Source organism: Salvelinus sp. IW2-2015, linkage group LG10, assembly GCF_002910315.2.
Source record: "Salvelinus sp. IW2-2015 linkage group LG10, ASM291031v2, whole genome shotgun sequence".
In the NCBI taxonomy this organism is placed as follows: Eukaryota; Metazoa; Chordata; class Actinopteri; order Salmoniformes; family Salmonidae; genus Salvelinus; species Salvelinus sp. IW2-2015.
Genome location: NC_036850.1, coordinates 10,490,504 through 10,562,592, shown reverse-complemented (window position 1 = coordinate 10,562,592; position 72,089 = coordinate 10,490,504).

Sequence of the window (72,089 nt, the reverse complement as noted above, 5' to 3'; positions counted from 1 at the left end):
ATAGACTTGCAGAGAGATATCTACTGCTCTACTCTATGATAGATGTGACTGAGTGGAAAAGTACAACAGAAATGGGCACAGGTCCAAAATGAACAACCCAGATGTGACAGTAATAGCCATCTCTATCCATTCTGGTTTTGATTAACACGTCTTTTTTATCAGGATTATATACAAATGATTATACAAACAGTTGGTCTTGTAAATACATTTTCATCGTGAAAACTTAAGAACGAGGTCTTGTATCCTTCCAGTCTGTGTGCCTCTGGGTTTCAGTATAAGCTGGTGTTAGGAGGAATCCCACCACTCCCAGCATTCGCGCACACTTCCTTCAGCTGTATCATGTTCATTTTCTGGGTGGCAATAAATATTAGAATAAACTGAAGTGGAGCTTGGCTGGCTAGGGCTTCTGTTTGCTGTCTGCTCTGGTTGCCACGGCAGCTGAGTGACAGACCAGCCGAGGGGGGTTGGATGGGAGGGGTGACAGGGGGTGAGAAAACGAGGGCCTCTTTTTTCATCATTCATTTCTTCTTTTTTTTCATCAAGTAAATTTAGCCGGGGGAAGGATGAACATCACAGAGAAGCAAGCCCCATTGCGATTGTTGATGCACGTCAATAAATCWGATTTTTAATTATCGGACACATGACAAGAATCCATGACAGCATCCCCATCCATTCCTTAGCAGCCCTCAGTTCACTAGAGAGCATTCTGTCAGCTCAACTCTGAAACAGAACAGCGCTCTGAGACTAGAACCAACGCTGTGTTAATAACAACAGCCCTGTAAAAATATATACACATCAAAATGTAACTGCTGCGGTGTCAGCTGCATGAGCACATAGCAGACATGGGAAGTGAACAAGCTTTTACTAATTCTCCTCACAGAACACAGACAAGCTTCAGTGTTTGTTTGACTGTTGCAAAGCTGGTTGGGTGCACAACCAATGTAAGACGTTAGACAGGATGGGTGTAGCCAGGGAGGGAGCTTGTCTACCCCACTCTCCCATACGAACAGAACAGGTTTGGGTTTCGAGACCTCAGAACTTAGTCAAAAGCAGGGAGGTAGAACTTCAATTGATGTAAGATGCACGTACACACATTTTATGTTAGCCATAAAAGGATAAGAACTTATTTCAATGCAGTTGAGTCTGATGTATTATGGAAAAAGTAAGCCTCAAAACAAGACTAAACCTTTGTGCATTGAACTGAGTCCAGGAATCTGTCAAAGCACCCATATGTTAGTGTTTTTGGTCAGTTTTAAAAGCCCTCCCCTTTGAATCCACTTTCATCTAGGCTCTAAACATCCACATGGATGCCCTGTTTCCCTAATGAAGGGTAATTGTGAAGCTATGTCTTTATTTTGGGCGTGGGTAATGTCACCCCAGGGAGATTCCTGCACCAGCTTACCACTCAACTCAAACACAGACAACACCGTGTGGAGGTGAAGTTAGACGACGAAACCTTGTTGTCTTCCTCTGCCGTTAGTAAAAGTAATCGAGACTTTTGCACTTTGATAAGAAGTAGTTTAGGAAACAATAATGCTCACGTCAGGAAGCAGCTCAATCATTCTTAGAAAGAAGCCAATGTTTAGAAAATAATTGGACAGCACAAAGATATGACTTAAAATGATAATTTTATCGAGACAGATCATTTCATAACATGATAATTTCATATACTGTGATTGACAGTTGACAGTAATGAATAGTCCTTACATTACAGTTGCATCACATTTCACAAACTGAACTAGGGACCTAGAACATCATTTGCAGTTGCTTAGCATTGCAATGTAGCCTGAGGTATTGTGATATCAATTAATACCTTGGTTGTTTAGCAGATATCAAGTGTCCTTTTAAGAATGTCATAATGGGATTTATGATTCCTGTCTGTTTCCGATTGTAGAAATGAAACACTTAGTCCACTGATGGGAAAGAATATCTCTTTTATCTTCCACAGTGCTTAGATAAACACCAGATGAGCTTCTTATTTTTTTCTTCCTCAGACTCCTAACGGCACAATGTTCTTGCACTCGATCACCCTGTGAAGATTTACTAGTGCCCACCGATGACATGTGTCTGTGCCTGTTCTCTTTCTCCCCCCCCCTACTCCGCCTCCCATCCCGTCCCGTCCCACCACACGGTGAACTCCCCCTCCATGTTTTTCCCCTCTCAGCTACAGGAAGAGAGATCTACAGGCCAGGTGATTTACCAGTGCTTAGCTCACTAATTCTTTCCTGTACAGGCGAGAGGCATATGCATGTGTTGTCGACAGCGACTGGCGTTAGCCGCAGACCCTGATGAGTCGTAGTACATGTACAAGGTGCCTCTGTTTCCCTCAGTCGAATTTATGGACAAACACAGCCCTCCTGAGCTCATATCTCAGTGGTGAGTCCAAGCTAGCAGCCCCCCCCAATGTAACATCAGGCCCAGGGAATGTATACTTTAACTGAGGACAATGGGAATAGTACTGAGCAGTGGTTCTGGCCTGAGATCAGTGAAAATATCATAAAGCATTACAACAACAATGACGCTATTTGAAGTGAACTTATGTAACTCAGCTTATTGAAGATGGCAATATCAAAGGTTGTTATCCATTTTTTTGTAACTATGGCATCATTACTATAATAGTATTTTAATAAGGCGCTGCGTTGTTTTATACAACAACATCACTGTAGAGGGAGACACATTTCAATTTGATTACTAATTAAGAATACAAATTCAGCTGAGGCCGTCACTCATGTGATTTCAAAGGCTCAATAACTATGGCGTTATCCGTGTTGTGTTCAAAAGAGACTCATGCCTATCAAGGCTGTAACATGTGAGTGTTTTTGATCAACACTCAAGTAGAAAAAAACATGTTTTTAGCTCGATTTGGAAGACATCCAGCTCTTACAGATGAGAGGGGGAGAAACAAAGAACAAGAGAGAACGTAAGATGTGCTGTATGTCTCAATTCTCTGGTACATTTCATAAATGTACCAGAGAAATGTGCCAAGATCCAGCCAGGGAGGTATTACTTTGAGTCAGGCTTTATATTCGTTCTGCCTGCCGTTCGTAAATGTGAAGGGACACGTGAGAAAGAGCTAATTTTGCACAATTGACTGGCTAACCTTTTTGGATCAGTGGAATTATGGCCTGGTTAATCAGCCATGATTAGCATTTACTGAGGCCTGTGGAAGTGGGCTCCTAGTGCCTCTTATTTATTTATATATTGGAGTTTTCTTTTCCTGGTTTGTAATACATTAAACTGCCAGTCTTGTCATGCTGACGGGGTCACCACCGCTATTCATTAACGACTTGGGAAAATGAGTAGATGACTGACCCCCGTTCTCTCTCTCTCTCTCTCTCTCTCCTCTCTCTCTCTCTCTCCTCTCTCTCTCTCTCTCTCTTCTCTCTCTTCTCTTCTCTCTCTCTCTCTCTCTCTCTCTCCTCTCTCTCTCTCTCTCTCTCTCTCTCTCTCTCCTCTCTCTCTCTCTTTCACTTTTTTCTTTCTCTCTCTTTCACTTTCTTCTCTTCTCTCTTCTCTTCTCTTCTCTCTCTCTCTCGTGTGTCAGTGTCTGCAAGATTCCACAGTTCTCAGGCCCTGTAATTGTGGCGGGTGGCCCATGGTGGCAGTGCTGTGCTCTCTCAGGAGTTTTGCAGTGGTGGAAATATGGATGTCGGGAGAGAATGTGGCAGATGGCTGACAGGGCATTTTTACCCATAACGCCCCAGTAAAACTTTAACTCCCAAGATTTAGTGCTAGCGCTCTGCACTTAGCAAGCTGCAGCCGCGGGCATATTTTTTCAAAAGTCCCAAACTGATGGTTCTGCAAGCTGCACATGAACATGCTTTATTGATTGCGTTGTTAAAAGATTCAAAGGGTCAGTATCATTTAGCAAAAGACAGTTTTAGAGGACAAATAAAAGCTAAAAACTGCTCAAACGTTGTGGCGGGCATCATTGATTTTTTTAAGGGAAAACAGACTACAATTATTAATTGTGTCATAATATTGACTGATGAGGATGTTGAACAATAATTTAGAAATGGCAAGGTTTCTACGCAACTACAACAATTATGGCGTCTAATTCACTCAGGAAATGTCTCCCAGAGGACCAGGCCAAGTTAATATTTCTCTCTGAGGCTATGCAAATTAGTAACAGTCCATTTTTCATTTTTAATGACCACGCAATAGTGGTGTGTGCTAGAAGTTGTGGTACCAGGTTTGGTAAGAAAATGTTCTTTGGTAGGCTATGTCAAGAACTCTGAAAGATGTCTTCAATAACCATCTACATGGGGAAGTTAAAATGAACAACTTCACAAGGGCATGCAAATAGTCGCTATCACTGACAATGACTAACCGCAAACATATCATCTAAATACCAAGTTTATGAAATAACCTTTCATCTTAATTCATTATTTGTATCCAGTTATGTGAAATGATCTCCTAGATAGGCTGTGTGGTGGTTATTGAGCCCATGATGACTGTAGTGGTGGAGTTGTCACATTGTGCTGGATCGGAGGACAGTGAACAGAGCCAGGGACAGAGCCAGGGACTCACCAGGAGAGTCATCTCCATCTCAGCAACAGACGCCAGCCTGGTCCGAGGGGCCACATGGAGGAAGAGAACGAGGTGGCATTACGAGGCTCAGGTGACAGAGGCACACATCTGCACCCGGTAGCTAGCGCTTGTAGAGTTTGAGTTGGGCGGGTGTCGGGGTGAGGGGATGGAGGTGGTGGGGTAGGTTCTGTTGTTTATGGCACACAGCTGCCAGTGTCTCTACTAGGGGACCAGTAAAAACGGGAAGAGGAGACACAGTCATAACTTGTGAGAAGGAAATAGAAAACWCCCTGACTCCCTCTCTGTCTCATTCTCTTCAGTTCTCTCTCTTCCTCTGTCTGTGTGGGACTCTATCTGGCTGTAGCTCTGCTCTGTTAGAAACCTACAGACTGCAGTTACCCAGCCTTCTCTATCGCCACTCATCTGTACGATCTTTTTCACCTGGACCGTTGCTTGACTTCTCCACATACTGGCTGTTGTCGATCAACTCCGTTTGAAATTGCATACTGCAAGCACGCTAAATGACCTTGCAGATACTCAGTCCGACTTCTACCCTGACCACATAAAATTGTTTAATGGAAACTTCATTACGGATATGTGATCCTATCATAAATCAACTTCTCCCATAGTGAATTTAAACTCTCAGTAAATCACCCCCCCCCCCCCCCCCACACACAATGTTTATTACTCATTCAACAATGAATAAGTAAGACAAAGTCAAATCTGATTTCTATCAACCGATTATAAGGAGAAACGGCTGATAAATAGTCTAACGCGGAAAAGAACGAGCCAGAAGTGTCTTTACGCTATCCAGTCCCCACTCAGCCCACACAACCCCCTTAGCACTATCATCTGTGCATGCCATTACACTGGCACTTACCTGATGTCTCCACTACTGCAACTCCATCCATTCACCCTGCGACATATAAAAATGGGGCAGCCTGTTGGCCTGAAGACACACTGAACTCACCGGTTTATCTCCTCACATTAACATGATTGAAAATATGAATTCCTGAATCTTATCGTAGGTCCACTTCATAAAAGAATCCATCATACGATGCGTGACTTATTTATCACGTCAGGGGGATAGGTGGCGTGCCTGAGATTTCATTTACCGTGCATGGTCAGTGCAAACCTGGCCAGTTACATTGAACTCATTTTTATATAAAAATATGTTTTTAAATCCATCTAGCTTTTCCCCCTCTGTGTTGCCAAGTCATTCTTGAAATTAACTCCCACTCCTGAGAGCCAGAGTCTTAATCGGATAAAAAAAAGAAATGACATCATTGGGATCAGCAACATTTACTGTATATAGTCACCGTGTGTGTAGGTGTGATGTGCAGACTGATAAATGTACTGAAATGACTCAATTCTTTCTCTTTTAATAAGTCTGTCATCTTCACAGGCCATTTGACCATTACGCTGTTGAAGTCATTTTTTTTGTTGAAAAAGGTAATATCATCAGTCGTTATAATCATTTAATACATCTTTTTACATCCTTATTCTTCTTCGTTGGCTTGGACCTTGTGCCAAAGCCCATTTCTACCGTTCTCTCATGGTAAATACACTTTACTGGAGGGCAAGGTAATGGGACTGTGGCCACGTAACTATCGGTCGATGTGGGTGGTGTAAGGGTATTTACACAGCCAGTTGGGAATTTACAGGTGGAGCATTAGTGTCATTAATCCAACACGTCTAGATCTTTCTTCAGCTAATTCATTGTTTTATACGCGGTAGAGAATCAACAATGGTTGTTGTTGAAAAAATGCTGTTCGTCCGAAGTTTGCCTTATGAATGAACGACACTACACTTTCTATTCTAACAACTATGTATCCCTGAATCAGAAAATAGTATACTCACGTGCAATGGGATTATTGACAGACTTTTGAAAAGGTCAGGAGAAGTCCAAGGTTATTATGTTTGACCAAAGGCCAACGATGAGATTCAGACATACCTCCGCCATTTAGTCCTCACCATTTGTCTCACCACCAAGTCAAAAGTCAAATCAAATCAAATTTTATTRGTCACATACACATGGTTAGCAGATGTTAATGTGAGTGTAGCGAAATGCTTGTGCTTCTAGTTCCGACTGTGCAGTAAAACCTAACATGTAATCTAACAAATTCACAACAGCTGCCTTATACACACAAATACACACAAATGTAAAGGGATGAATAAGAATATGTACATATAAATATATGGATGAGTGATGGGGTGCAGCATAGGCAAGATGCAGTAGATGGTGTAGAATACAGTATATACATATGAGATGAGTAATGTAGGATATGTAAACATTATCACATAAACAAGTGATACCTCTATGTAAACATTATTAAAGTGGCGTTATTTAAAGTGACTAGTGATACCTTTATTAAGTCAGTTTATTTAAGTGGCCAGAGATTTGAGTCTCTATGTTGGCAGAAGCATCTCTATGTTAGTGATGGCTGTTTAACAGTCTGATGGCCTTGAGATAGAAGCTGTTTATCAGCCTCTCGGTCCCAGCTTTGATGCACCTGTACTGACCTCACCTTCTGGATGATAGCGGGGTGAACAGGCAGTGGCTCAGCTGGTTGTTGTCCTTGATGATCTTTTTGCCCTTCCTCTGACATCGGGTGCTGTAGGTGTCCTGGAGGGTAGGTAGTTTGCCCCGGTGATGCATTGTGCCCTCTGGAGAGCCTTGAGGTTGAGGGCGGTGCAATTGCCGAACCAGTCGGTGATACAGCCCGACAGGTTGCTCTCGTTTTCGCATCTGTAAAGGTTTATGAGTGTTTTAGATGACAAGCCAAATTTCTTTAGCCTCCTGGTAAGTTGACATTGCTTTTATATCCAATAATTCTTCCCGGCTGTATGTAATAACTCTTGAGATTTTCTGGGCTAACAATGTAAGAAATAATACATTAAATAATACATTAAAAAACAAATAACTGCATAGTTTTCTAAGGACCTGATGCGAGGCGACCATCTCTGTTGGTGCCATCTTGCTAAAGACAGTTTTAAGTATATTAAGAAATACCATGGTGTAGTAACATCGAGATGCTTCCCAGATATCTCCATTGTAGAATACAAATAGAGTAAACACACCCAGCATCATCAGGATTAGCACGAGGCAAAGACATAACAACAAAGGCGATAATATGTCCGAATAGAATGCTGGAAGCTTGCTTCTCGATAGCCGTGAATGAACCGAACTGAGTTAAGCTTACACTGCATCTCGGGTGGTTTCATTGTGCTAAATAAATACAAGGGGACTTAATCAAGCTTAAAAATAACAAACAAACAAATAAAACAGGGGTCCTCTGAGAACTCATTAGAGCCCTTGTCGAACTCCGAGAGACTACATAATTACTTACCAAAATAAAAATGCAAAGCTATTTTGTTTTGTATTTCATTCACTTTCTGATTACTGATGAACTAAGGTCATTGAAACTTAACTTTTCTTTGAAAAGTTTGATTGAGAAAAGGCATTTTTGTGAGAAAAGGCATCCCATTGGCCTTTTGGATGGGAAACTCCTCCTGCCAGAAGAAGTGAAAGGCTTGCTTTTGTCCATTGCACAAATGGAATATGAGTCATTGCTTCTGTTGATGTTCTATATTGATTGAGTAGAAAAGGGGAAGAAATACATGTGCTTACTTCCTTCATTAAAAGACAGAAAATCAGACATACTGACAAGGAAATGAAACAAGTTCAACCAGATTTCTATAAATAAATCTTTTTTTGTCATTTTAATTACTGGATCAACAGCGCCTCAGATGAATGGCCTAGCCATCAATCTTTAATTAAAGTCACGCTTTGCAGATTGCCACGATGCTGTGCCTGATTGAAAAATAAGCGGAATGATATTTCTATTAGAGTTTGTTTTATTAATAACACGTCAAGAGGTTTAAAAACATGTCCAAAAGGGACCCAATCAAAGGGAAATGATAGACAGTCTACATTTCAGACTAAGCAGCGGGAGTTCTTTTTTTCGTTTTTTTATTTATTCTTAACCCCATCAACCCCTTCAAGTGTTAAGGCCTTCAACATGAGGGAAATTCATCTGAAGTACTCCAGTCTAAGCGTCTATAGCTGTCAAGTAATGAGAAACATACCAGCAAGCCAGTCGAGTTGATTATTTCAGTGGTACACATACCACTCTACTTCTCTCTCAATCTATCTATCTCACTAACACACACACACTCGCACGCACGAACACACACAGGGTTGGGTAGGTTACTTTTTAAATGTGATCCGTTACAGTTACTTGTTACCTGTCTAAAATTGTAATCAGTGCCGTAACTTTTGGATTACTTAAACTCAGTAACGTAATCGGATTACTTTTAGTTACTTCACCCGTAAAACACTTAAGAAGAAAAAACAGAGAATTGCCAACTTAACAACATATATTGCAGAATGTTTGAGTCACTAAGCAGAGCCACATTAGAACACATCACAAAACATTGTGACAAAAATGTGTTTAACTTCTCTAGGATAGGGGGCAGCATTTTCACGTTTGGATGAAAAGCATACCCAATTTCAACTGCCAGCTACTCATCCTCAGAAGATAAAATATGCACATTGTTAGTAGATTTGGATAGAAAACACTCTGAAGTTTCTAAAACTGTTTGAATCATGTCTGTGAGTATAACAGAACTTATTTAGTAGGTGAAACCCAGAGGACAAACCCTTCAGATTTTAATTTTTTTGAGGTCCCTCTCTTTTCAATGGATTTTCATTGGGAATACAGATTTCTTATTGACCTTCTTGCAGTTCCTACCGCTTCCACTGGATGTCAACAGTCTTCAGAAATTAGTTGAGGGTTTTTCCTTTGTGTAATGAAGAAGTACGGCCATTTTGAATCAGGGTCACTTGAAGTGAGATAGATAGAGGCGCATGACCAGAAAGCATGCTACAGATTGTTTTAATCCTGTATTGAACACAGATCATCCCGTCTTCAATTTTATCGATTATTTACGTTAAAAAATACCTAAAGTTGTATTACAAAAGTAGTTTGAAATGTTTTGGCAAAGATTACAGATAACTTTTGAGATATTTTGTAGTCATGTTTCACGAGTTGGAACCGGTGTTTTTCTGGATCAAACGCGCCAAATAAATGGACATTTTGGATATATATCGACGGAATTAATCGAACAAAAGGACCATTTGTGATGTTTATGGGACATATTGGACAGAAGCTCGTCAAAGGTAAGGCATGAATTATATTTTTATTTCTGCGTCTTGTGTCGCGCCTGCAGGGTTGAAATATGCTTATCTCTTTTTGTTTACAATGGTGCTAACTCAGATAATAGCATCGTTTGCTTTCGCCGAAAAGCCTATTTGAATTCTGACATGTTGGCTGGATTCACAACCAGTGTAGCTTTAATTTGGTATCTTTCATGTGTGAGTTAATGAAAGTTTGATTTTTATAGTATTTTATTTGAATTTGGTGCGCTGCATTTTCTCTGGCTTTTGGCCAAGTGGGACAGTAGCGTCCCGCCTAACCTCCGATTTTTAGATATAAATATGAACTTTTCCGAACAAAACATACGTGTATTGTGTAACATGAAGTCCTATGAGGGTCATCTGATGAAGATCATCAAAGGTTAGTGATTAATTTTAACTATATTTCTGATTTTTGTTACTCCTCTCTTTGGCTGGAAAAATGGCTGTGTTTTTCTGTGGCTATGTACTGAGCTAACATAATCGCAAGGTGTGCTTTCGCCGTAAATCCTTTTTGAAATCAGACACTTTGGCTGGATTAACGAGAAGTTTATCTTTAAAATGATGTATACTACTTGTATGTTTGAGGAATTTTTATTATGAGATTTCTGTTGTTTTGAATTTGGCACCCTGCAATTTCACTGGCTGTTGGTTAGGTGGGACACTACCGTCCAAAATATCCCAGAGAAGTTTTAAGCCCTGTATAGCTGCCTCTAACATGCATCCTTCATCCTGATCTTGTCCGTTTACACCTATAAGATCTGATCACAGTCAGACTACAATGCATCTTTTAATCATGTACACCTGTCTAAAAACGTGGGCGCAAACGCAATGTGCAGGACAAAAGATGCATGTTAAAACCAGGTATAAGTAAGGGCTTAAGTAACACAGCGACATGGATGGTGCTAAACACTTATCCCACGGGACACCAGTACAAAAAAGTATGAATATATATGCATTAACTACTGTAAGTCAGTCTGGATAAGAGTGTCTGCTAAATTATTAAAATGAGAAATAGAAATATGAAGATGTTTTTTTTTACAACATGCACAATGTAACCACACATTTAGTCCACCAAGTAGTTTTTTAAGTTTACACAAAAAAGGGAAGCTAGATGCAATAACCCCACATATCAGACATTTGATTGCAGTAGGCCTACTCTGAAGCCTACTCAGATGATTGAAGGCAGAAATTGCTGTTGTATCGCAGCAAGAGGACATGCTCTAGATGAGCATCAGACATCCTGTTTCGATGAGGGGTTAACAGCTTTCCAACATAGCTGAAAAGGTGCTCAACTGGGGCACTGGATGGCAGTGTAGTGTTGTACTTCAGAAACAAGTTCCGGACTGTGGGGAACGATTTCAAGGAGTCCAAAGTCTTTGTCTTCGAGGTACTTCCTCACCTCATCCTCTGCAGTGCCACTGGCTTTGCTGTAGCACCTCCAAACACAAAAAAATTGTCTTCTGACTCGTTCTGTGCTCCCTCATCAACATTTTCAGAGTGTGTGTTCTCCATAGAAGCTGCGATGTAGTTTGCTGCTCACAACCAGGTCTTCACAGATTTGCCCCAGCTGGTCATCTGTGAGGGCTATGAGTTTGGAGATGGCACGATAATCTGAGCTCCATCTTCACACATGATATACTTACTTTCATGCTTGCAATGTCCTCTATTGCCTCTGAAGCTATTGTGGACCTGTGTACATTGTTCCAAATGCTGGAACATTTTGACATTGCACTTCTGCACAATTTTTGTGATGGACCTTGGGATGCAACTTTGTCCACCTCATTGGTGGCCATGAGGTTGAGGGTGTCTGCCACACAACGTTGATGTGGAGGGAGACAAAAGTTCAGTTCTTGCTCAACCTTCTTAAGAATCGCACCCACATCATCAAACCTCATTCCATCATCCGTCTCATCTTCCGCTGCAGTATTTCCACTGAACTCCCGGAATGCCTTTACAAAGATGCTTCCATTGTCTGTCACTGTGGCCCTCACTTTGTGCTGAATTAACGTGACAGCAATCACATCGTAGATATGACGTCCTCTCAGTCTCGTACAAGCCAAAGCAGCTGACTTCCTCTCCAAGGTGTCCTCCTTGATCCAGTGGCATGTCATGCCGAAGAAGCTTCTGTTATGGGCAGACCAGATGTCTGCTGTGGTGCAGACCAACTTCACGCTCTGGAGTTTGGTGGAGAGAGTTTCTTTCATAGACTCAAATTCCCTTTCAATTCGTTGCATGAAAGTCTTTCTTAACATGACCTTTCTCCCACCATTGATTCCTTCTACTAGCTTGCGGATAGAAGACACCTTTACTAGTGAAAAGGGTTTCACATCCTCTATGATGAAGTCAAGTACCAGGTGATTAACCCGGCTTTGTGAGATTTCCCTTTTTGGCCATCTGTAGATGGATGTGCATCTCTGCACTCCTCCATGTCATCTGGCTGCCTTTTCCTGCTCAGGGTCTTCCATTGATTGTTATGCATCCTCTGAAAAAACTAAATGTAATTACTTAACTATCATATACTTACTGTCATGCCCTGATCTGTTTCACCTGTCTTTGTGATTGTCTCCAACCCCGTCCAGGTGTCACCCATCTTCCCCATTATCCCCTGTGTATTTAAACCTGTGTTCCCTGTTTGTCTGTTGCCAGTTCGTCTTGTTTGTCAAGCTTACCAGCGTTTGTCCTGTCAGGTCCTGTCTTTTCCCAGCCTCTTTTTTTCTTGCCCTCCTGGTTTGACCCTTGCCTGTCCTGACCCTGAACTCACCCGCCTAACTACTCTGCCTGCCCCTGACCCTGAGCCCGCCTGACATCCTGTACCTTTGCCCCTATCTGGATTTCCGACCACTGCCTGACCTGACCCTGAGCCTGCCTGCCGTCCTGTACCTTTGCATCTGTTGCTGTAATAAACATTGTTACTTCGACACGGTCTGCATCTGGGTCTTACCTTGTCCTGATAACTACAGTATAAATAAAATAACAGTGGAGTGAGCACCTTGTTATTGTTTCAATTAAGAATTGTAGCTTTACCCAACTTTTGTCCGCCCTTTTTTTCACTTTCTATAGCCTGCCCCTGTCTGATAAACACAGGGCTGGGGTTGAAACATGTAACCAATCACACATGGACAAAGCTGTGGATGCAAGGATGTCTATGGTGGTTTATATTGTTTGTCTAGAAACACTCAAATATATATAAAAAAATATGGACTAATACAGTATAATTCTTTGAGTTATGATTGAATAATACAGGCATTTATTTGGGTTGGAAAAAAATTGAACAGCAGAAAAACTGCAGTGTGGCAATTTTTGATTTGTGTAGAATGTTACTCTGAAACCATAGCTAGCTAGCTAACCAAGTTAGCAACAACCCTGACAGGGAGCATCTTGTTATGTTGGGTTACAGAGAGCAGCTAGCTTTCAAAAGTATTTTAAAACTTTGATTTAGCTACGGTAGCTAGGCTATGAAGCCCAGTGAAACTCACCGAACTATCTACAACTGATTTATCTTAGTTAAAATAGATTTAATTTGTGAAATTGTTAACAAATTAGCACAATAGCATAATTGCTATGATATCTTGTTAACTACAGTAGCTAGCAACCGACAGAGCAAACTTAAGTGACCACTATTCCACATAGTGTAGGAGAGGTGGCAAGCAAATGAGCAAACTAAACAGGCTAGCTAACTAGAAATCTGACTAACTMGCTAGCTAGTACTCTCTGAAATCTCTGACCTACGCTGGAACATTGGTAACATTGTGGAGACAACCTGTCTGTCTCTAGAGACTAGCTAGCTAAGCAAGCTAACGCGCCACACCTGCCAATCGTCATCAGTGTTTCTTCAGGTTCGATGTTGAGTCTCTGGATGTCGACAGCAGCTTTACAGAGGGAAAACATAGTTTGCGTTGAACTGTTACATTCCTGCCCTCTTCTTTGAAACGCCATCCAAAAAATGCCCTGTGTTGGCGCGCCGTACCTTTTTATTTTGTGATCGTGTATGTTTCTCAGGAGGGAAGATCAAAGTAGCACTTTTTCGGTTGACGTTAATATGAAAGGTAATTAAGAAAAACAGGCAATTGTTTCATGGACATTTATTTTCTGCAAACATCCCGTCTAAATTTTATAGTAATCCTAGAAGTATTTATCTATTTTTTCAAAAGTATCGGTGATCTGATTACAATATCTTTGCTTGTAACGTAATGGATTACAGTGACAGGTTTTTTGTAATCCTTTACATGTAATGGATTACTCCCCAACCCTGCACACACATATGGAGTGCCTTGCAAAATTATTCATCCCCATTGGCATTTTAAATTTACTTGTTTAAAAAAAATTGAAAGAATAAAAAGCGGAAAAGTGGTGCGTGCATATGTATTCACCCCCTTTGTTATGAAGCCCCTAAATAAGATCTGGTGCAGTCAATTACCTTCAGAGRTCACATAATTAGTTAAATACAGTCCACCTGTGTGCAATTTAAGGGTCACATGGTCTCAGTATATATACACCTGTTCTGAAAGAGTCCCAGAGTCTGCAACACCACTAAGCAAGGGGCACCACCAAGCAAGCRGCACCATGAAGACCAAGGAGCTCTCCAAACAGGTCAGGGACAAAGTTGTGGAGAAGTACAGATCAGGGTTGGGTTATAAAAAAAAATCTGAAACTTTGAACATCCCATGGAGCACCATTAAATCCATTATTAAACAATTTTAAGAATATGGCACCACAACAWACCTCCCATCGAGGGCTGCCAACCAAAACTCACGAACCAGGCTAGGAGGGCATTAATCAGAGAGGCAACAAAGAGACCAAAGATAACCCCGAAGGAGCTGCAACGCTCCACAGCGGAGATTGGAGTATCTGTCCATAGGACCACTTTAAGCTGTACAGTCCACAGAGCTGGGCTTTATGGTAGTGGCCAGAAAAAAGTTTGGTGTTCGCCAAAAGGCATGTGGGAGACTCCCCAAACATATGGAAGAAGGTACTCTGGTCATTGAGCTTTTTGTCCTTTTTGTCCATCAAGGCAAATTCTATGTCTGGCGCAAACCCAACACCTCTCATCACCCCGAGAACACCATCCAGACAGTGAAGCATGGTGGTGCCAGCATCATGCTGTGGGGATGTTTTTCATCTGCAGGGACTGGGAAACTGGTCAGAATTTAAGGAATGACGGATGGCGCTAAATAGAGGGAAAATCTTGAGGGAAACCTGTTTCAGTCATCCAGAGATTTGAGACTGGGACGGAGGTTCACCTTCCAGCAGGACAATGACCCTAAGCATACTGCTAAAGCAACACCATTTAAATGTCTTGGAATAGCCTAGTCAAAGCCCAGACCTCAATCCAATTGAGAATCTGTGGTATGACTTAAAGATTGCTGTACAYCAGCAGAACCCATCCAACTTGAAAGAGCTGAAGCAGTTTTGCCTTGAAGAATGTGAAATAATCCCAGTGGCACGCTTGCAGTAACATACCCCAAGATACTTGCAGCTGTAATTGCTGCAAAGGTGGCTCTACAAAGTATTGACTTTGGGGGGATGAATAGTTATGCACACTCAAGTCTTCTGTTTTTATGTGTTATTTCTTGTTTGTGTCACAATAAAAAATATTTAGCATCTTCAACGTGGTAGGCATGTTGTGTACATCAAATGATACAAACCCCCCCCCAAAATCTATTTTATTTCCAGGTTGTAAGGCAACAAAATAGGAAAAATGCCAAGGGGGTGAATACTTTCGCAAGCCACTGTACTCTCTATTTCTCTCTCTCACACGTAGACTTCAATAAAGTGGTTCATGACTTTCAAATCCATGAAATGATTTTCCTAACCCCTCTCTGCACTGCCCAGGAAGGGACAAGGACAAGTCCCCACAATACAGCCCAACAACACAACACCTGCACATGGACAGACAGCCAGCTGTTTGAGAAGAGAGGGAAGAGGGAGGAGGGACACGCTAGTGGCTTGACCCTAAATGCACTCTCGTTCTCTTCTCATCCATATTTGTTTAGTGTGATTAGAAGTTTATTGCCAGCATTGATGTCTTGGGAACTTGGATAAATGCATTGGCTCGTTGAATGAAAATTCCTTCGCTTATTGACATTACGCCAATGATCATCACCTGTATAGTGGTACTTCTGCTGCAGGTCTCATTTGATTGTCTACAGTGTTTCTTTATCCTGGTCCTCGGGACCCAAAGGGGTGCACATTTTTTGTTTTTGCCCGAGCACTACACACCTGATTTCACTAATTGAAGGTTATTGGAATCAGTTGACTATTGGAATCAGGTGTGTAGTGCTAGGGGGAAAACAACTAAAATGTGCACCTCTTTGGGTCACAAAGACTAGGATGAARAAACACTGGTCTACAGTATATCATTCATTAGTGTCCTCATTTACCGCAGTAACATGTCTCTGAGAGTCAAACAGCAGAGTCACTGTGATGCCTCTCTTTTAATCTGTGGCACCYCTTTTTTTTAGAGGAGCTCAACAATGCTCTTGACCTCAATGCTGCATGTTTGTTGTGTTTGGTAATTCCTCTTCCATCCCTCCCAAGATGAACCCTCTGGTTTATTTTTAAGTCATCAATTACTCAAACTTCGCCAGGCTATCTCTCCCCTACCATCTGGGCTTCATACCCTTCTTTTAAAGGCTGCTCGAATAATGACAACCTTCTCTCTGCCATTAATTTATGAGCCTAGAGAGCTGTTTTTCATGCCTTATCATGCACCTCCATTTGATCTTGCATATCTTTTTTCCCCCTGCATCTGCACACGCGGCTACATAAATCTCTCAGTCTCACACCCTGTCAYCATGCCAAAAGATGCACGGGCAGAGAGTCTTTAGTTCCCTTACAAAGCAAAGGAGGAAAATGGAACAATAGTGACCYCAGGTTCTAAARAATTATATCARAGGCAGCCAATMTGAGAGTTGGAGAKATAGGGTACTGATTCACTTATTATGCTGATGTTGTCTGTCGACGTGGGGGTACATGATRCAGTCTGGCGTTATGCTTACTGTGCCCTGTGACCTCACTCACAACCTCAGCTSACCCCTAAGTGGATGAGACTGAAATAGAGACTCATACTTTTATTTCCCTATGATAATCATTGCTACTTTTGTCTTAAGTTTTCCAAATGAAAAAGGATAAGATCAATGGAAACAGAATACAAGAAAGCACCTGCTCCACCTGGTCAGCGCAAAAGGAATATGTAAAGGACTTATTCAGTAAGAGAAAACAGGGAATGTTTGTGAACCCCTTAAGGATTGTTAGGCCTGCAGTGTGTACTTTGTGTCAGTGGGAGTTGTGTATGTGCGCTTTGCATGGACTCTATTTTCATATTTATTTTGCTCCTAATGAAATCATGAGCAAATCGCCCAAAGTGCTGACAGAAGCTCAAGACCTAAAAGCCAATCCTCTCAGGGCCTCGTTTGGAGACGGGCTGAAAGAGACTCTCAAACAAGCTTTTATTGTGTCGTGCTTCTCTTCTCTGTCTTCTGTGTTGCTGCCTCTCGGAGGGATCTCGAAAATGTCGCCTCAGCTTTCGAAACCAGCGGCCAATACACTATTGACTTAATCTAAGCCTTGCTAAAGGGTAAAAAAAAGTACCAACAGTATTGTAAACTTCTTTGCATCTCTCGCAAACGACGGGCCATATTTTCTTCCCAAAATGACACTTTAATTAAACAAATTACTGCGCCATGGGAGAAGGACCTTCAAGAGCACGATAAGACTGAGGAGATAAACCTTTTAAAGGGAGTGTTTATCAAAGACGCAGGGTTTAAACCTTTAAAAGGTAATGCCGAGATAAGTAAGCCTTTGTGATGTTACTGGTGCAGAGATTTTTAAGAGAGGGGGCTTATTGCAGAGAAAAAATAAACAGGATCAAACCAGAGTCTTAAAGAGTCAGTGATTAAGAAAGGCAGAGGGGACGACCAGTGTCCCTCTCAACTGTAGTCTTCGTCTTGTTGCTATCCATAGACCTTTTGAGTGTGATTTCCCGACTTCTTTCAAAATAGCGTTAACCTCAGCTGCTGTGTTTTCTTATTAATAAAACTGCTTTTATGATAAGGGTATCAGCAATTTTCACGGATTAACAAGAGCCCAAACATTGAATAGTGCGCATTGTCGTGGTAGCTTAACCTGTCATACAACATTTGCTCATGCTGAGAGTGTAAAACTTTTCCCCTCTTGAATTTATTTTCTGACAATCTATAAAACTCCCTCTCGGACTTCACCACTAAATCAATAATCTGTTGTGGTATTGTGGATGTTTTTTGTTGTTGACTTTGAACCCACATATAACTTTGTAATGGAAAGAACATTGRTGTGTTTGAGTGCATTTTTACAGTCCTACACATCATAGGTTTCCCTTCTCTATGTTCATCACTCACACAACAGCGTCCAGAGACCCCCTCACTCTTGTCGTGTCACTTGCCAGACCGAGCTTTGTTGTAGTGCAGTTAAATTACTTTCACTTATATGACTGTTGTTCTTTTGAGTGTGTAAATACAATATGCTTACTTACTCAAACAACATGATTCATCAACTGTTTGCAAACTGTCCTAGACTGCCTCCTATAAGATTACAGTGTCATTGTTCCAAAATCCAAGAGAGAAAGGCTATTGTACACTGAGTGTACAAAACATTAGGAACAACTGCTCTTTCCATGACAGACTGACCAGGTGAATCCAGGTGAAAGCTATGCTCCCTTATTGATGTCACCTGTTAAATCCAATTCAATCAGTGTAGAAGGGGTAAGGATTTCTAAGCCTTGAAACGATTGAGACATGGATTGTGTATGTGTGCCATTCAGAGGGTGAATGGGCAAGACAAAATGCAGTATTTAAGTGCCTTTGAACGGGGTATGGTAGTAGCTGCCTGGCCCACCTGTGTGAATGTGTCAAGAACTGCAACGCTGCTGGGTTTTTCACGCTCAACAGTTTTCTGTGTATGGTCCACCACCCAAAGGACATCCAGCCAACTGGACACAACTGTAGGAAGCACTGGAGTCAACAWTGGCCAGCAGCCCTGTGGAACACTGTTAACACCTTGTAGAGTCCATACCCCGACAAATCGAGGCTGTTCTGAGAACAAAAGAGAGTGCAACTCAATATTAGGTGTTCCTGATGTTTTGTACATTCAGTGTATATACCATTAATCATTGTAATTCTTCTTCTCTATTCATTTATTTTGTGACTTTAGCTGGAGTGATTTATATTGAAGTGATTACACAATTCATAATATCAWGAGACAACAAAAAAAGGTAAAAACGGTGATGATGTAATGGATATTTGACTTTTGTGTAAACGCAGCCACATTTAATTAGGGGTTGCAGGGCTCCAATAGGGTGCATGGCTTAGGCCTCCTTAAATGACAGGACTGCATGTGTTTCAGGTTATGTAAGCATGTGTTAGGCTGCAGCTCCGAGACGCCACTAACCTACCCATGTGTCTCCACCGCGGCCCAGGAACTGTCTCTGAAGAGAAAATTGGAAAGAGAAAGAAAGCAAAAGCTGTGAGCCTTTCATTCTGTCTTGGGCTGAAACTATTCCTCGGCAGGGAGGAGAAACAGTGTCATAACACCTTACACACACCAACCACCGCACACCACCGCAAAGGAACATACAAACTTAACAGGGCCCTGGTGGGGGGAAAAGTGTTGTAGACCTAAAGTTCACTTCCTTTACACACTGTGGCCCTCGTGTTTCCCTGTAGGAGGGGAGCAGCCTTTTCAGAATGTCTCTGCAGGGGTCACGGACCACCGTAGTGTGTGTTCAAAGCGTGAGTAATGATCCGTTTCTGTAAATGTTTTGCTTTCTTATTTAATCATGCAGAACCCGGGCTCTTTCTGAGCTATTGTGGGAGATGTTGGACTACAGATCAAGCTAAAACCATGAATATGACAATAGAATACAAATGATGTTCCTAATAATATGCAAATGATAATTTACACGTTTCTTCATTTCACTCATGGACATCAGTCCAATCTTCAGAGATGAATTTCCTTTATAACCAAAACTATTATTCAGACACAATAGCACAAAAATAAAGCTTTCTTCATCAATACCACTGTGATCCTAGCCTGTCAGTTACCTGCGTCTGCCACTTCCTCCAGCATAAGCAAGCGTGAAATGGTTACCTGAACACATTTCTGTGGGGAAGCATGGAATAGGAGCTGGCACAATCTGCATAGGAGGTACATGGATGTGACGGATATATAAAACAGGGTGAAAGAAAGAGAGAGAGAGAGAGAGAGAGAGGTGTGTGTGAGAGAGAGAACTGCCACTTGCCATTGCGGCAGCACTCAGTAGAGGTATGTCTTTAGAGAGGGATAAATTCAACCTGATTTGCCCGTCCTTTTGCCTTCAAAGCGCTGGCATTGCCATGCTGTTCACGTCACAGGACAGACACACATTAGCTGTCAAACTCTTCTTTCATCTCCAAACTTCAAAGAGTCCGATTGATTACTCTAAATGGCCATTACCAAACATCCGTTGCTTCCTCACTGAGAAGCAGGCCTGACGAATAAGAACACAAAATCTCAGGCTGGCTGAATGAAGGGACAGAGAAAAGCTCATTTAAAACACAACACAGAATAAACCACCCATACTGTATGTTTACAAATAAGGCACCCTTGTCTCATCTGTGGAGGGACCGAGATCTCAAAACCCGATCCCCTGAGATTCCCCCTGTGATTACAGAGCAGTTCTCCTCGTTGTCAATGGATCCCAAGCTTAATTTGCCCTCACATCTCCTTCGGTGAGACACTTGAACGAGGAAAGCATGCGCTCCGAGCTCCACAGCTCTCTTCATCCACTTGAGAACACAGTTTGGRTGGGTGTGATGTGTTAGCACATAGACAGAGAGGACTAGGGCCATGGTTGCGATTAAATCACTGCGAAGACTGCACTGCACTACCACAGTCCCGCCCACTGTTGACGTTACGCTAGCAGGCTGGAGCAGTGGGGCTGGGTGGATGCAGTGGAATCTGAACAGAATACTCAGATTCTCATAAGCGAGGTCTACCTACACTGTAACAAATTCATGTACAATTACAGCAAAAATCTTAGTTAGCATCTAGAAGTCTATATTTACAGTACAGGACTGTAAAGAGCAATGCATTGTGGGGGTTCAATGGCATTTTGACACACTGTTAGCAATTGCTGTAATTTTACATGACAATATTACAGTAAAGTACTTTATTAGTACTGTTTGGCTGTATACACACACGCACGCACGGACAGGCAAACTCACATTGGTCATCAGAGAGACATTTCCTGTGCAGGAGCGTGTGTTGCTGTCAACCTCCTCCATCTCTGTGGCAGAGAGGAAGCAGATTTATGACCAGCCATTAAAGTGTGTCATTATGAAGTACCCTGTTCTCCTGTTACAGAGCACCAAACAGACACACCCGCTGGTCAAACACTTCCTACACACCAGGCAATTGTTTAGAATGCTACTGTCATGCTTGTAGAGCTCGACTCGGCTTGGGTCTAAAAGAGTAAGCACAACCTGTTTCGTGAGTGTCTACGGAAGATGGTACTCATTATTTCCCGATTATGTCAAACATTATGCAAATTGATCTGTATGCCATGTCTGCTCAATGCCTGCCTTCACAACACACACATGTGCATACACACACTCATACACACTGCAGAGAAACGAAACCCAAAGCTAAGCACTCATAAAACTTGAAKAAAACGTCCATTTCCTTGAAGACGCCTTTCTTGTCTTTCTCTGAGACAGATGGTGGAGCAGGCATGTATATATTCTACATTTTATCCCACCCAGATTGAGGCCGGGGATACTAAAAACCTCCATAAAAATCTAAGATGAGCGGATAGAGCTAATAATATAATCATTGGAAACACCTGCAAAGCGTGCAGATGGGTGATTTGAGGCGGCTGGTCCGCCAGTACCGTGGTCCCGCCTCCCCATATGGAGTGTTGTGATGGCAGGGCCTCAGACGCTCAGCCTGCTTCCCTCACACAGCCCTCACACAGCCTGCGAGGAGCATATGCATAGAGCACTGGGGTGCGCTGCCATGTGTCACAGCCTATCCGGTCCCCACTGCTGAATCAGTGTAGGTACTGTCCCGCTCACCACACCGCCTGCTGTCAAGGATGTGTCAGGCTCCCTCCCCCTCTCTTTTTATCTCCCCCTCTTTCCTTCTCTCTATCCTCCGTATATGTCCGTCCTATTCCCTTCCAACCTCGCCCCACAAGTGCTGTTGGAATTTCAAGGGAAATCAGTGCTGGATTTCAACCTTTGTGAATTTGATTCCAGCATGTGCTTTCTCATGCCGCCAGGGGTCATTACACTGTGTACCACACACCCCAGCAACTGTTGAGGCCTCCCTAGATGCAAAATTCTCACTGCCTCGTTGCAAAATGTGTAGAATAGCATAAGATTAGCTATAAAACTGCAAACCTAGGTTCGGCCTTAATTTATTTGCTCTCCGTCACCTCCAACCGCATGGCAAATGCCTAAGAGCCAGTACCCCCATCCCTCCTCAGATGGGCCAAAATGTATCTCTCTCTCTACAGTATCCACAGGACTGACTATTGAATGTGTCATAGAATAACACTCTAGTATCAATGTCTGGTATCTGTCTGAAACTTGTCCTCTGAATATAACTCTGATGCCGTCTATATGGAGGTATGATCTCTTGGGTAACTTGTAAATAGCCCACCTTTGAGTAGCTTGCCAATCAATTGTGAAAGTACATGCGTTATCAGGGGTGGAATAATGTGTTCCATCATAAACATAACACTCCCGGGTAATATCCAATTAAAGCCAAATTGCCATCAATCAAAGCCACCAATCAAAGCCACACAGTTATCTGGTCCAAATGTATTAACTGGGGCTCGGGCCGATTGTGGCTACTCCCTGGCAGATGATTACACGGGTTGCTTTCTATAATTAACATTTCATTATTTATTTTTCCATATTTTTTCATTGTTTCTGTGATCAAAAAAATTTCATTAACATTTAAATGAAATTATTTAAAAGTCCTCTGTAGTATTTTAGTATTTTGATACTTTGTGGAAGGCAATTGACAAGCATTAAAAACTTTGTGGACGGAGCCTCGTGAGTGGCGCAGCTGTCTAAGACACTGCATCACAGTGCAAACTGTGACTACGGTCACCAGGTGTATTGTGTTTCCTCCGACACAAAATGTTTTTTGGGGGATGGGTATAATTTGTATGTATAAAATGTGTAATACTAATATTTAAAATTTCTAAATCGGGTCATTTTGTATACATTCAATTTCATTTTCATCGGTCTGCTTCTGGGGGGATTACACTAATTACACTAAACAATCTAAATTTGTCCATTTATTTTTCAAGACCTCAAAAATTGTCTTCTGACTCATAACAAAATATGAGTCAAAAATAAATAAAACCAGGAAAAATGAAACTGAGAAAAACAGAAAATATAATTGTATGAGGCCCCCTTAGAGTTGTTTATTAACCATTATTTTACCAGGCATATTGACAGAAAACTACAAAAATGTTGTACACCAAGGACCCGGGAAATAGTTCCAGGGTACAAGAGAAGAGAAGAATGTGCCTATTTGAAAGCTATAAAATTAGTAGCTCGCGATATGTTTCTAGCTCTCATGCTAGAAAATGTTGTAGACCCCTGCTTTAGATGCTGTGACACCCTGTTGAGATTGGGCCTGGGTGATCAGGTGACTGTAAACTTGGTATCGTTTGATTGGTCAACGGTCATTGGTTTAGGTTTGGAAGAGTTACACCCTCAGATGTAATAAATGGAATGATATCCCTTTGTTCTGTCTCTTATCCTGTATCCAGTCCATGGAGGAAGGTTGTCTGATCAATTCCCATTTCCTAGGCTTCTAGGCTTTTGGCCGTTGTTAATGTTTCGTCTTCTAAGTTAACCTCAGGATGTATATGCCTAGAAGTATGCTTCGTTAATGCCATTGTTGCCTTGAGCTTAAGCTCTGTGCCTTGTATGTGAATCTATTCATTTTACAATGATATTAAATCTACTCGCTTTGATATTCGCTTCTCATGACCATTCCTTGATCTTAGTCTGCTAAACACATAATACTTGTTTAGTGGAGTCAGATAAACATTTTAATAGGCACATTATGGGTTGCATGTGCAGTTTATATAATACGCATATATATCCAATATTACCCCACTACAGTAATATGTGCAGAATTGCAGGAAATGCGTTTTAAAATGCAAAATTCTCTCAGCCTCCTTGCAAAATGTGTAGAATAGCACGAGATTAGCTCTGAATCTGAAACGCTACTGGGTCATTATGGCATTCAACGCCTACAAGAGAACAAAGGGAAATATTAAAACACTTGCCATAGTAATATTTAGTGACGCAAATGTGATATCATGATCATGACACTGTTTGAAATTGAAATTGAATCACTTGGAGAGAAGAACTATTGATATACAGTACCTGCGTTGTTGATGATGCGTCATGACGATCCTGTTTCACCTATGGACCGGTGAGTGAGTCGATAGCCTAATCTGTTGTTTGTTCCTCACTCGCTGTAATAGGTTATGCTTTCAGTATGTTTCTACGTGTAAACCTTCTCCCCCGTTATCTCTCCTGGCTACTCAAACAAGCCTGGAGAATATGGAATAAATCTCCAAAATGAGAAACGTAGGTCCATGACAAGCCCGTCGGTCATTTGTCTAACGTCCAGACCTCCTCTACAATCTCCTGTAGAAGACCCCCGTGAGTTAATCTCCCTCAGATCTCACCAGAGCCTGATTTATACCTTTATTTAATCATCTTTTAGAATGCAATTACCAAGTTGTTTTCCTGCAGCCCACACAAAAAAAWATATATATACACTCTGAAGAGAAATCCCTTTGAAGATATCAGAAGAAAGTGAACACAACTCAGCGGTGTCATCAATTTTATGGCGAGGCGATATTTTGTTTAAGGAGTCACAAAGAAGAGACACTCCTGGCTGTTGCTGTCACAAAGTGATAACTTCGGAGGCGTCTCAAGAGCGACTGACATTGAGATGCACTTTAAAGAGGGAACTAGGTTATTTACACTCATCTGTCCTGCAGACAGTCAACTTCCTTTAGTTTATAGAGGAACTTTGAAGGACCTCCGGTCACCAAATAATTGTACTCCATAACATAACATTATAACACTGAAAGCCAACAGATCCATATTTGATTGTTGAGACAATTGTTGTATGTTCCTGTTTTTGAGTTTTGAGTATGACAAACACTGTACCAATGATTGGCATTATAATTTARTTAGGATTGCATTTGATTATGGATTGACACGTTTTCTGCCATTATCATACATTTTCTGGTAAACACAAAAACACAAGTTCAGACATGCAGTGACATAATACACTTGCATACACACTGGTACACACTGGTGACACATGGTACTGTAGTTGATTAGTGCCTTGTTGCAATGTTCAGATTAGATTTGTCTTTTTTCAAATTTTGACGATCGGATGCAACRTGGCCCTGTCGTTCAAGGACCAATAACAAGTGCAGTCGTCAAGGACGGCGCTGTCGCTTCACATTAAGTGACACGTAAATCCACAGTGGGTGGAGAGACTCTAAATCGGAGGCATGGGCATGACATAAATTCACCATGAAAAGTCTCTGTCTTCAGCTCCATGGTCCAAAGGACAGTCCTACCTACTGTAGCTGTGAAACAGGTCTAACTAGCTACACGCATGCCTAAACGCACGAATGCATGTACACACACACGTAAGACGTTATTGAGTTACATAATGCAAATATATGGCGGACTGGAACAATCAGGTTTGAGGAACGTGTAGATCTTAATTGTACCCTTGGATTAAATGAAACCATGTTTTCATTACTTACCAAACAGCTGCATTTCATAAACAATGCTCTTCCTACTGTACATGTGCAGATGTGGACGCCTTGTGATTATGATGATAAAGAAAAGGGAAAAAAGACATAATTGTCTTGAAGAGAAGTTATTGCATGTGACTTCCATATAAAAGCGGATATTGATAAGGAAAAAAAGTTTTGTAAATACTTTAACTCATTTAAGTGTAATGTGGAAGAAATTGCCTCTTGTGTGCTGGAAAGCTTTTCATTTTAATCAGGAGGAAAGGCAGCCGTCATAATATTTAAAATTAGACTTTAATATTTCATTCTCGGTGTGAGGGTTTATTCTCATTAAACAGCCGAGGCTTTTTTCTGCATCTTCAAATGTCAGAGAGGGAACGTGAGAATGAACCACCATTTACTCTTTAGGAGAAGCTCTTAAGTTGATTTCCTATGTCAAATATCCCAACGTGTGTCATGTGGCGGCTTTAGAACACAGGCTAAATCATACATACATGGTTGTACATTAGTAATAGGAAGGTTTTTCAGTGTTCTCTTTCACAATGTCCTCGTTGCAGATTTTGCTTTACCAATTTGGTCGCAAGAACCGCGTAGAGTTATGTGAACCACCAATGAGAGTTGAAGGATCTTATCAAGTTTGTTTGATGTTCACTTTGCAGCTCTACATGTGTGTACTTCAGTGTTATCCGCCATATGGTATCTGTTGAAACGTCCCCCTCCCTCTCCTATAACACATGGATAGCCCACTGGGAATTGAGCATTGCTATTGGTTTATCACTGTCCAATGTGCAATGGCCACAGTAATTAGAAAAGCTTGGACATGCATTTGCAGTGTCCTGGTTAGGCCCGGATCACCAATAACAGCATTCATTGTTTTCTAATCAGGGGCCCTTTGGCTGCTCCGATCAGTCAGTAAATAATGGAGATGTCAATACTTTCAGCCCCATGTCTCACAGCCCCCGCTCCCTCGCACCATAAAAACCCTCATTAATCACACATTACGTTTGAAAAGAGTTCAAACTGTCAAGCTCTGAAAACACGCTCCACACCCTCCCCCCTTTAACACCCGGCTCCCACTACATTAGTGGTCAACCAGCCAAAATCTCCTCTCGTCATGTAGGCACTTCCATTGATTAGCACTTCTAGGCTCTGTTCTGGACCAGGAATTACCCTTCTAATCTTGTAGTGAGTTATTTGCTGGAGACCAATCACCCTGATCAGGCATATTGCTCTCTCTGTAGCAGTGTGAACTTGATGTCCTGAGAGCACCCGTTTTGCCATTTTTCTTATTCAAGATAATCCACAAGGACAGGGTTCATTGCATATGATCGCTTTATCCATGTCAAGTGTTGCAAACTAGATTTGGAGTTCATTGTGTTCCAGAGGCGCTGCAATCCAAGATAAAGGTCCAAGCACAGGCTCTGGCAACTCAACATTGGCTGACTGCCATTATGTCCAGTGAAGAATCAKGAGCACTCACCAACAGGATTATCCCAATTGCCACTGTTAGCAAATAACACTGTAATAACAGTGATGGGAAACTAGCTCAAGAAAACTATCATGTCATTGATTTAGAAACTAAGGAAATGTAAAGCCAGTCTGCTGAGGAAAAAGACAGACATACTAGTCATCAGTTTTTTTTTACACTTTCGGTCCTGCTATATATTACTTATTGTGTGCCTCAGGTTTTCATGTTGTTTCTAATGCTCCAAATGTTTCCTCATAATTAGGTTGAGAACCACATATGTATGTTACTGTACAGGAAGTGATTCAACATTCTCCCCTGTCAAACATCTTCCTCCTTCGCAGCTCTAATGAGATTTAGGGTTTAACATCAACTTGAACATAAACTGTTGTTTAGATTGGTTTCCCTCCATTTGGCAAGCCTTTGAAAAAAAAAGAAATGAGTGGCTCCCCCTCTATGTCTGATCTCTGTCTGTAATTTACTTACTTCTCCACATCATGAACTTGTTAGTGATCTGCTTACAGTCCAGGATATGATCTGGGATACTGGAGCCCATGTCTGTGACGACATTCCTACAGCAGCCATTTGGAGCAGCTCAGGTCTGAGAGAGTTGATTATCTTMAAATCATTCACTCAAACCTTTTGCCATGATTTTGAGCAAGATAATAGATGTTTCAGGGGCCGTGTCCAACCCTTTTTTTCAATTTCCGCCTAAAATGACTTACCCAAATCTCACTGCCTCTAGCTCAGGACCTGAAGCAAGGATATGCATATTCTTGATACCGTTTGAAAGGAAACACTTTGAAGTTTGTGGAAATGTGAAATCAATGTAGGAGAATATAACACATTAGATCTGGTAAAAGATAATATAAACAAACAAAAATTGTTTTTTAAATGTGTTTTTTGTTCCATCTTTGAAATGCAAGAGAAAGAAACAGCAGGGGTTCAAACTTTAGAGCCTAGTTTAACGAAGCTGCCAGTTGAGGAATTAGGAGGCATCTGTTTCTCAAACTAGACACTCTAATGTACTTGTCCTCTTTTGCACCGGGGCCTCCCACTCCTCTTTCTATTCTGGTTAGAGACAGTTTGCGCTGTTCTGTGAAGGGAGTAGTACAACGTGTTGTACGAGATCTTCAGTTTCTTGCCAATTTCTCGCATGGAATAGCCTTCATTTCTCAGAACAATAATAGACTGACTAGATTCAGAAGAAAGTCTTTGTTTCTGGCCATTTTGAGCCTGTAATCGAATCGACAAATGCTGATGCTCCAGATACTCAACTAGTCTAAAGAAGGCCAGTTTTATTGCTTCTTTAATCACACAAGAGTTTTCAGCTGTGCTAACATAATTGCAAAAGGGTTTTCTAATGATCAATTAGAATTTTATAATGATAGACTTGGATTAGTTAACACAACGTGCCATTGGAAAACAGGAGTGATGGTTGCTGATAATGGGCCTCTGTACCCCTATGTAGATATTCTATAAATAATCTGCCGTTTCCAGCTACAATAGTCATTTACAACATTAACAATGTCTACACTGTATTTCTGATGAATTTGATGCTATTTTAATGGACAAAAAAAATGACATTTCTAAGTGACCCCAAACTTTTGAACAGTAGTTTATTTATTTGTTCAGCACTTTTGAAATGTACAGCAACAGAATTCAGAACATGGGGCGTTCTTACAGTATTCTCCCTGCACACCAAGTCAGAACCGTAGGATGAATAAATAGGGCATTTAAGCAGACAATGAAAGCTCTACAATATTCAGTGATTACATTTTCCTAAAACAGGCTGTAGGCTACATGTGCACCACCAAGTCAGAACAGTAGGTTAAGTTATGAGGGGGAAAGGGACCAAGTTATTAGGGTGAGGCTCATATGCTACTGACAGCCTACTACACAACATACACTTAGTATTACTTTCTTAGCTCCAGTATACATATTTCCCTGGCATATTACATCATTTATGCAGCAGCATACAAAACATTTTTGGACTCACCTTGTTGTGCTGTGCTCACTTGAACAGGAAGGTGGGGCGGCGGTCCTTCGTGGGCAAATTCATTTAAGAGAACTGGGAACTTGGAAAAAAACAAGGTCAAATCATGACGTTATTGATCTTCAGATCATCGCGCTAGAAAGAAGCTAGAGTTCCCGACTTAGAATTCCGAGTTGAATGACCATTCAAATTGTATTTTCGCTGTCGGGGCTCATTTTTTTTCAGAGTTCCCAGTTGCTTTGAATTCACTGAAGTCTGAGATTTCCCAGTTCTGAGTTTCCAGTTGTTTTGAAAGCGTAAAAGGTCATGCTGGATTGACAGCATGGCCATTGTTGAATGCTTATCCTTTAAAACTTGGAAAAGAGATCCTTAAACCCAGAGTTGGACTACACATCCACTCCACTGATTAGCAGGCTAGTGTGATTGCTTTCTAATGCTTGCAGTTAGCCACCGATTCCTTCCAAACCACTCATTGTTGAAATTGCTATTTCCAACTTGGTGTGTAATGTTTATGTCCAATGGCCGATGAACACACCTATACGTTTTATCTATACTTTTTCTTAATGATTTCTCTTCATATGACAAGGATTGAAAAAAAATTGCCAGTAGATTGTCGACTTGATTCATGATGATGACTGCTAGATTTTGAAATTATGGTGTTGACCTTGTCAGTCCAATCAAAGCTACTGTAGATATAACGTGATTTGGCGTCATTTTATCTGTGGCCAATGACCTTGAGCCTTCTTGGGTGGCCACTTCTAATGTAACTCTATGGCAGCACCCAAAGGGTGTGATTTTTTGAGCTCTCACTGTTGATTTTGCAGTGATGTAGTGTCCCCATGAGTGACAGAACATTGAGCCAATCACGGCGCAACTAGAAAACATTACCAACCCCTACACTCCGTATTTTCCGCTGGTTGCCCCACCAACACAGAAATCACTGGGCTAGGCTGAAACACCTGTACTTTAGAACTGCCTTACTCAAGAAAGCAAAAAAATGTTTGTATGCGGCTTCATTAACTCAATATTATTATTTTTTTTACATTGTTTGCAAACTGATATGTGACAGTTAAACAAGGGTGTCCGCTGTCACCATATCTATTCATTATGGCCATCGAAATGCTAGCTATTAAAATCAGATCCAATAACAACATTAGAGGATTAGAAATCCAAGGCTTAAAAACAAATGTATGCCRATGACTCAAGTTTTATATTAAGTCCGCAAGCTAGATCCCTGCAATGTCTCATTGAAGATGTAGATAACTTTTTCTGTACTCTCTGGACGAAAACCTAATTATAATAAGTGTACAATATTACGTATTGGATCTTTAAAAATACAACTTTTACATTATCCTGCAGTTTACCTATAAAATGGGCTGATGGTGAAGTAGACATACTATATTCATATCACAAAATATATAAATAAGTTCTCCATAATGAATTTCAATAGAAAACTTGTAAAAATAGACAAGATCCTGCAACCATGGAGAGGTAAATACCTGTCTATTTATGGAAAAATTGCCTTGATTAACTCTTAAGTCATATCTCATTTTACTCACTTACTTATGGCGCTGCCTCTCCTGATGATTCGTTTGTCAAATCATATAAGCAAAAAATACTGAAAATTATACTTTTTTCAAAGTATCTCTCTTTTTCAAACAAGCATTGCAGAGCTGGATACTATTTCAATTTCATCCCCCGGAAAAGATAGAACAAATATTACAACAAATGTTATGGGTGAACTCAAATGATTGATTACAGCATTACCCTAGAAATGGAGGAGGCAGGTGGCAGTGGAAGGAGGTAGGTCTGTCTGCCCAATATAAAGGATCAAAACTGGTGGAGGAATAAAATAGCATAAATAGGAAAGTATACTAGTTTCATTTGAGGACAAGGATGTTGACAACTGTGCCATACAGATTGCAAAATAGTTGGGAAGAGATTTTTGATTTACCAATTCCATGGTAAAGGGTGTATGAGTTGATATATAAAACAACGCAAGATTCAAGACTTCATGCTTTTCAACAAAAATTATTATATAGAATTCTTGCCACCAACAAAATGTTGAATATTTGGGGCATAAAGTCATCGAAGCTCTGCAGATTTTATTGTGAGGATACAGAATCAATCGACCATTTATTTTGGTATTGCCCTCAGGTAGCTTGTTTCTGGTCTCAGGTTCAGGAATGGCTGAAAATGCATAGCATTGATCTAAAATTGACCCTAGATATAGTATTGTTAGGAGATCTGGAGAGACCGGGTCAGTCAATTACTAAAATACTAATACTCTTAGTAAAAGTATTTATATTCAACTCGCAAATCTGTGGATTCTATTTGATTAGATAGATTGAAATTGTACGTTAAACATCACAGCATAGTTGAAAGATATATGTTGCATAGAAACCCGAAGTGGGTGGCCAGCAGAGATAGATGGGATGGGCTGAGGGAAGCTGAGGTTTGGGATGTGGAATTGGAGACAAGTGGGAGTGGAGGTGCTGTGTGGGAGATAGAATGACGGTCAAATATAAAAGTAAAACATTTTAAAAGTCATAATGAAACGTAATAAAAAGTCRGTTTGAATGACACTGAGGGGCAGTGTTTTTACAACTAATGCCGGTTTGCCTGAGGCCGTGCAGGTGTTTGTACACATGCACATACACATTTACATTTAAGTCATTTAGCAGACGCTCTTATCCAGAGCGACTTACAAATTGGAAAGTTCATACATATTCATCCTGGTCCCCCCGTGGGAATTGAACMCACAACCCTGGCGTTGCAAGCGCCATGCTCTACCAACTGAGCCACACGGGACCTACACAAACTCTCATTCAAATAAACACATACAAGAAGACACACATACATGTAATAGTGCCAGACATGCACACAAACATATACAATTGGCATTGCTGTTATGATTTTAGTTGTCCTTGATGTCCATTGTTTCACATTTATTATTTTGTTTTATAATGTTTTTGCATTGTTGTTTGCTGTTTTCTTTTGTCTTTTCCTTTTTTCTCTTTAGTTCATTCTCTTGGTTGTTGGTGCATTGGGGGATTCTTGCAGGTGGGGAATGGAATTAATTGTATTTTTTATTTTTATTTTTTATTCTTGGGGGGGCTGTGGGAGGGGTCTCGAATGGTTGAGGGACAGCTATTGGGTAACTGTGGAGGGATCTTGAAGGGTTCGGGGTTCACGTTTTTTGGCCTGGTGGTAGATTTGTCAATGTGCCCTTGAACTGGTCATTGACCCTGGATGCTTCTGTGTGTCGCTCTGAATGGGAATCTGTTGGATGACTGGTATGATGTAGTTGTTGAGCGGCTTCACTGCAAGTATATTGTATGTTTCGGATATTCACATTTTTTTAACTGATATGTGACACATATTATTGCTAAAATAACATGCAAAACAGGCCCCAAATAATTGAATGACGGGTCGCCACTGTTTATATACATCACAGAAGACTGAAATATAACAAAATCATTTGACCTAGTAACACCAGAGTTTTGAAGTTTTTTTGTAAATAATGTTGATTAATTATGAAATAATGAAAAATAGGAATAACATTCCACCCATGAGGCCACTAGATCAGTTGACTGTCGCATATTATTAAATTAAAGTTTTTCACTTACTCAAACAGCTTACTATTTAGGACACAAGTATGGGTATTCAGACACAACCTGTTTATATTATTTTCTTCATTTTTTACCCATTTTAAAATTGTACCACAGACTTCCTCCACAATCACCCAACCTCAACCCAATTGAGATGATTTGGGATGAGTTGGACCACAGAGTGAAGGAAAAGCAGCCAACAAGTGCTGAGCATATGTCGGAACTCTTTCAGGACTGTTGGAAAAGCATTCCAGGTGAAGCTGGTTGAGAGAATGCCAAGAGTGTGCAAAGCTGTCATCAAGGCAAAGGGTGGCTACTTTGAAGAATCTAATGATCTTTTTCACCTGTCTTTGTGCTTGTCTCCACCCCCTCCAGGTGTCGCACACCATCCCATTATCCCTTGTGTATTTACACCTGTGTTCTCTGTTTGTCTGTTGTAAGTTTGTCTTGTTGGGTCTTACCAGCGTTCTTTCCCGCCTTCCTGTTTCTCTAGTTCTGTTTCCTAGTTTTTCCCAGTTCTGACCACTCTGCCTGCCCTGACCCCGAGCCTGCCTGCCGTGCTGTACCTGTCTGACTCTGACCTGATCACAAACCTCTACATGCCCTCGACCTGCCCTTGCCTGCCCCGTGTTTCTAATAAAAAATCGTGGAACTGTATCCACCTCCCGTGTCTGCATCTGGGTCATATCCTGAGTCGTGATATTTCAAATCAAATCAAATCAAATTATATTTCTCACATGCGCTGAATACAACAGTCAAATGCTTACTTACACGCCCTTAACCAACATTGCAGTTTTAATAAAATACAACAACAAAAAAAGTAAGAGATAACAATAGCAAATAATTAAAGAGCAGAAGTAAATATCAATAGTGTGGTTATGTACAGGAGGTACAGGTACAGAGTCAATGTGCGGGGTAAACGGTGTCGAGGTAATTGAGTTAATATGACATGTAGGTAGAGTTATTAAAGTGACTATGCATAGATAATAACAAAGAGCAGCAGCAACGTGGGGGGATGCAAATAGTCTGGGTAGCCATTTGATTAGCTGTTCAGGAGTCTTATAAGAAGCTGTTTAGAAGCCTCTTGGATCTAGACTTGGCTCTCCGGTACCGCTTGCAGTGCGGTAGAAGAGAGAGCAGTCCATGACTAGGGTAGCTGGAGTCTTTGACCATTTTTAGGGCCTTCCTCTGACACCGCCTGGTATAGAGGTCCTGGATGGTAGGAAGCTTGGCCCTGGGATCTGAGGACCAATGCCAAATATTTTCAGTCTACTGAGGGGGAATAGGTTTTGTCGCGCCCTGTTAGTTTGTTGGTGATGTGGACGCCAAAGAACTTGAACCTCTCAACCTGCTCCACTACAGCCCCGTCAATGAGAATGGGGGTGTGCTCGGTCCTCCTTTTCCTGTAGTCCACAATCATCTCCTTTGTCTTGATCATGTTGAGGGAGAGGTTGTTGTCCTTGCATCACATGGTCAGGTTTCTGACTTCATCCCTATAGGCTGTCTCATCATTGTCGGTGATTGGGCCTACCACTGTTGTGTCATCTGCAAACTTAATGATGGTGTTGTGGTCATGCCTGGCCATGCAGTTATGAGTGAACATGGAGTACTGGAGGGGACTGAGCACGCACCCCTGAGGGTCCCCCATGTTGAGGATCAGCGTGGCAGATGTGTTGTTACCTACCCTAACCACCTGGGGGCGGCCGGTCAGGAAGTCCAGGATCCAGTTGCAGAGGGAGGTGTTTAGTCCCAGGGTCCTTACCTTAGTGATGAGCTTTGAGGGCACTATGGTGTTGAACACTGAGCTGAAGTCAATGAATAGCATTCTCACTTAGGTGTTCCTTTTGTCCAGGTGTGAAAGGGCAGTATGGAGTGCAATAGAGATTGCATCATCTGTGGATCTGTTGATGTGGTATTCAAATTGGAGTGGATCTAGGGTTTCTGGGATAATGGTGATGATGTGAGCCATGACCAGCCTTTCAAAGCATTTCAATGCTACAGACGTGAGTGCTACGGGTCGGTAGTCATTTAGGCAAGTTACCTTAGTGTTCTTGGCTACAGGGACTATGGTGGTCTGCTTGAAACATGTTGGTATTACGGACTCAGACAGGGAGATGTTGAAAATGTCAGTGAAGTCACTTTCCAGTTGGTCAGCGCATGCTCAGAGCACACGTCCTGTTAATCTGTCTGGCCCTGCGGTCTTGTGAATGTTGACCTTTTAAAGGTCTTACTCACATCGTCTGCGGAGAGTGTAATCACACAGTCGCCCGGAACAGCTGATGCTCTCATGCATGTTTCAGTGTTACTTGCCTCGAAACAAGCATAGAAGTTATTTTGCTCGTCTGGTAGGCTCGTGTCATTGAGCAGCTCTCGACTGTGCTTCCCTTTGTAGTCTGTAATGGTTTGCAAGCCCTGCCACATCCGACGAGCATCGAAGCCGGTGTAGTACAATTCGATCTTCGTCCTGTACTGGCGCTTTGCCTGTTTGATGGTTCTTCRGAGGGCATAGCGGGATTTCTTGTAAGTTTCCGGGTTAAAATCCCACTCCTTGAAAGCAGCAGCTCTACCCTTTAGCTCAGTGTGAATGTTGCCTGTAATCCATGGCTTCTGGTTGGGTTATGTACGCACAGTCACTGTGGGGTCGACATCCTCGATGCACTTATTGATGAAGCCAGTGACTGATGTGGTGTACTCCTCAATGCCATCGGAAGAATCCCAGGACATATTCCAGTCTGTGCTAGCAAGACAGTCCTGTAGTTTAGCATCTGCATCATCTGACCACTTCTTTATAGACCAAGTCACTGTTGCTTGCTGCTTTAGTTTTTGCTTGTAAGCAGGAATCAGGAGTTTAGAATTATGGTCAGATTTGCCAAATGGAGGACGAGGGAGAGCTTTGTATGAGTTCCACATGTAGTGTCATAGCCTGCATTCAAAGTAGATTAAATAGATTTTATTTCTCACCTATCTACACACAATACCCCATAATGATGAAAACATGTTTGTAGATTTTTTTATTTAATTTATTGAAAATGAAATCCGGAAGTGTCTCATGTACAAAAGTATTCACACCCCTGAGTCAATACATGCTAGAATCACCTTTGGCAGTGATTACAGCWGTGAGTCTTTCTGGGTAAGTCTCTAAGAGCTTTGCACACCTGGATTGTACAATATTTGCACATTATTCTTTTTTAATTCTTCGAGCTCTGTCAAGTCAATTGTTGATCATTGCTAGAAAACCATTTTCAAGTCTTGCCGTAGATTTTCAAGCCGATTTAAGTCTAAACTGAAATTGGGCCACACAGGARCATTCAATGTCACGCTGGTAAGCAACTCCAGTGTGTATTTGCCCTTATGTTTTAGCTTATTATCCTGCTGAAAGGGGAATTTGTCTCCCATTATCTGTCGGAAGGCAGACTGAACCAGGTTATCCTCTAGGATTTTGCCTGTACTATTCAGTTTCTGTTAATCCCCCCAAAAAACTCCCTAGTCCTTGCCGACGACAAGTATACCTCTTCCTATTTGACTCAGCCATGCCTCATTGCCCGTCCAATATTTCCTCATCTCCCACCCTTTCCAATGCGACTAGCCCCTCAATTTCTTTGCCACATTTTTTGCAGTTTTATATTAGTGCCTTATTGCAAACAGCATGCATGTTTTGGAGAAAAAACTTTCCTGTAAAGGCTTCCTAGATTAGTATTGTAGAGTAACTACAATGTTGTTAATCCATCTTCAGGTTTCTCCTATCACAGCCATTAAATTATCTAACTGTTTTAAAGTCACCATTGGCCTCATGGTGAAATCCTTGAGCGGTTGACATTATGGGGTATTGTGCGTTGACCAGTGACACAAAATCTCAATTTAATCAAGTTTAAATTCAGGCTGTAACACAAAAAAATTTAGACAAAGTCAAGGGGTGTGAATACTTCCTGAAGGCACTACTGTATTCATTTTTAATGCTCTCTACTTGTCAGAGTTCCAAATGGGATTTTTTTTGTCTTTTTACCTAAACATGTAAACACCATCAGATAGAATTCATAGCAAGCAGTCCTATTCCAGTGCACTGGAATGACATTCAGATGAACTGGAATGACATTCACTCTCATGAGATGTGTAGCCAAAAATAACTAACTGAATATGACCGCATTTTGGCATACAGTATGTCACTGTGCTTCTATGGCTATATGCACCATGCCATTGCCTACTTMATTTGTTCCTTTAGCAAACAAGACAGCTCCAAAAGGGGTCCCAAGTGGGCTCTTGAGTGGCGCAGCGGTCTAAGGCACTGCATCTCAGTGCTTGAGGCGTCACTACAGACTCCCTGGTTTGAATCCAGACTGTATCACAACCGGCTGGGATTGGGAGTCCCATAGGGCGGCGCGCAATTGTCCCAGCGTCGACCGGCTTTGGCCGGTGTAGGCCGTCATTGTAAATAATAATTTGTTCTTAACTGACTTGCCTAGTTAAATGAATGTTACATAATCCAGTGCCTTGATCACAGTCAACACACCATTATTTAGCTTTAAAAATGCAACATTTTATCTCAGCCCCATGGCAAACTGTGTAGAATTGCAGGACATTTCTGCAGGCCCAACCAACAACACATTTCTGGCTATGCTACTGCTGTAAATACTGCCTCATTTTAGTCATTTGTTGTGTACAGTATTTCATTGGATAAATAATTTGGCAAAGAGTAAACCAGAACCTCTATTTAGGAATTTAGTGCATCAGCCCCTTCATTAAAGCCTGGGAGACCCTGTTGGAGGGCACCATATTTAGGTACCTGATTTTCCTGTGCAGGAAGTGGATCGATAGAGGCTTTCAGTCGGCTCCACCATCCATTCCCTCGTGTTAACGACAGCCATAATTCACAATGCTGGGGGAGGGGGGGAGGGGGGGAGGGGTCATATATATACATCACCCCAGAGCTGTGACCTTTCTGTCTCCCTCCTGACAGCTCAGAGGAAAAAGGTGTCAATTAATGACATTTAGAAATTTCATATCACTCTCAATAACTCAGATTTTTACACAAACTATTGGTGGGCMGAGGTGGGCGTACGGTACAACCTTCCACAGCTAGATCAGAGTTGAGGCCAGCCATTAATGTCATCTCTTCCTATGCAATCATTTTGAACTCAGTTCAGCATAAAAGCCAATAGATCATCATAATTATCCCCAGATGATATATTGCTCATATCAGATTTCCCATTTCAATCTCTGTCATGGCACTCCTCTGTCTCGCTTTGTGTAAAAAGAGTGCTTCTTAATTAATGATCTTTCGAATTTTGAACTATAACAAATTTGGTCGCAAGACCAAACGTACTGTGGTATGCAAGATTGGTCATGTGATTGCTTTACATTATATGTACAGTGCATTCGGAAACTTTTTCCACACGTTGTTACGTTACAGCCTTATTCTTAAAATTGATTTTCATTTATTTTTCAATCAACACACAATACCCCTTAATGACAAAGCAAAAACATGTTTGGAGAATTTTTTTGCAAATGCATAAAAAACAAAACTGAAATAACACATTTTCAAATATCAAATATCACATGTCATATTCTGACCCTTTACTCAGTACTTTGTTGAAGCACCTTTGGCAGTGATTACAGACTCGAGTCTTCTTGGGTATGGCACTACAAGCTTGGCACACCTGCATTTGGGGATTTTCTCCTATTCTTCTCTGCAGATCCTCTCCTCTGTCAGGTTGGATGGGGAGTGTCGCTGCACAGCTATTTTTAGGGCTCTCCAGAGATGTTAGATCAGGTTCAAGTCTGGGCTATGGCTGGGCCACTCAAGGACATTGCCCCTCCTGCATTGTCTTGGCTGTGTGCTTAGGGTCATTGTCCTGTTGGAAGGTGAACCTTCGCCCCAGTCTGAGGTCCTTATCAGTCTTGAGCAGGTTTTCATCAAGGATCTCTCTATACTTTGCTCCATTCATCTTTCACTTGATCCTGACTAGTCTCCCAGTCCCTGTCGCTGAAAAACATCCCCACAGCATGATGAGCCACCAGCATACTCCACCAGAGGGATGGCGCAAGGTTTCCTCCAGACGTGATGCTTGGCATTCAGGCCAAAGAGTTTAATCTTGGTTTCATCAGACCAGAGAATCTTGTTTCTCATGGTCTGAGAGTCCTTTAGGTACCTTTTGGCAAACTCCAAGCAAGCTGTCATGTGCCTTTAACTAAGGAGTGGCTTCCGTCTGGCCACTACCATAAAGGCCTGATTGGTGGAGTGCTGCAGAGATGGTTGTCCTTCTGGATGGTTCTCTCATTTCCATATAGTAACTCTGGAGCTCTGTCAGAGTGACCATCGGGTTCTTGGTCACCTCCCTGACCAAAGCCCTTCTCCCCCGATTGCTCAGTTTGGCCGGGAGGCCAGCTCTAGGAATAATCTTGGTGGTTCCAAATTTCACTCTGTTCTTGGGGACCTTTTAATGCACCTCGACCCAATCCAACCCGTAGGTCCACCACATGACCAATCATTTTGTTCATGCCCACAACACACCTTCTCTACTACCCCCCTCCCCCCCCCCCCCTCCCGTCCCCCCCTCCCTGCCCCGTCCCCGTCCCCTTCCCCGTCCCATGTCCCAGTCTGGCAGTCATTTCTGACTCCCCCTCTTTCTCCCTCTGCCTCCAAATGCTATGTCAGTTCCATATCAGTGACACTGGCAATTGAGCTGAATATCAGTCCCATTCAAAAGTGGGAGTAAATGGCTGGGGGGTGACATAACCTTTCCTGTAGTGCCTGGGTGTACGTATACAAATAAATGAAGCCCTTGACCCTGTCTAGCAGCATAGGGCTGTAAGTACAAACGTGACATTTTGATACAGCTTCAGGGGCCCTTCTCTCACTTATTTTTATATTTCAATAATCCATGACGGGCAGGAATAGGGAGACGGGGGAAGCGTGAATGATTAACACTGCCAAGCTCAAATAATGTACTCAGAAAACAGACTATAAATCTGCTTTTGTGACATGTTCAAACCCAACACGCACATTCCTTCTTTAAATGCCATTCATTATTTATTTATATATTCCTGTGTTTGTTTATTTATTTATTTGGTCATCCCCAAACCACAAACTGTATGTAACCTTTTCAACGTAATCTCACTCTGGATTGTGAGGTCTTGATAATGATACCTAAAAAAGGATTCCAAAAAGCTTCATCGGCTGTCCCCAGAGAACCTTTTTTTGGTTCCAGATAGAACTCTTTTGGGTTCCATGTAGAACCCTCTGGGGGAATGGTTCTACATGAAACCCAATATGGTTCTTCCAAAAGGGTTCTACCTGGAACCCCAAAATAAATTTTTTAAGGGTTCTCCTATGGCAACAGCCAAAGAACCCTTTTAGTTTCTAGATAGCAACTTTTTTTTCTAAAAGTGTAGCGAGTGAGTGGAACACAGGACAGTCAGAGATGAGAAGGTCAATGCCTATACTGGTTGTTGAACTTGCTGTGGTGAGCATATACTAATGCGGCAGGCTGTTTTAAAGACTGACAGCTATCGACATCAGTCGGCGAGGTTGCCATGGAATGGTCTTTACACAGGAGGGATGTGCTTGTTTTCTCGTCGACTGTGCATGGTTCAGTCGATGGTTATCTCTGACTATATGCCCTCATTGCAATCTCTGCCCAACCAACGTCCTCGTTTTACGTTCACGTTTTAATCATCGGCCTGGGATGTTTCGCTGTCACGTCTCAGAATTTACACCCCATCAACAGCATTTGCATATTKCCTAATATGGACATTTCCAATGTCACTGGCAGCCCACATGTTTCATGGCTATTATCCATGGCCAAAAAAATAAATAATAAACATCTGATAAGACCGATTAAGTTAATTCCTGACCTTAAGATTGACTCATTTCAATTCTGAATATTTTTTTTTCATTTCTAATCTACTTATTTTAGCTCAATCTTATTATTACACTTTTGTTTAGCTTATAATGTTTCACCGTGTATTGAATATTAAATTAAAGAAGTACAATTTGTGCTAATTTAACTCCTTTCCAGAAAAATCTAACCCAAACTGTCTATGTGTTCAGTAAGAAAATATGGCTAGATTGTTATGAACCTCATTCCTTTTCTCCCTACTCTCTCCCTTCTTAATTCCATGTTGTTTTGATACACAGCTGCCATCAGTGTGTAATATTAATGCAGAGGGCTGATTTGGGCTGTGGAGCAGTGTCATTCTTTTGCCTTTTAATCATCCAGCAAAAAAAAGGAAAAATAAACTTCCCCTCTGATCGTCCTCCCAAAGTCCTCCCAAAGTCATCCAATCGCCTGTCTTCCCCTTCATTGACAGCTGCATTTTGAGAGTCAGTGAGTGGGTGAGTGTTCCAATGTCTTCTCTGGTAAGCCATGGAAGTATGCGACCCATGAAAATTTTAACATGACACAAACTCATCATAGCCACCGACAGGCTGTCCTAGAAAAAAAGGGGGTGGAGTCAAAATTGCCTTTCCAGAAAATGTCAAAAGGTTCATTTTACATATCTCAAAATGGCCGCCTAAGACGGCACATAGGTTATTTGGTGTTAACAAATTACTCTCTCGTGACAAAATGGTAGGCCTCAAAATACCTAGCAAGAGCAAGAACTCTAAGACTGTGTAAGGACACTTTCTCAAGACACATGCATTTTCCACATGCCTCATTGTTTAGTCCTTTGTTTGTTTCTTTTGAGAGCTCCAGTTGAGAGAGAATACGTTCTCAAAGGCACAAAGGGGACGATCCATGATTAATGTGATTGCATTTAAAATTCTGCTTAATAACATGATCATAATTATTACATTAATCATCGGAATCCATTGACAGCATAAATGTTTCTCTAAATGTGATCATGTTCAAGAGGATATTAAGTAGTGACTATATTTTATTCAAAAACCACCGATAAAGATGTCTTCCCACGTAGATACCTGTCCAGGCAGAGAAAGATTTATAACTCTGTTTAATTCCTAGGAAAATACAGTTAAGACTCTATATGCCCCTTTGTCTGGATTCTTAATAAGGGTATCTAATTAATATTTATAGCATAATTGCTTTTTCCGTTTTATTAAAAAATGTTGGTTGAAAAAGGAATAACAAGGCCAAAATACTGTTGTTGATAATTAAGACAAATGCATTAATTATTAAAGATGCAAACATGTCAAGCAAGCATAACTAATTATTTGAGCGTGTTAACAGTTGTTTAATGTTAGCAGCAAATGAATTATTTAGTGTCTGCATGCCATTTTTTGTATTGTTTGAAATGTGGAAGTCAGTCCTTTTTTCAAAACTAGGAAACAAATCCCAGAGTTATACAGATGGCGCCCACCTATACATGTACATTACAGGTCAATGCAGTCTGTGGGGTGATTCTAGGTAAGTGGTTCAAATTTCCTCTCTTTGTTCTAGTCGTGTGAGAAGGCATCAAGCAGGAAGGATAAGTAAATGTGACGGCAGACAATTTATGTTGTTATGTCTTAATTGTCACCCGATGCGCTTACAATCTGGAGCACTGTCAAAACCCAGATCTGGCATTCTCTTAGCCGAGAAGAGGAGGGGGTGGCGAGGCAACAAACAAAAACCAAATGGCACATTGGAAACATTTGCTTTTATTAACCAATAAGGTGTACTAACCTTGAGATGGTGGGGGGTGGGGTTTAAAGAACATATGCACCAATCACATTGCACTAGATCTAGCCAGTACCTACTGTACGTCTTATTGGACTTCACAGCATAGATATTCTGCCTGAAAAATATTTCCTACTCATGCCCAAATCTATTTGCTTCAGGCGCTTGGTGGAAATCACCACTTTACAGACGTTCAGAACCCATAAGCGTTGTCATATGGAAATTGTCAATTAGGTTTAGGGCTGAACGATATGTCAATTTTAATCACTATTTGTTTTGTTTCTTTCCCATTTTTTAATTGTGGACATTATGAATCCGTAAGGTTTGGTGGGCGAGATAACAATGCAGATGTAAATAGTCAAACATATGACACACACGTTCCGTTCCGACGGTTACACGGTTACTTACTATTCAACCAAATGCTCTTTCTTCAATAGGATCATATGTCGTCTATGTGAGTTATGAAGAAGAAGAGAGGATATTGCCAGATCTTTTTCTACACATGTTGTGGCCTTAACCTTCAAGGCTGATATTACTTGCATCTCCTTAAGTATTTTCATTAAGGCTCCAGCCCAATAATATCATTCCCACTTGGAAGTGATGTTGCTGGATAAGGGCCAAAAACCTATTAGGCAAACAGGGCCTTCTTATCTTCTATGGTCATTGAGTGGCCTGCCATGCAAAAAGCCTATCAGAGTATTTGAAGTACACTTCATTTATAGACATCTTAATACCTTCTCTGTTAACACATTACAGTAAGGGTACATGGATTGACATTGACACTCATGCAGTAGCATGAATACATGAATTGATAGACTCAAAAGGTTTAGGGCTAGATTCAGTACATATCGCAGAAGATCCGTGTTATATCTTGATTGAAATGTAAAGGTAATTTCCGATGGAGCCGACATATGCAGTGTAACGTGAACGCAGGAACATTGCCTTTAAAGTTCAATTTAATATCCTAATATGGGTAAATCCAGCTTCACAGATCTAATACTATGTGTCTCCTCTCTGTCCAGTGGATGTAAAGAAAGGCCAGTATAAGGGTGTAAGGGTTAACCCCCTCTCCTCTCTGGTCCCCCTCCCTCCCCGTGGTCTCCTGTGTGATTTATAGGCTGATCCTGGCCTGTGGGGAGTTGACAGTTGCTTTCATTTTCTTATATATATTTTTCCGTCCCTACCAAGGTCACTGGGGAGCGAGCCCTCTCCAAGTTTTTCCAGCGCCCGTCCTCCTTGGCCCTCCTTCGCCCCCTCTTCCTCCCCCACTTGGCCTGATGGTCCCATGAATCATCCAGTCTTCCCATCGAACCTCCTGACGCCTCCTTTCCAACGCACCCGCCCCGACTTCCGCAATCCTTCTTCATTCCCGCTAACAATTTGGTAATGAAATATTGATTTTTAGTTAGATTCAAATGGATGTTATTAACTTTGCATTGATAAATCGCACCTAAGGCCGGCCTGGAAGTACCTCAGTCAAAACCCTGGTCCGTATGGCCACACCTGGAGGTGTGTTGGCCGGACGTTTCTGTCACCCCTGTGCCCCCTCTAGCCCCCTTACAGCCCCTCCTTGAATCATACAACGACAAGGGTGCCTGTTCTTAACTGCATCCATTTCAGTGATGGGCTACAATCTGAAGTCTGCTAACTCTGACGAATCACACCTTCAAATAGAAACATCTATCGTCCATGATGACTATACGCTATAAAAGTCATCCTTAGTGATGAAAAAAAAGAAGCCGTTTCGTTTCTGACTTTGGTCCAGCCAAGTGATACAAGCAGGGGAAGGGTTTTCATCTCTGCTAACTAAAGGCATTGTCCAATAATTGTTAAGAGTTTGTGACAGTTAACTGGCAGGTAAAAAGGTAGTTACTCTTGTGTCTGGGTATTCAGTTGTCTCCTTTCTTTTCGTTCTGTAGAACAGTCGACATCTACAGTATTTTGGGATGGGGTTTCAAGTCAAAGGGAACCCTCAGCAGTTACATATCTCCTCAGTGATTTGTTTGTTTTAGCTTCATCCATTTGCTGAAATTAATCTGACAGTTTAAAGAAAGGTTAGAATGTGACATCTGAATCCTGAGGTTTTTCTAGCTCCTGTACTTATTGCTTTAACACAGTAATCCCATTGTGTATTTGCTTACTGGATGATTCAACATCTGCCCTCACCCTTCTTGTTTTTTCTTCTAGCCCTGTCTGTTTTGGTATGCATCGCAGTGCCATACTAGGCACTGCAGCATTGCTTAGTAACCAAAGAAGATGCATGGAGGGAAGCAAAACCCCCAATACAAATTCTGTGTTAAAAAGGGGTATTTGACACAAGACGGACACCAAGAGAGGCGTCCCCTGAGGGAGACCCCAGGGTGCATATGAGACGGGGAGGGCATTTACATTTCTCTCATGCGTTTCTGTGACAGCGACACAATTTCCTGTTCCGTCTGGAGAGGTTTGACGGTAAGGTTGGACTGAAATGTAATCTCAGGCCTTCGGCACACTGCCTCCCCTGAGGATTCCAAGAAACCTTGAACTTTGGTAATCTTTTTTTCCAGCCCTCAGCCACTCTATTTTGCCTGAAAAACAATGACCAACTAGGAAATGGACTGCTAATATCCTCTCCATGAGATTTTTCAATAGGACCCTTTGTATTACAGTCCTCCTCTCCCAGGATTTAGGTCCAAGCATGTAAGGTAATGTGAGTGTGCGTGTGTGTACTTGTTTTTATTGTGTGTGTGTGTGTGTGTGTGTGTGTGTGTGTGTTGTGTGTGTGTGTGTGTGTGTGTGGTGTGTGTGTGTGTGTGTGTGTGTGTGTGTGTGTGTGTGTGTGTGTGTGTGTGTGTGTGTGTGTGTGTGTGTGTGTGTGTGTGTGTGTTTTTGTGTGTGTTTTGTGTGTGTGTGTGTGTGTGTGTGTGTGTGTGTGTAGTTGCGGTTGAGAGTGCCCATTTGAGGTCATGTTGATTTCTCGGGAGACTGGGGCTCCACGGCATACATAGGGACATGGGCTCCCCTGTCACGGTGATGAATGTTTGGACACCAGCTCACTCTACAGACAGGTTTCACACGTTCCCACACATGTACGCCTAACGTATGTGCAGCTGGGTACATGTGTGTGATTGTGAGTGACATGTTCTAAATGAACATGCTACGTATGCACACGTTCTTGGCAACAAGGCACAAACTGTGATTACTATTCACCCTCAGTTCATGTAGTCAATCTTGACTTTTCATCCAACGTTGCTTTGTGGCAGTGAATGATTAAATAGGTATTTGTTTGGCATCTTCCTGACGAAATGAATATGGCATTATTTTGATGGAGTTTAGTTATTAATAATCATGCTTAGATTCTAAACATAASACACGGATAGGATATCTTGTAGAATACGCGTGGGTAGGCACATCCTGTAGATAGTGTTGTTGTGGATCTGTCTGTCAATATTAAATACTTGTTTAAGACCATAGCCCAATGATCAATACAATGAGGGAACAACTGGATGAGAGTATAAWATAGAATAGTGACAGCACAACATATAACCGACTCGTGCTCACATTCTCACACTGAAGATACTTTTACGATAGGGTGACCTTCATTAGCTTGTCTAAGGTATATAACCTGCCTCTCCTGGCTATGTTGGGACTGTAGGACAAGGTAAATCTTGATACTAGTGTCGTATTGAGGAGAGACCCTGTCTCATTCTACATGTAGATAACCCATGTTATTAGCTACCTGATGGTCAATCAATAAAGCACTTTCTCGGTAGTGACGACTAACTAAGTCCTTCACAAGATAGGAATCTCTCCGCTGCCGTCGCAATAATTGGTTAGCATCTCAATCGGAGCTTTGTTGACAAGGGATTGCATATCAACATGTAGAATCCACAGTCCATCATTCTGATGCAGAATAGAAATATGATTTTTAAACTAATTGAGCTTATGCATACTCAAAAAGGCAGGCCAAAAATAGCCTGCTATGGACATCGTTTGAAGTCTCAGATAATTATTTTACTTATTCAATGCATTGTAAATGGAGATGTTTATCACTGGCTGCTGGGACTGGGCCTAGAGTGAAGCGCGACGTTGAATCCCTGACGTCCATCTCTCCGTGGAACTGCATTATCTTCCCAATGAGTACCCATTCCCCCGTGGACCCGCTTGAAGCTGAGCACCGATGAGGATGATGTTTAAATGTAAAGCGCCCATCCATCTGTCTGTCTCTCCTCCTACTTCGTATCCATACTCTACTTTATTCTTTWGCCTTTTTCTCTCCTGAAATATTTCATCATGTGAATCTATTTGAAAAAAAGCAGCTTCATACTGTATTTGATTTTTTCCCTCACATTTTTAGTTTACATTAAAAAAAACAACAGTGATGTCTCTATGAACTTGGCAGATGCACCTTGGCACTCTCTGGCCATCAGGCCTGACCAAAGGAGCACAGAGTGAGCAATGGGTCACCCCAAAGAGCCTGACCTTGACCCTGACAGTCTGGCCTTGAAGTTGACAAAGGTTAYTGTGGGCCAATCTACAGAGTTCCAGGCCCAGTTGTCTCAGATATAGCTGTCATTTCTCTGTCTCACTGTCCCATGGCAGTACTGAGGGCCTTTTGTTTGTACGACTCTTACAGTTGCATCATGCCAGTGGCAGGTTTCCCTCCAGTGTTGCTCCTGGTTGGGGGACTGTTAGGATGGATGGGGCTGACAGGAGGGCAGAGCTGGATGGGAGGTGGCAGGGCTGAGGTAGGGCTGACTGAGACAGTCTGAGGAGGGCCTGACCAGTGCTGCTGCTCCTGGGTTCTCTCTGGCCAGGCACCAGAGGGATGGCCATCTGGGTGGAGTCACCTGTCAGAGCTGGATCATAGGACGAGGCAGCAAGAGGCAGCCACTCTGGAGCAGGTTCAGCAGCTGACTCCTCATGGGGCCGGCTGGAGGCACAGAGGCTGGGACTGGTAACCTCTGCGTACACTGACACACACACACACACACACACACACACACACACACACACACACCACAACACACAACCACACCACACACACACACACAACACACACACACACACACACACACACACACACACACACACACAGAAACGCTTCTACCAGCATATATAGAATATCATTCTTAGCCTAATCAAACAGACATCAAACAGTCCCCCATCTCCTTTACTCTCAAACACTATCACTGAGCATGTAGCTAAAGTGGATCACAATTGCAGGGAGATAAGAAATATGTTTTCCTCTCGCTACTTTTTGTCCCTCAGGATAAATTACATTTCTCGCCAGTGCACCGCAGTTTTGAGGGTAACGTTTCTGTTAAATCATGTATTAACACGCAGAAGACATATTCCTCATCGCATTGGAAGGAAATGGCAACAGGCCTTTGGTAAAAAATAGCAATTACAGCTATTAAGAAATCAAAGCATGCCAATATCCCATTATTCAACTTCCACTTCCACATTTGTCAAAGCATAAATCTTCCGGCTAAAATGAAAAACATCTCGTTTTTTTTGCCCGGCGCCAAAGACTCTTGAGAGACACCTCCTTAATCAAAAGGTTGCCTCATCATTTTTCCCATACAGGATTTCTTAATGATGCTGTTGGTCCTCATGCTGGATCCTGCTTAAGACATCCCCATCCTTTCCCCTGACAGCCTCCTCCATCACCCGTCACTTCAGACGCATGGTCCTTTGATTCCAGGGAAAGCGAGGGCCGCTACATCAATCTGGCCCCGCTCCCGCTTTTAAGGCGTGAGAGTGAATATGAACATATCCAGCCATATCAGAGACATCAGTCTTACTGGGACTCAGGAGGGCCATGGCAGGTCCTCTCACAACCAAGTTTTAAATGAACTYTAGAAACTTCAGTTCAGGGGGAAAAGTTTCCACGCCACTGGAATTCACAGACAATCTTACAGCTTCTCAGTGAAAGTAAGTGTTTCTCCTTGAAATCCCAATTTGAATGTGGAATATTGTGGAGGAAGAATACTGATACCATTCTCAAGGTTAGGAGGAACAGTGCTGCCCTCCTCACACACTTGTATCACCATAGTGCCCTCCCTCGAACACACCAATCATTTAGAATGTATACTCTCTCTTACATTTACATATACTGCACATTGACACTCCCAGGTTATAACCAGGAGTCAGTGRCAGGGCCTGTGATGTTCTGTTATCTGTGTCATTAACACTGCACAAAGCCATTTACCTCAGAGGAACCACAGAGGTTAAACCACTGTGGTCAGTAATCTGGACCATTATGAGTCAAAGGCACAGTTATGGTTTGTGGTTCCACCATTTATGGATAAGAAGAATGCCTCTATTTATACCATAAAAACAGATGATCCCATCTTCAGATAGATTCTGAAAAGGTCCCAAAATACCACGACTAGTGTCTTGGACAATAGCAAAGCCCTGGATGTCTCTACTTTCAGGACTACAGTATGGAGTGTGCATTCCATTTCAACGGTTTCAACGGTTGAACGTTGCTCAAAATACGCCTGGCTGCATTGTACAGAGGAGTTTCTATTATAGCAGCCGTTAATGTAGTCACCAGAACAGTAGAGCAGAGCCTCATTCGAAATGACGCATGGTTTGGAAGAACCTAGACGAGGATAATAGAAGAGATCGATTGTGCGCGTCACCAGAGGAATTCAAATCGTCTCAGCGAGGTTGATTGTCGGCCGCATCTGTTGCAAAGTCCTATTCKGCATTTTATTACAGGGATCGTTTTCCTCTCTCCCAGAGCACCGCATGACCAAAACAAACGAGGCAATCTGCCTAATCAGAGAGACAACGGTTCCGGCCTGTGTTCTGCTCGGAATCATAATCTCCCCTCGCTCTCCCTCTCGGCTGTCTCCCTCCAAGCCCAGCAGCTCCCTCACGGTGTGGCAGAGAGAGAGAGGGGAGTGGGGCGAGGTGGGCGGCCGCTCCACTGTGTGTGCCCCCCTGTGATGGGTTTGTTGTGATGGGCTGTTAGTCCATAAACCTGCCTGCTGTCTGGTGTCATGAGAAAAATCAGTTYCTTCTACTTTTCTTCTTTCCCTTTCTTTGGCTTTGCCATTACTGGGTAATGAGCCATGGAGGAGAATACCCCTTCAGCTTCAACCGCCACTTGATGGGGGCTTGCTGACACTACACTATACTCTRGTACTGTGCTACACAACACTGGCTAGAGATACTGGGAGTCGTTTGTGTTGGGGTAGTGTGTGAGCATGTGTGTGGTTGTGCGGTTGGCTTGTGTGAGTGTATGCTTTGTTGGAAGGGATTGAGCGCATGTGTGTGTGTGTGTGCGCGTGTGCGCGTGTGCGTGCGTGCGTGTGTTTGTGCGTGCACACTCTTTCATCCATCAATCACATCATTAGTCAAACCAGACAGGGCTGTCAGTGAGGGCACAGGCGCTTACTGCCGGGAGGCGAGCAGACAGGTGTTAGCACTTCACCCAAAACAAGCCCCTCAAACGAGCCGCCGGCCCAGTCAAGAGAATCAGCTCACAGAGCTTACAATATCAGAGACCAAGAGAGGGCGAGAGAGGAGGGTGTGAGGTAAAGACAGGCTGAAAAGAAGGGTAGAATATAGATATCGAGGTAATGACATAGATGAAGAGATGAGAGAAAGGCAAAACATGACCACGCTCTCTCTTTAACAGGAACCCAGAGAGAACGTTCATTAACCAAGAAGAGAGTGAATGAGGAAAAAGGAAAAACTGTGAGGGGTCATTCTTTTCAGACCTGCTCGACTTCTACGTTTAATTATGTGTGTTAGAACAGAGCTGTAAATCTGAGTTCTCTGACCGTGACAATGTCTGGCAACCCCCTCATGGATCTAACCCAACCAAAGAGGGGCAAAAGAGAGCTGGCGTTGATTAGCCCAACAAATGATTTAGGGGCTGAGTGGTGACGTTTCTATTTTTCCCAGGAAACAGCTTACAAATTATAGAATAGATAATCAGGGTATTGTGATATTGCTCGCAGATTTGTCTCGGTTTTGTTTTGTTGGCAGCGCTAATTTCCTGCTGATGGTTGCCCAGGGCCCTGAAGGCATACATATTGTACTATACAGCAGACTAGCTTCCCTCCCTCCCTCCCAGCATCACAGCCACTGATACACACAATATGGGTGGAACATCCCTGCACACTGAATGGATTCAGATATTATGGAGATCAGATGAAAGTTCAAAACATGCTGATATCGTCAACAGCATGAGACATTTGGCAAGTGAAAAATATATATATATATTTTTTTACTTCAGCAAAGCTGTTTTCCGGATTTTTATGCCCAGTACGTCACCAACAGGAAGCATCTGAACACATCTGTGATGGTCCTATCTTCGCAGTTCAACTCCTCCTAAAATGGTCTGCTTTGTGGACCAGATCAAAACTTTGTTTTCCTTTGCAACTTTTTTCCCTCCGGATTTGTTCATATCCTGAGGAGATTTATCAAGCTAATAGGTTTATAAATAACATTTAATGTTTGTGCAGAGCCATTGGAATAAAGAGAGAACACATCGATGCCAAGACTCCCTGCACCTGGCTGCTCTGTTCGCTCACATCAGTTAAACATTTTCCACTTTATTAACCCGTCTTTAGGTTGCAGACACCGTGTCTCCGCCATTCAGGCCTTCAGGGCCCTGTTGGATTCCTTCCAATTTGTGTAGGCCTATACAGTATGTGTGTTGTACACAGCAAGTGTGCATGTGTGAGTGCTGTACATGTGTGTTTCAGACTGTATTATGTTTAGCTTTTTTACTGTTTGGTAAGATATTGACCGAGGATAACCCCACCACACAAAGAGGGTTGTTAGGCATAGAGGATACAACATCTCAAACTGTATGTTGTGTAATACCTTAAAAACACGTTCACCTTTAAGCAGGAAACAATAATACGTCACTCTAATGCTGTTCTATGCTGTGCAGGGCACACCATTCATTTAAGACCCATCTTGTACAACTCCCCTATCCCTAGACACATGCACACAGGTAACCTACACAGCATGCATCTAAAGAACCCGGCCACTCATCCGTCTTAATTTGAAAGTAAACTAATAATTGTTATCAGGGAGAGGATGAGCAGCGTCACCAGTGAAAAGTAGTGCTGTCACATTTGCCTAAGGCATCCCTCACTCACTTGAATATACCCCAATATACTTGTCAACTTTATTGAAAATAACAACCTCTTGGACTGTAACACCTATGATGTGTCTTCAATTAGACCGTTGTCCTTTTTCTGCCTTTCTTGCCTCTCTGAAGGATTCTGTGTCACCCTCTTCACTTTGTTTTGAAGAATAATTATTGGTATACCGTCTGTTACTGTCATTAATAGAGCAGAATATTATGTTACTGTCATTAATAGAGCAGAATATTCTGTTACTATCATTAATAAAGCAGAATATTATGTTACTGTCATTAATAGAGCAGAATATTATGTTCCTGTCATTATTAAAGCAGAATATTATGTTACTGTCTTAATAGAGCAGAATATTCTATTACTGTCAGTAATAGAGCAGAATATTATGTTACTGTTCATTAATAGAGCAGAATATTCTGTTACTGTCACTAATAGAGCAGAATATTCTGTTATTGTTACTGTAGAGCAGAATATTATGTTTACTGTAATTATTAAAGCAGAATATTCTGTTACTGTAGAGCAGAATATCTTGTTAATGTCATTAATAAGCTGAATATTTTGTTACTGTCATCAATAAAGCAGAATATTATGTTACTGTCATTAATATAACAGAACATTCTGTTACTGTCACTTATATTGCAAAATATTATGTTACTGTCATTAATAAAGCAGAATATTCTGTTACCGTCATTAATAAAGCAGAATATTATGTTACTGTCACCAATAAAGCAAAATATGTTACTGTCATTAATAAGCTGAATATTCTGTTACTGTCATTAATAGAGCAGAATATTCTGTTAATGTCATTAATAAAGCAGAACATCCTGTTACTGTCACTAATATTACAAAATGTAATGTTACTGTCATTAATAAGCAGAACATTATGTTACTGTCATTAATAGAGCAGAATATTCTGTTAATGTCATTAATAAACTGAATATTATGTTACTGTCACTAATATTACAAAATATTATGTTACTGTCATTAATAGAGCAGAATATTCTGTTACTGTCCTTAATAGAGCAGAATATTCTGTTACTGTCATTAATTAAGCAGAACATTCTGTTACTGTCACTAATATACAAAATATAATGTTACTGTCATTAATAAAGCAGAATATTTCTGTTACTGTCATTAATAGAGCAGAATATTCTGTTACCGTCATTAAAAACTTCTCACGAGTCACAAACCCGGATCCGGGATCCCCCCCATCAAAAAAGCTGACTAGCATAGCCTAGCCTAACGCCACAGGGATATCATATAATATAATTTTCATGATATCACAAATCCAATACAGCAAATGAAAGATAAACATCTTGTGAATCCAGCTACCATTTCCGATTTTTAAAATGTTTTACAGCGAAAACACTATGTATTTCTATTAGCTAACCACAATAGCAAAAGACTCAACCGCATATTTTCACTATTTTTCTACCGCATAGGTAGCTATCACAAAACCGACCAAATAGAGATATAATTAGTCACTAACCAAGAAAACAACTTCATCAGATGACAGTCTTATAACATGTTATACATTAAATCTATGTTTTGTTCGAAAAATGTGCATATTTCAGGTATAAATCATAGTTTTACATTGCAGCTACAATCACAAATAGCACCGAAGCAGCAAGAATAATTACAAAGAGCAACGTGAAATACCTAAATACTCATCATAAAACATTTATGAAAAATACATGGTGTACAGCAAATGAAAGATAAACATCTTGTGAATCCAGCCAATATTTCAGATTTTTTAAGTGTTTTACAGCGAAAACACAATATAGCATTATATATTAGCTTACCACAATACCAAAACAACACAACCGCATTTATCAGCAGCAAAGGTAGCGATCGCAAAAAAAAACAGCAAAAGATATAAAATGATTCACTAACCTTGACAAACTTCATCAGATGACAGTCCTATAACATCAGGTTATACAATAACCTTATGTTTTGTTCGAAAATCTGCATTTTAGAGCTGAAATCCGTGGTTACACATTGTGAAAACGTAGCAACTTTTTCCCAGAATCTCCGGATATATTTCTGACACTCACCTAATCTGACCAAATAACTCATCATAAACTTTACTAAAAAATACATGTTGTACAGCAAATGAAAGATACACTAGTTCTTAATGCAACCGCTGTGTTAGATTTTTTAAAATAACTTAGTACGACATACAGCTTACGTTATAGCGAGACAGCGCCCGCAATGAGGGCGGAAAATAGGAATAAACATTTTCCACAGAAATACGAAATAACATCATAAATGGTTCCTACTTTGCTGAGCTTCCATCAGAATCTGTACAAGGAGTCCTTTGTCCAGAATAAATCGTTGTTTGGTTTTAGAATGTCCTCTTCGCCTGTCGAATTAGCAACCTTAGCTAGCCAAGTGGCGCAAAGATGTCCATCTTCACCAAACCAGAGAACGGAAAACGCCAAAACTCCCGTAAACGTTCAATAATCTGATAAAACTATATTGAAAAAACATACTTTACGATGATATTATCACATGTATCAAATAAAATCAAAGCCGGAGATATTTAGCCGTCTATACCGAAAGCTTTTCAGAAGCCAATGCAGATGTCCTTCCCGCGCCTTGCTAGACAAAGGAAATTGGGGTCACGTCATTCCAAGAGCTCTTGTTCGACCTCAGATCAAGCTAGACACCCCATTCCACTCCCACTGCCTGTTGACATCTAGTGGAAGGCGTATGAAGTGCATGTATATCCAAGATTTCAAGCAAATTAATAGGAAGGCCCTGGAACAGAGCCTCGATTTCAGATTTTTCACTTCCTAACAGGAAGTTTGCTGCAAAATGAGTTCTGTTTTACTCACAGATATAATTCAAACGGTTTTAAAAACTTGAGAGTGTTTTCTATCCAATAGTAATAATAATATGCATATTGTACGAGCAAGAATAGAGTACGAGGCAATTTAATTTGGGCACGATTTTTTACAAAGTGAAAATAGCGCCCCCCTATTGACAAAAGGTTATTCTCCTGTGTATTGTGACCATTACAGGTGGCCTTTTGTACCTTTTCTGCCTTGCTTCTCTGGAGGATTCTGTGTCACCCTCTTCGCTTTGTTTTGAAGAATAATCATTGGTTATACCGTCTGTTACTGTCATTAATAGAGCAGAATATTAGGTTACTGTCATTAATAGAGCAGAATATTCTGTTACTGTAGAGCAGAATATTATGTTAATGTCATTAATAAAACTGAATATTATGTTACTGTCATTAATAAAGCAGAATATTATGTTACTGTCATTAATAGAGCAGAATATTCTGTTACTGTAGAGCAGAGTATTCAGTTAATGACATTAATAAAACTGAATATTATGTTACTGTCATTAATAAGGCAGAATATTATGTTACTGTCATAATAGAGCTGTCACGACTTCAACCGAGGCAGGCTCTCCTTCCCGTTCGGGTGGCGCTCGGCGGTCGTCGTCACCGGCCTACTAGCTGCCACTGACTCTTTTCCTCCCCCTCCTTATGTGTTTATTTGTTACACCTGTGTTCAGTTAAGTGGGTAATTAGTATGGCTTTATTTGTCAGCCAGCCCGTAGGCGTCTTTGTGCGGATTATTACTTGTAAACCTTTTGGATTTCGGGAGTGGAGATTGTATTTGTGGACTGGGATTGTGGCTCGTGTCGTTGGACCGAACCGTGTATGTTCACCCAGTTCGTCCGGTTGGACATTGTGTTGGACAGTTGGGGATTAAAGACTCAACTTATTGAAGCTCTGCTGTTTCCTGCGTTTGACTTCGCACCCCCCCCCCCCCCCGACACCCAGGTCGTTACAATGAGCAGAATATTCTGTCATTAATAGAGCAGAATATTCTGTTACTGTAGAGCAGAATATTCTGTTACTGTCATTAATAAAGCAGAATATTATGTTACTGTCATTAATAGAGCAGAATATTATGTTACTGTCATTAATAAAGCAGAACATTATGTTACTGTCACTAATATTATAAAATATAATGTTACTGTCATTAACAGAGCAGAATATTCTGTTACTGTCACTAATAAAGCAAAATAATCTCCTGGGTTTTGTGACCTTTACAAATGGCTTTATGCAAGTGTTTGTTGCATTTCACTAGGTTTAATAATGCAAGTAATAGTTTATATGCTGTGACTTCATCTCTCCCTTTACTTCGTGGGAATTATCAAGCGTGAATACAATTTGGAACATCCGCTTCCACAAGACATTCAAGATATAAATGGCGTAGCGACTCACAACAATAAACAAAGAAACAATACCTTCCCATTGACCAATTAATAACATTTAGTTGCCAATCCCTGAACTAACGTCAATAGTTACAGATTGAATTATCTTCATGTCATTATTGAATTGACAACATCCTGTGATCAGTGAATCCACAATGTGTGGCTTTGTACAATATAATCTATAGTTATTACGCACACACAGCCACAGACACACACAGCCCGGTGATAACTGATAACTTTGTTGATAGCTTTTGTCCATCGCCACAACAAAGTGGAACAGGTTTTCCCTGTGGAAAGATAATTGTACTAAAAAAAAATTGCATGAAAGTGGAAAACAGAAGGAGATATTGAGTGACGCTGCCAAATGCATTGAGAACCACCTGTCCATAAGTGTATAAATAGACACAAAGACAACAATCTGCCACAGTATTACGAGCTTGCTCGTGTGTGTGTATGTGTGTGCGTCCGGCTCGACCCATTTTCTTGTCCACAGCGTGTGGAGACACGTTATAATACATACTGTACAAGGTCAAATCCTGCATGTTGATGTAGCTGTTTACATTCCCCAGAGCCCTACCCATTGATTTTCACATCTAGTTTACCTTGTTTTCTTATGCATTTGTGACATTCGACAACAGCTCTCGATCGAGAAAAACGTCATACTATATGAATGATGACCCTGATAAGGTTTAAAACTCGATTTGAAGAGAAATAAACTTTGGGGAGGAGGGGGTGACTAAGGGAGGAGTGAGAGACAGAATTTGTTGGGTGTGTGTGGGGGGGGGGGGTTCACGTGGTGTGGTTTCAGCGGTGGCTACGTCGGATTATTCTGATCCTGTTGTCATGTGTAATGAAGCAGGGGGCCCCATCATTAATCAAAGGGACCAATCGGATAACTCATTTAGGCAATAGCACTTCAGTGCTGCTGGAGAAGTCGGCCGGTGGGGAGGCATGAAAGCAGCCAGCGGAGACAGAGGAAAAGAGAGGGGGGATCAATAGCACCCTTCAGGGCACGGGCAGTTCAAAATCAGTTTCTAATTTGGCATATTAGAAGCATAATGGTGGTTGTGGGCCCCGTTTGCGAGTGGGGACAAGCGAGGTTAATTAACACAGCACACTCCTAGTCTGAAGTGGAGTCTGACGCGTGCTCACGCTTTAATTACCAGACACAAAGACAGAGAGAGAGAGAGAGAGAAGGGGGGAAAATGTAATGTTTATTTCCCTCATCCAACAACAGCATACTGCAGTATTGGGAGATATGGGGGTGTAGAMGCTGTACACAACACTGAATACATGCTGTAATTAATGTTGGGTATTGTAATATAGGATGAGGATTAACCATTCCATCCCAACTGGACACAACCAAGGGACCATGGTCCCTGTTCCTAATGTCTTGCCAATGAATCTGGCGTCTGTTTGGATGGACAGAATGTTGTCCACAAATTAGCTTGTTCACACACCGTATTACAACGTTCTTTCTTGGTTTACATTGTCTTGAGTATCCTTTTATGTTGGGAATTACTGATTTCAATGGGATCATCAGCTGTGAAGTCAAGTCCACAACAACATACAGTACATACCTGTATCTCTCCCAGTCTTCTAGTCTTCCTTTTCTGGAACCTTTTGCTCCAACTAACCAATATGGTCAGTAGCCTTTCCATGAGTCAGAAGTGAACAGGCTAGAGTTTGCCTTACTCCCACGCCCCGACAGACGGGCAGACAGACACCTGCCAGTCGTGTGTGACAAGAGGCTGTCTTTTGCTGGTATGACACAATCTCTGTGTAATGGCACCAAAACCAGCTCTTTGATTAGATGACTGCTACTGCTTATTTAAAGCTCAATGAACAACAGGGAGACAGAGAGTGAGAACGAGAGAGAAAGAGAGAGAGAGAGAGAGAGTAAGGGAGTGGGAGAGACAGGGCGAGAGAGAGGGAGAGAGAGCAAGAGGGAGCGAGAGAAGGAGAGAGCGAGTGAGCGAGAGAGAGCGAGAGAGAGAGAGAGAGGAGGTGCTGATGTCTGTGATGAAAAGTCTCATTATAGCAAGGAGATGTGGAGAATCACCTGTCACATGTCAGAATCTCCCTGTGTGCCACGGAAACCCACCTGATTACCTCATTGTTTTCTCGTTTTCCCCCCGTTTTCATAAATATATAATTCTCATAATAGACAGCACCACTTATAGCCTGCAACATTTGTCCTCAACTCTGTTCTTACTACACCACTAATTAGGTGTAATTTTTCACAGCCAGACCCAGTCAGAGAGGAGCCCCAGCCCAGAGAAGAGAGGGAGAGAGAGAGGAGCAGGGGTTTGCGTGCAGTAGGGATGATGATGCTCTATCGTTTCATTTATTCTCATTACAGCACTTGTCACATTGTTTCCTTAACTGATTCAGGGTCAGTGGTTGTGAAGGACCTGCCTCTCCCTCACACACACACACACACACACAGACCTGGGAGTAATGACACCTAACCTGGAAGAGAAGGAAATAGGGAGAGTGGTTGTACAGAGTAGGGGGAAAAGACATTGACAGGTTATTGAGCAAAGTTGGGGGAAGGTGAGAGAGAAAAAGAGTGAAGAAAGAGAGGGAGTGGGCACAAGTCAGGTGATGTGAAGAAGAATCAATCTTTAAAACACCAGGCTTTAGGGCACCTCAGGAGCAAACGTGACTGCTCCTCCTGCCCCGTTTTCCAATGGGCAAACAGACACAATTAGAAACAACACTCATGTCAGTGACTTTGGAACTATTAAGGCTGAGTTCTTGCTCTTACGCCTTACTGCTCTGAAGGAGGACTGCCACAGATCCCAATGCCACTCTATACAGGAATATGCTTTTGTATCCATATCAATGAAGATGATCTAATTAGATAAAATGAAAATGAATGAGGTAAACACTGTCGACATCTATACCAAAGAAAGTGATGGACCCCACATAGTACATTCTAGTTACCCGTCATTATGGAAGTGGAAACACCATCAATGTGCTGTCATCATATACCGCCGTTGATGAATAACTCCACCTATGATGTCCCTAACACACTCAAAAAACCACACATTCAGAAAGTCATTGGAATGATGACACCAGTGATTGCAGGTTGGCTCTGGCTAGCTGCGTGGGCCTGTCATTTTCCAGGTTGCCCTCGCGGATAGGTTGGATGGCTCTGCACCGTCCTCCCCCTTCCTGGTTGAACCTCTGACGCCTGCGACAGCTGGCGCAGATGAGATGACCGCTTGTAGCATTTATCATGATTAGGCGTAATTAATAAACTAGAGGCGTTCATCAGAGAAGAACCGCTCAAGACTAAATTCCCGCTTAACGAAGAGCACGCATGACAGCTCCCGGTGATTTTATGCCAGGTGATGTCTGTATGTGTGTGTGTTTGTGTGTGTGTGGTTTGTGTAAGTGTGCATGTGTGCGTGTGTGTCGGGTGTCCTCAGTGACAACGTCGCGTGTGAGGACACCCTCCTGCAAGGGTCTGCGTACTGGTGTGTTGCACAGTAATGTCGTGTGTGTGTGTAATGGTTGTTGTGTGTGTCCTGTGTGTTGTTGGTGAGTCTGTTGCTCCCTCGTCTGTCAGGGGGTATTTTGGGCAACAGCAGGTCGGACACGGATGTGTTGTTGATTATCCCGAGCCAAGCGTCGGCAGGCCTGCAGGCTGGTTGGCCCGTCAGTGGTGACGAGCATCTCGATTTGGACATCTGATGTGACAATCAGAAGGAGAGAGGAACCCCGATGGAGGGAGTGGAGAGGGGACGCACGAGAGACCGGAGAGAGGGGTATGACAAATAAGCGTCCTCTCCTCAGTGACACACAGGGTCGGGAATGCCTACTATCAAAGATCAGATGAACATCCCCCTGACCCGTTACTGCACACCACCCACCTGCGTCTGCTGTAAAGCACCACAAACCACCCCTCCACATGTCCACACGGAGTTCCAAAAACATGTGCAATCATACTTTAGGCCTGGGCTTGAGAATGAAACAAATGTGGCTTTATGGGAATATACATTCCTAAAGGGACATAGTGGGATGAAAGCAGCGACACTATTCACACTTAGTAAGAGGAGGGCTCGTGAACCTGGTCGTTGAATGGATGATTCAGTAGGGCAAACCAGGCTTTTCACCCACCCGCTACATCATCTCCTTCCTTTCTCCATGTCTTCCTGTCTTCTCTCGCAATAGTAGTGACTCTCTTTTCTCTGCTCGTTCCACCGATGCAAGGGCTTTTGTCTGTTCTGTCCGTGGTGTGCTCTCTCGCCGGTGTGAAGGTATCTGTCTGTCTGTCCATCTTCCTCACGCCGGTGAAGGTATCTGTCTGTCTGTGCCGATCTTTCTCTCGCCGGTGAAGGGTATCTGTCTATGCGATGTCCCATGTCCTCGTCGCCGGGTGAAGGGTATCTGTTGTCTGTCCGTCGTCCCTCTCGCTGGTTGAAGGGTACTGTCTGTTCTGTCCGTCTTCCTCTCGCCTGGTGAAGGGTCATCTGTCCTGTCCTGCCTCCGTTCTTTTCCTCTCGGCCTGGTGAACGGGCTATCTATCGTCTGTCCCTCTTTCCTCTCGCCGGGCGAAGGGTATCTGTCCGTTCTGTCCATCTTTTCTCTCGCGGTGAACGGGTATACTCTCTGTCTGTCCACTCTGTCTCTCGCGGTGAAGGGTAATCTGTCTGTCTGTCCATCTTTCTCTCCTAGATCTGTCTCCCTGTCATCTTCCTGCGAAGGGTATCTGTCGGGACTTCAGACAGAGCCCCACCCTCGTTCTGTGTGAGGCTCCAGATGATGTTGCTGGGCTGGAAGTACATGTTTTCTCAAGGACCACTCTGATGGGCGGCGATAACAAAATAATGTGGTGTCCCGGAGGAAGTGTATCCCCCTCAGTTCGATTGCTGGTCACTGTTGCCCAAGGAGCTGCCATGGCTTCACAGGAGCAGGGGGTTCAACACATGCCATGTACTGTATGGCATGATACATAAATACTGAATGGAACACACGTAGGGGCTCATGCATGTGTGCGTGTGCGTGTGTGTGTGTGGATGTTTAGTTGTGCGTGTGTGCGTGCCAGGTCAAGTGCCTACAGTATGTTCAGACGCAGCACATTTTGTGAAAGTCTAATAGTCTACGAGACTCGAAGCGAGGTGAACTCCACAGTCCAGTGTGCCAGTGAGCTGGGCACAACCTGGTAATGCAAAATGGAACAATATCGTGTAAGGTATAGAGGAGTGTAACAAGCCCACATTGGTAAACATGCCACCGAATATTCCCAGTTCTCAAGCATCCTATTTGCATCGGAGCTGATGCATGACAGTATACGGCTCATGCCTTGGGAGTCTGTGTGGCTGTGTTTTTGAATGTACATGAAAGTAAGAGATTTAACGACAGGCGTACTGAGAGAGAGAGAGAGAGCGAGCAGAGCAGAGAGGATGAGAGAGAGAGAGAGAGAGAGAGAGAGAGAGGGGGCTGCTCAGCTGAAGGAGGCTGGATCTTCTCCTCAGGGAGGCAAAACAGGTCAGTGTACGGAAGGAAAGGGATGGAGAGAGGGGAGAGAGTAGATGGAGAGGGGAGGGAGAGAGAGAGAGGGGAGAGAGAGGCCTCAGCATCAGGGCCCAGCGCCACTCCAAATCTGTGGAGAATAGATCTGGCAGAGGCATGCTCCTAGAGAGGCGGTGTGGGACCAGCCAGCCAAATGTGTTGCCTCTCCTCTGATACACACAGGTCAAACGTCCCATTGTGGCTGTTTCACAGAGGGCAAAGATCTCCTTAAACGCTGCCTCCCAGCCAGACAGAAGGAGCCACAGTACAATGGCTTGGTGGGTACTGTACTGACTCCTACAGAGCTGCTATCTGTCCCCCTCTCTCCTCTACCCCTGGCTCGCTCTGTCATTCAGCCRCACTATTGTCCTCTGTGTGAGAATAGTCTCTTTTCTAGGACAAACAAACCCTCTCACCCTGAGCCTCGTAGAATGCTTGGTAGGGTGGATTCCCTTTTTGATCCAACCACAAATCACACACAGGAAGAAGGAAATAAACATTTTAGTTATTAGCATTTTTTCAATTATGCATAACACAGAGATATGCAAGATGAAACTAAAATGTTCATTACATTTGAGGAGAATGCCATCTCAACAGAGCAGGCGAGTAGCAAGGTTCTAATGGACCCCCTAATAAAACTGCATTCGAAATCAAGAGGCTGGGCTACCTGTGTTCACGGAATCATTCTGTATTTTCGCCCGATCACCCTTCAAAAACCAAATGAATGTAATTGACTTTTAATTAATCCCCTTGATATTTGGATCAGCACATCTTAGCAACAGGTGTTCTGTTTTGAAGCGCTGCATTATTAAAACGGGATTAGAAGCGCTGGTGATGGAGTTGGGTGCCTTTGCCTGTGCCTTTCCTCTGCTTGTGGGGAAAAGAGAGATGGTAATGGTAAATGAGCTCTTTCTCCCCCACAGCATGGCGCAGAGGAAATGGAAGACGCTGGCATATCTATGGAGGAATCAGAAACAAGCAAAGGAACAACACACAGTCAACAGTCACTGGGGTGGTGCTGCAATGGTTATTGTTTAACTATGATGTGCGTACACGTGGCGGTATGTGTAGAGGGCATAATGAAGGATAAAGAGGGAACCCTAGCTACAGATGGAGTGATCAGGAGAAGAGAGAGAGAGAGAGAGTGAGGTAGTGAGTGAGAGCTTCGACGGGCATGTCTCATCTCTTCTCTGACAGCTCCATCAATAGCCCCAGGACACCCCCCTCCCCATCCCACCACCCCTCTCCTCTGTGATTGACAGCTAGCAGGTGGTAGCTGAATTGAGTTGTCAGGCCGGCTGTTGATCAGCTGTGCGTCGCTGTAACTACGGCGGAAGGCTTCACGCAGCTGCCAAAGGTGCTCTCTTGTTTTACAGACAGGGGAAACAGGGAGGACTGTGAGGTTGTGGAGCGGGACACCCACTGTGCTCGCTGGCCCCTCCATGGGGGGTGTTCTGATGCCCATTGCCTCTCAGATCCACCAGAGAGGGGCATCTACTGTACCCCACTCTCTCTGTTCCCCTCGGAGGATAAAAGAAAAGAGCGTCTGTCCTCTCCTTGGTTGTGCTACTTGCAGAATCAAAGGGAACGTTTGTATGGTTGAACACGGGATAAGGGGAGAGGGTGACAGAGTGAAACAGAGGGACAATTACAGTAGAAGACATGAGAGGAGGCACAGCAGGGGTTGTATGTTGGATTGAAATACCTGGGCCTTGCATCACGCTGAGATTAAGATGAAGGAAAGCAAAGTGGTTGTCATGGACCCGTTTGACTTCACATTACTGAAGACTGTGGTTTTAATAGGGCCTTGTGAACTGTAGWGCACGTAACATGATTGTCTTCCACCCCGCCCTCTTTCGGTACTGATGGTGATTCTGTTTCTTGAAAAAAATGTGTACGATGAAAATATTAAAAGAGAAGGAAAACAATTGAGACGTTTTATCTTTCGCCATCACAGAGAATCGTTTTTTTTGATGGCTTAAATGAGGAGCAGACTTTTTGTAATGACAGTAATTGGGACCGCAGACTTACATTCCATGTCTGCCTCTATCAGATGTGCTAACTTCTCTTTAAATGAGTGCATAATTACATATTAATTATCGGTACTTAAGAAAGTGTTAGAGTTACATCTGTTTTAATTACTCCCCCTAATCATATGATAGCGGATCTGCTTAGCTTTGTATGCAAATGGGACAGAATTCCTATCCTCTCTCGTGAGACTCAACTCTCTACAAGACGCTTGACAATGTTATACTACCTCCTGTGAATATACTGAATGCATGTATAGTTGATGTACACTGGGTGCGTTTGAGATAGATATGCATTGTAAGATCAAATATGGGCAGATTTGATCTTAAAATTAACCTATAATACAATTGTATAATTCTAGTATTTTAGGCTATTATAAGGCCTATTTTCAAGCCAATATAAGCACACTGCAGCCTCTGGGTAGAAAGTAATCATTTCCACAATGTGGTTCTACTATATGGCCCATGTGACATACTGTATTTCCCCTCGTCCCAACCCCACCCTCTCTCCAACCCTCTGAACCACCATGCGGTAGAGTTGAAGAGAGTGTAGAAAATACCCTCCTTTTTGCCATAATTAAACAAGTTCACCCCCCCTTATTTCACGTCCGTTAGCAGACTCAACTTCTCTCCAAAGGAATGGTCATTATCACAGACAGAAATAGGAACATAAATTCGCTGTTAATGAAAATGTCAATTAGTGGCCTGCTCTGTCACGGGGGGCTGGTATGGCCACGACAAATTCACAGCCTCTTCGTCTGGGTCTCTGCACACCATCGACAGTGCCCTCCATTAGACGAGAGTAGATACGCACGCGAGCACACACTCCAATACTCACGTTCATGCAATCGCGCACACACACACATACACACACACATACACACACACATGCACACACACACGTAACACACATACACACACGCACACACACTCCCACCCACAAGGAGCACAAACACACACTGAGAGTCTATCTGTACCACTCAGTCCCACTAGAGTTAGGGCTAGGTCCGGGGTTGGGGTTACTGCTGTAAGTGCAGTGTAATACTGACATTTGCTGAAATAATCACACAGTAATGAAAATACTGTAATGTTCTATAGATTGTTGCCTTATCAGCTTTAGTAGATGCTAGCCCATCATGCCACTGCACACATTAATATGCATTTCATTATAAAAGGGTTAAATAACATTTCAATTGCTATATGCAAAGGCAAAATTGAGGTGAAAATACTTATATGAATAGGAACAAGCTCATTATTCATGCTGTTTCCTCCTTAAGCTGTTTGTATCTTTGCTATCTCTATTTGACGAGTTGTTTTGATATTTTTATTCACATATTTGGATCATTAATCAAATGGAGGGATGTAGAGAGGGGAGGGGGAGGAGGAAAATGCGACCTATAGCATATCTTCTCCAGGGCTCAGATCAATCTAACAGTACTCTCCACAAACGACATCAGACCCTCGGCGCAATTCGCCCCAAAAAATATTACCATTACCGGTCTCTCTCGCTAGCTTCTCGACAGACGACGGGAGGAATAAATGCTACCTCCCCATCACACACACACACACATTCACCCCCCTCAACACACACACACACAAAGATGCCGCTAAAATGACAGAAATAAAAAAGACAGATTCCCACCTAAACGTCAATAAGAGGGGGATGTATTAAAAGCGCATTTGAAATTCTTAGCAGCGTTCCGCCTCATTTCTGAATGTCTGGGTCTTAAAAGCACAAGGACATTAATCAGTTTTGTTGCTTGCACAGAGACCTCAATAAAAATGAATAGACGAGCACCGGTCACCCCGGACCCATTTTTTAAACTTCCTTGCTGCACTGTATCCATAATTAGGATTTTGATTGTTCATGACCACATCCTCCAAGATCAAATGTGAAACTGCATCACCACAACAGGCGATAAAGAGATTTATCTGTCTGAAGCTACAGCAAAGGTTGTGAATGAGAATCAGATACCTTTCCTTGACTGTATTAAAACACCGGAGCCAGGACAAGAACCAAACCAGTGTTAAAATGCAACCCTCAGCAAAGGTCCACATTATTAATTTACTGTAAGTACAAACTAGTGAATTAGACTCTCTCTGTCTGTCCCTGGATTTGTTTCACACATATTACCAAGTCTACAGAATGTCCTACACTGTCTGTAGTGTCTAGTCTTACAGTGCTAAACTACCAGTGATACATTTTGGACTTGTTATCACATACGGAACGAGGATGGGGAGTGTATGCAATAGCAGAGGCAATACTCTTTACTTCAGTCCCATTTCACGTGAGTCCTGTTATCCTATGTTTTTAAACTAGACAAACACACACAAACAGGAACTCTTAGCTTACTCTTCAAAAGAGAACGCCTGGCTTTGATGGTTGTCATTTTATTAAGCTTGGTTCTGCTGCAAGGAAATAAACCTTTAGTATTAATGGTGTATAATTATATATCGCAAACTGTTTTCCCTTGTGCAGTACACAGAATGGATGCCAGCAAAGTCACAAACTGCAGCATTCTAGCCCATTACATCTGCAATGAGTGGAGATGGCGGAACATCTGGCATCTAATCTGTGATAGAAAACAGCATTCTGTACTTTAATGGATATCTGGAGGCAAAACACATCTGATATTTTATCTCCAAACATTAACTGTTTTCAGCCCACTCACAACGTTTGAGACTGAGGCAAAGTGGGAAAGAAACAAAGGGAGGAAGAAAAAACATATATTTTAGCTGACTGTAATTGTGTAATTGATTTTGGATTGTGTATGCTGTTCATTTTTGCGTGGTAACAATAACAGTACTATACAGGGGAATCAGAGTCGGTGTGAGAATAAGAAATATTACATGGCACAGTGGAGATTGTGAGAATGTTTTGACGTTATGGTTGCGTCATGAGGAATCCATTTTATTTTCCACTGATCCTTACAGTCTCTTTGTCTTTTTACCTAGGTATTAGGCCCACTTTTACCGAGTGGCATGTATTCATGGGTGCCAAGAGAAGACAGGCTTCCCAAATTTTTAGCAATAAAAATAATAAAATAATGTCTCTTTCGTCGCTCTGTGTTTTCATACTTTTCTGTCTATTTGCAGGTGGCTGAATCTCACGGGAGAAATCACCCGAGCAAGGGAAACAGCTCTCCTCTCTAAGTATGTGTAGCCCATGTATCTGTTGATGCCAGCAAGGATTTGGCCTCCGTTGCAAAAAAAGGATAAAATAATTAGCCAATCAGTGTTGAGCTGAGCTCAACTATGGGTTGTCCTGGCACAGTAAAACGCCCCCAAGGGAGGCCAGTTTGGATCTGGCTTCACATCAATCAAATCACATCCTAAGCAAAACGTCATAATTGTCAGAAAAACGTGTCTGTTTCTGGTCTGCTTGTGTTGATGTCCTGCAGTAGCTAGCTTGCTAAATTGGCCCTTTCCTAAGACGTGTAGGGAGATGGGGATTTGGTCTTGTGGTTTTGACTTAATTCGTGGTACAGGCAAATGATTAAGACAGCGATTCTAACTATAAATTCATATATTGTGCCACTGGCCTAAGACGATTGAAGTTCAATATGTAGCCTAGATGTAGCCTAGAAGGCTCATGTTAACTAGCTAACTAACTTAGCTGGTTCATTGTTGCCTATGCGAGGAAGTTGGGCTAGCAAGCATTTTAGCTAGGTAGCCTATTACAACAAAAGCTAAAAGTGTACTGTTTGACAGAGGATGGAGGATGGCATTGGCGTTCAACTTGCGCACTCACGCAAACACGCAAACACGCAAGCCACACACACACACACACACACACACACACACAACCACACACCACACACACACCACCACCCAACACAACACAACAACACAACACACACACACACACACACACACACACACACACACACACACACACACACACACACACACACACACACACACACACACACACACACAGAGGAGCAGAAATCAGTACCATGGACAGCCACATGATATTTAGCAACATTGTCTTCGGTATCTTTACATTTATTTTCAGTGTGTTAAACTAAGTATATATATCCTTGTTGATTTGATGATGTTTAAATGTTTAAGTGTAAATGGTGCTGTAACTGCACAGGCAGTGATTCTGTTGTCTTTGTGCTGACTTGTGGTAACTCCATGGTTCTAAATCAGTAGTTGTTTAGTAAACTGTTGAAAATATGAACTTATTTGACCGTGCTGCAGGTCATATGCATGTAACTTTGCTTTGTGGACTTCACCGGACATTCTGATTGAGCTCACATTTTCAGACAGGTGTAGACAATAAAAATACACATTGTGATCAGATCTTGCTGACCGCCTCCGGAGGTAGTCAGGCACGCATGGTGTCTGGATATCGTACAAGTGTAGACAGATCTGGACAATGAAACTATTTAAGTCATCACTATCCCGCCAACTAAAATCATTAACAGGTGGCATCATTGACTTAAGGCATCAATATGTGTCTTAAAATAGATAAATAAATATTATTTTGAAAGAATAGCTGTTAAATAATTTGCATACAAGGAGGGACCACATTGCGGACAGAGTGGACGGATATGAGACATTTTAATACACTGTGTAGACATATTTCTGAAAATGTGGACAAAATCAGAATGTGGACAAGATCAGGACAAAGGACACATGTTAGCGCCAGGTATAAATTAGGCTATTGTCTGACGTCTAAACTATATCTTCACCCTTCTCAAATTCTTACTCCTGAACTTATTTAGGCTTGCCATGACAATAAGATTCTAGCTTTTCATTTTTTATTAAATTGTAAAAAATTGTAAAAACATAATTCCACGTTCACATGTTGATGTCCTGCTTCACGTAGCTATACATGTTACTGGCTGCATCTGCTCTATGTAAAGGTTTAACTTTACCTGACAGTGCCAACTAATAACACAAAGTAGACAGACAACATCTGTGCCTCATCACTTTGGGTACTGAGACATTGACAGCATTCCATCATCCAAGCTTCTTTTAAACAGTTCAGGGGTTGAGGTTTATTCTGTCAAGTGAATGGCTCTTGTAAAATCATTGTAAAAAGAATATGTTTTTCTTTAGTGCAAGGGTAGTTGAAGTGCTGCAAGCTTAAAGGCAGTTATAGTTTTAGGGCCTTGATAGAACCTGGCCTGTGAGGAACAACGGATCAAACATGGTCAAATAGTCAAATGCACCTTGAAAAGTATATCGACAGAGGTGTCATGCAAGTGCCCTCTTAGATTTGTCCTGTTTAAAAAAATATGTATATACAGTTGAATTCGGAAGTTTACATACACTTAAGTTGGAGTCATTAAAACTCGTTTTTCAACCACTCCACAAATGTCTTGTTAATTAACAAACTATAGATTTGGCAAGTCGGTTAGGACATCTACTTTGTGCATGACATAAGTAATTTTTCCAAAAAWTTTTTACATACTGATTATTTAACTTATAATTCACTGTATCACAATTCCAGTGGGTCAGAAGTTTACATACACTAAGTTGACTGTGCCTTCAAACAGCATGGAAAAGTCCAGAAAATTATGTCTTGGCTTTAGAAGCTTCTGATTGGCTAAATGACATAATTTGAGTCAATTGGAGGTATACCTGTGGATGTAATTGAAAGCCTACTCAGTGCCTCTTTGCTTGACATCATGGGAAAATCAAAAGAAATCAGCCAAGACCTCAGAAAAAAGATTGTAGACCTCCACAAGTCTGGTTCATCCTTGAGAGCAATTTCCAAATGCCTGAAGGTACCACATTCATCTGTACAAACAATAGTACGCAAGTATAAACACCATGGGACCACGCAGCCGTCATACTGCTCAGGAAGGAGATGCGTTCTGTCTCCTAGCGATGAATGTACTTTGGTGCGAAAAGTGCAAATCAATCCCAGAACAACAGCAAAGGACCTTGTGAAGATGCTGCAGGAAATAGGTACAAAAGTATCTATATCCACAGTAAAACGAGTCCTATATCGACATAACCAGAAAGGCCACTCAGCAAGGAAGAATCCACTGCTCTAACACCGGCATAAAAAAGCCAGACTACAGTTTGCAACTGCACATGGGGACGAAGATCATACTTTTTGGAGAAATATCCTCTGGTCTGATGAAACAGAAATATAACTGTTTGCCCATCGTTATGTTTGGAGGAAAAAGGGGGACGCTTGCAAGCCAAAGAACACCCTCCCAACCGTGAAGCAGGGCGGTGGCAGCATCATGTTGTGGGGGTGCTTTGCTGCAGGAGGGACTGGTGCACTTCACAAAATAGATGGCATCATAAGGCAGGAAAATTTTGTGGATATATTGAAGCAACATCTCAAGACATCATTCAGGAAGTTAAAGCTTGGTCACAAATGGGTCTTTCAAATGGACAATGACCCATGGGAATGTGATGAAAGAAATAAAAGCTGAAATAAATCATTCTCTCTGCTATTATTCTGACAGGGAATTTTTACTAGGATTAAATGTCAGGAATTGTGAAAACTGAGTTTAAAAATATTTGGCTAAGATGTATGTAAACCTCCGAATTCAACTGTATATACAGTATGCTAAATGTTTTCTTTTCACTGCAATACTACTAGCCACTTAGCAATTGTATTAAGTTATCTTTAGCTAGACCAGATAGGTTCCCACTCTCAATTTCAGGCCATCAATCAAGTTCCAGTAGCTAGCTTGTCTAACTATTTTAGCTGGCATGCCTACTGGCAAGTTTCAATTTTTAATATCACGTGCACAAGTACAGTGAAATGCCTTTCTTGCAAGCTCTAAACCCAACAATGCAGTAATCAATAACAACGTAATATTAAAAATAAAATAAGGTAGAATAAAAACACGAGAAACAGAACTAAGAACACGAGAAAGTAAGTAAGTATACTATTTACAGGGTCAGTCAGTTCCAGTAGCATATTTGCAATGTGCAGGGATACTGGAGTGGTAGAGTTAGATATGTATAGGGGTAAGGTAACTAGGCATCAGGATATGTGATAAACAGAGTAGCAGCACCATATATTATGATTGTATGTGAGTGGGTGTACATGAGTGAGTGTGTAAATACAGACAGCTCAATAGGTATGCTTAGATATGCAAAAAAAWAWATATATWTTTTTTTACATAGAATTAAGCGTAGTGATTGTCTCTAGATTGCAGTAAAAGCTGTTTCAGTTGTTACATTTTTTGTGGGAAAGAAATAGGTGTGTGGGATTGAGTGATATAATTGTGATCAGGGACTAGCTAGCGTTTTCACACAGGACTCAATTAGGTAAAGTAAGAGCAATAAGGGACATACATATTTTGTAATGCAGAATGACTCATCAAACATGAGTACGCATACACACAAACTTTTCACACACTCAAGTTACCTACCAGTTCTGACCTCCCATGACCTCTACATGTATTCCGTAGGACATGGCACAGGAAACCCCTCAGTACATTACTATTCAGGTCCAGTGTCTGGGCCAGGGCTTTGTAGGTCAATATGAATGATATGATGGTCGATGGTCTGTGGTGCAGATGTATGGCCACATCCTCATTCTGTACCAAACAGCATATGTCAAACTGGTTGGATTATACCTTGCTCAAGAGGACATTATCTACAGTAGTCTACACCTCTGGATCCTGGGGTAAAGGTAAAGACAGTCCTGACGTAAAACTACCTTGGGCTACAAGGAGTTGAGCTGCTTCTATGGGGCTCCTATAGAGGTAGAAACATCTTAGACCATGAGCCACATTTCAATCACATCGTTGAGTCCCTGGCTCAGGTGGGATTTCCTAGCCCAGGGACTATCACCCATTGGGGAAACGTGGGAGAGAGAGACTGACTGACGACGGGCCAAACCCTCTCTTCGCACGACACTAACGGAGCTATCAGCCAGATTACAGAATCTAGCCGACAGTCATCGACCCAGACGAATGCTACATCGTGGATCCAGCAGCTCAGCCCCCTGTTAGAGGAGAGGAAGCCTGGACACACACACAACACACTCACTCAACATTAGATCACCATCATCCGCATTCACAGCGGTGGAGATTCCATTTGCACAGCCACTCACCCTTTTGATGGTCTTATCTGGAGGGTGAAGCTTGGCTTGGCGGGATGGAGGGGATGAACACAGGGTTTTCCACTGGGGGATGAGGACTGGCCTGTTCTCTTCTCACACTGGAACACTTACTGTAGCTAGCAGACTGACATTAAGCACATTACCAACATACAATGTACAGTTCTACAGTGTGACGCCCTCAATACACCAATATGACAGAAAATGAAACTAATGCACACAGTACGGATGTAAGTGTGACTGCTTGTGCATGTGTTGACTGTATGTGAAATGCTGAATGCTGTGAGTGTGCATCTGTGAGGTCCTATGCTTGGTGTTTCACAATGCTCAGCCCTGTGATGGAACAGAGATTTTGTAAATTATTCACATTTCCAACAATAAAAAATAAAAAATCATGCTTATTTTCATCATCTCTGCACGCCAGCCAGCAATGCACATTCATCAATGTTTATAAAAATGAGCCTGGATCACTCTAAGCACCTTATTCGTCCCTGTTCTCGTAATTACCCATAAATTAATAAAATCTGACTGTGAGGGTTTATTGCTTGCGATACAGACCTCCTAACTTTGTTAAAGAAAAAAAGATGAAGGGTTATACAGCGAACAATCTCCTGATAATTAACAGGAAGATAAACAAAACATAAATTTGGATATTGCGTTTATTTGGACTACCACTCAAATATGCGTGAACCACGCTATTTTAATTAAAAGATAAATCTATGTGACACTCTGCTTCCAAGTTAATTATTCGGCGCTGTATAATAAAAACCAAACCTATTAAACATGCCACGCACTGTATTTCTCCATTAACAGTAAAAAGTGCTCGCGCTGGGGACAACATTTCAAATTCACTGGGTTTTCTACCCCTCGCGTATCTCTCCAGTTCCTCCTCATTTTCTCA